The sequence below is a fragment of the Metopolophium dirhodum genome, chromosome 5 (genome assembly GCF_019925205.1).
Source record: "Metopolophium dirhodum isolate CAU chromosome 5, ASM1992520v1, whole genome shotgun sequence".
Lineage (NCBI taxonomy): Eukaryota > Metazoa > Arthropoda > Insecta > Hemiptera > Aphididae > Metopolophium > Metopolophium dirhodum.
Window position 1 is genome coordinate 25153773 of NC_083564.1, and position 72089 is coordinate 25225861.

Sequence of the window (72089 nt, forward strand, 5' to 3'; positions counted from 1 at the left end):
TATATGGCCCATTTGTTGTCTCCGTCTTACCAGTGCCGCAACAACCGCAGGGGCAGCCGAGGCAATGCCCCTGTAGAGAACTGCAAATTGTTGGCTCAGGGGGACCCGACGGCGCCCCGCATTTATTTAAAATTTTTAAATAATTGCATTGTAATCTAATGTTTAAATTAAATCAAATAAACTTAATAAAAATATTTATTATGCTATCTATAATTTGTTGTCGAAGAACGGGGCCCCTATTTATCCATAATAATATTTATATTTATCTATAAATGGTCACTGGGCTTTCACATTATATTTTTAGGCTTTTTAAAAAAAAAATCACCATCATTATTTATTTTAGTATAGGTAACCTATAAAAAAATATTATAATATACATAGAACTCAGGACCCCATACATTGCCTTTATCCGGGGCCCCAAGAATCCTAATTGCAGGCTGCATCTTACAAGTGCGTAACAGAACAAATTTACTCAGCAGATCACGTTTAGCACCGTTAGCTTAAAAATTAGAGTTCATCAACCTATTATGAAACATAATGGTAAGAACATTATCCGTGTTTGTATGTTGAGTTTTACATGATATATCAATTTTTTAGCAAGTTATGCATTTTTATTCAATATCATAAAAGATCCACATTTAAACAGATAATGTTCTTACCATCAAGTTTCATAATAGGTAGATTCACTCTAATTTTTAAACTAACGGATTTAAACGTGATCTGCTGAGCACCAACTTACCATTTTACGCACTTGTAAGACCAATAAAACATTTTTTTGTGTAATGTTCTGTTCTCTTAATTTTTCATTATACGTACTTCAAGTTCTAAAATTTTACAATTTAAGATCCACTTATTCCCTATTCCTTTGTATTTTTTTCAATTTAAAAGAAATTCTGATTTTTATCTGATTTAAAAATTCTGCACCACCTATATATTACACTTTTTCTTCTTAATCATTTTAACATACACAAAATCAACAAAAAAAAGTTAACCATGATTTTATAGAGGCTATTTTTACTCAATTTTCCATTGTGTCAAGTTTAAAATGTCTCAAATTATGTTACGACAATCTATTAATTACAATATCCATTTTGTTCTATTATTTTTTATTTAATAAGTTAAAATATAGGAAGACAGTGCGTCATCAATGGGTGGCTCCTTCCATCAAAATAATATGTTACCTGTCATATTTGTTACTTTTAGCCTATATTCTTATTGTATCTAATGATAGATACAGGTTAAATATTGCTTGTAAAAATAAAAAATTAGTTAAAATAAAACAATTAAGATTATAGTAAGTGTCGAGTGTAGGAACTTTAAACTTTTTGTCATAACGCCGTGTCACCATCAAACACTCGATAATTTAATCTTATACCAATAGGTAGTTGAAATAATTCATCGTTCAGTTCGTGCACCTATGCAATATAGGTACATTGTGCGACGTGCGTTGTATCTTGTATATCCTTCAGCGAAAATACAATTTATTGTATAGGTACCTACAGAAAAAATAAATAAACATCGAATTTTCTTATGTTTAATGTTTCTAATGTTAGCCCCCCTGAAATTTTAATGGATTTCCGCATATTTGAAGCAGTACGGGATGGGGTACCTACTTACTTGTCCCGTAATTTCACAGAGGAAAATTACATCTTATAGTAGGTACTTATTTATAATAAGAATTTAACTAAACTGGTTTTTCTACAAATCTATTTGCAAACAACACTGCTGTTATATATCGTTCAAATATATATGCACACTTTATATAAATACCTATATAGTATATATACATTTTTTAATAAACTTCCTAAATTTCAAAGAACTATAATAGCATTATTAGATTCTGAGCTAAGCGATGAATGTATTGATTTTATAATGATGTGTGTTTTTTTTTATTTTTTATTTTTGTGTCTGTCATTACCTTTTAGGACAGTAAAAATGCTTGGATTTTCTTCAACAGTAACTTTTCTGATAGGAAAGTGAATCTAGTTGGTACTTTAGGGAGTCAAAAGCAAACATTTCCCAGTAATTTTCAAAAGCGACGTGAAAAACAAAAGAAAACTTAAGGAAAAACGAAAAGGAATTTTTACGCAAAATCTGTTTACGAGAAAATCGATTTTGGTTTTTGGTGCAACTCTAAAACAAATGACAGTATGGGTACATGCAATTTTAACTGAATGTTTATATTAGAATTTTCTATAAACCACAACATTTTCCAAATATTTTGACTTATTTTGAGCTGTTTACGGACATTTTCAATTTTCATTTTTTTTAGTTTGTTTTTCTATAAATATCAATAAAATTTTATTTGTTTATTAAAAAAGCTTGAAAATTTAATAGAAGGCTCCTAGGTTATTGTTTCAAAAGCAGATGAAAAAATTAAAAATCCATTGTCACAAATTTTTTTTTTATAAGCATTTTAAGTTCAAATATTGACAAAATACATAGAAATGACGAAAATTTGCAAATTATTTTGAGTTAGAAATTCATAAAACATTTTCTTTTTAAATCTAAGATTTTCTTATTTTGTTTTAATTAAAATACCAATGACTATAGATACTTGAAAATTTCACTGAATGTTTATATTTCCCTTTTCTATACACCATGCAATTTTGAAAATAATTTGACTCTTTGAGCTGTTTACGGACATTGTCAGTTTTAAATTTTCTTAGTTTTTTTTTCTATAAATATCAATAAAATTGATTAGTTGGGTAAAAAAACGTGAAAATTTAATATAAGGCTCCTGATATATCGTTCTAATAGCAGTTGAAAAATATTAAAAATACATAGGCACAACTTTTTTTAATAAGCATTCAAAGTTAAAATTTTGACAAAATTTATCAAATTTAAAATTTAATAATTATTTTGTAGTTAAAAATTTATAAAATGTTCAACTTTTATAGCTAAGGATTGAAAATTTAAAACAAGGTTCCACTTAAATAGGTTATAATATATAAATTACTTTATTCACAATAATATCATCCAATATACTTGGTAATATCATAGGCTGACTGACCGTTTTCGCTCAGAATCGTTTTTCTTATAGGTACAATGATATTATATCATTGAATTCAAATTTAACACCATCCATTACAGTGATCCACTTGTAACCTACTAGCTGTACAACAGAGCGACATCCACTTACCCGCCTTTTTTCATACTCATAATATTATGATGTCCTAATGGTTGTAAACAATTATTATAGTTAATTGGGATACCAATTTACCAAAAATCGGTTTTACTATGAAGTATGAACCGCGAATGTGAGTATCGATTTCATATTAGTATTTATTGTACTAGCCACTAGATATACGTGGATGGTATGTTTTAAAATTATGTATTAATTATTATGTGTTGTATTTTATAATTTTGATACATAATTGAAAAACCGAAATCACGTAAGTTAATTAAAATTCACACTTCAAAACCGCGGTGCTTATAATATATTTTTGAACCGCGGGTCCCTGGGCAACTGCCAACTGCCCCTTCTCTGTTTAAAGTGAAACGAAATTAGAGCTTTAATCCGACCTGCAAAAAGTTCCCATCTTTTGGATAAAAGAATATCATTACTATCAACATTATCTGAATAATATTGATTTATTCGGAGTAATTCGATATATAAAAATAAAGTTTTGGACAAGTATAATTTATTACGTTGTTCCTGTCATTTATAAATATTTAAATTTTTAAAAAAGGTTTTTTTTTTTTTTAATTGATCAAATTAACTCGGCAGCTATGGCAGCAATTAGGGTTGAATTACAGTATTTAAGGTTTTAACAGTATTTTTTAAAAAGGTACAGCATTAAGAATAAGATCAAGGTATATAGACTCCACGTCTCCACCACTTGCTCTCGCTCCATCAATTCGGTATTTACTGTATCCAGTGTAGTTTGGTAGTTTTCCTGTGGTATCATATTTAAAGTTAGTTTCTTGCAAACATATTAACCTAACCTTCAAAAATGTAATAATTATAGTGCATTATTAAGAAATTACCTAAAATATTTAGAATAGGACGAATAGGTAAATAGGTACACAACAATAAACACTATTTGTAAAAAAAAATAAAATGTTAAAAAAAAAACACGAATAATAATAATTAATGGTCATTAAAATGTGTACAAGTCAAAGAGAAAATTGAAAATGATCTAATTCAAATTTTAGACTTGCGTTACAATCGTCAAAAGATCGCATAATATGATGGTATACCTACGTGCTTATTTTATCACATATTTCACGGTTTTTTTTAGAGGAACAACTATTATAATACCTATAATTGAATGAATCTTTAAATTTTTATGTTACTAAAAGTATTGTGTCTACTTGCTATAATAATATAATATAGCGTGGCTATATAGCAGTACTTATAGAAGGTACCCTACTCTGGTACTAGGTACCTCCATTATAATGGGTTCTAAAAAAAACTAATTATAAAAGTTTAAATCACTATAGGTATTCACTGACATACCCAACTTGCAATGAAATATACTTAGACTATTCCTGAAATTCGAAAAATATATTTGAATTAAAATATAGCTCGTATTCAATCTATTTAACTGTATGAATTATGAAGGTTTAGTATTTTAGGATTTTTTTTCTAGGTTAGGTACACCTACCTACCCGAAAATATTTTACAATATTTCAAACGCTTAAAATTACCCCAAGACCTATAGGTGTAGGGTGGACTTATAAATATACAAGTATTATTATTATTATTAATTATATTGTTTTTCTACGAACCCATATCTTATTATAATGTCTTGTAATTTATACTTGTCAGATTTATTTTGTGTTTATACTGTTATTGTGTTACCTAGTCCGGTTTACTATTATAGTAGTATAGTTTCAGACAATATTTGAACATCTTTTGATACATTTTTATATTTTATTTTATAGGTACCTATATACGCTTCGGTTTGACTAGGTATCGCTCGAAACAATATTGGTAATATATTATGCTTTTATTAATAAAACGAAAAATTACAACTTACAAGTGAGAAACATTAAATATAACATTTTTTCACTCTTAAAACTGTTTCATCTTTATCAGAATCAGATTGATGTTAGAGATGCAGTTCTGTTTTGTTTTTTGTTTTTAAAACTGGAGAAGGGGAAATAATTGTTCTTAAAATAGAGTCTGACATAAATATACTGCATTGTCGAACGTATTATAAAAGCTAAAAAGTGTAGAATCATTTCTGTTGAACAAATATTAATTATATTTGACGTTCGTTGTACTTAAATTTTGTATTAATATTAGTCCTATAAACAGTTTAATATGTGAAATTATATGAATCATGTCACAAAGTCAATTTAAGTTTGAACGTAAATCGGGTGGTGTATCAAGAAAATTAAAACAAGCAGGAAACGTATCTAAAATTCGAGAATTTGAATTGGAAAAGGTAAATATTATGTACTTATGTATTGTATGCCTACAGGTATCTACTGTAATTTGTAGTATCCACAACTTACTTATCTATATATTTTATTAATCGTTTGAATGTTTAATTTAAAAATTATAATTCTCTTGTGGTTCTATAGTATTTTTATCGAAATTAGGTCCTATTATATAAAATGTAAAATTTCCCTACCTACGTATAGTCGTTATTTTAATAACATAATTAAATTACAATCCAAACGCAATGTGACTAACAATGATAGCATAATTATTTATTAATCAAACTATTCGGTTACGTACGCAGTGAACTCAATATTATTATAATTCGTGACACATCATAATATAATCCATACCCATCCCAACAGCCAAAAAATTAGAGTAGATAGGTACCTACTTATCTTATATTATACTATACTGACAAATGTCTGTGCATAATGCGAATATCAAAGTAGGTGATCGCATTGCCTAATAGGTTTATAGTATAGGCACGTTCAAAATTTTAAATCTATATACAGTACCTATAATATACAAATTTTACATAATAATATTATATATATTAATATTAAAGTAATAGTGATTAGTGACAATGTTATCACTTATCCTTATCATTTTTATCAATTTATGATACAATACCGAGGTAAACCCTCCGAGAAAAAGCATTTAGGTACCCATGTCCCATACTAAGTACCTATAGTAAATTAGTAATAATCAAGTGCGTTGTGCGTGGTATACATCCATGGCCCTAATATTACTCATAAAGTCATAAGTCATAATAATATAACTTAACCTTAAAACCACCGTCCCAGATTAGTTACTCTAACATATTAGAATCTAATATTTTAGACCTATATAACTTTTCTGAATTTGTTTAATTTTCCAAAATTCCTTTGAAGTTTTAAAATTCAATTTTTTCCTTTATAAGAAATTCTCCCTCGCCGTCTTAAACTGATTTGGCCAAGAGTCCTCTTTAGCATTTAAAAAATAAATAAAAACAAAATCGCTTAGAATTATGAAGTAGGGTCATTGGACCCCCTTCTATAATCACGCCGTCCAGTCATGTATACTTGTACCCTCCTTCATATTACATATTGTATATATTCTTGTTTTCTAATATAAAAAAAAGTTCTTATACATTGTATATATTATGTTTTATACGCAAATGATTATACTCTCGGATCACATTTATGAAAATTAATACCTACTAAGACTAGCAACCTAGACAACCTGTATACACAAATTACCATTATGCGCAGGTATATCATAATATCTGATATCATCTCGTTTTTAGATACTATATACACACAAACTGACAAACCTAAACCTATGTCTATGTTTAGTATGATAACATATTCTACAATATAGATGAGAGAACACATTGCAATCAACCCAATGGTACATATTTATTATTTTTTTTTTTCTAGATAGATTTGGTCGAGACGTTTGATATTGTTCAAATTGTCGGCGAAGGATGGTTCGGGAAAATATTACTGGTCGAACACCGGGGCACGGATAACGAGATGGTGCTCAAATCGCTGCCCAAAAATTACACGAACGTCAAGGATTTCTATCGAGAATTCCATTTCAGTTATCACCTGAGCGCACACCGTAACATTGTGTCCACGTTCGACGTGGCCTTCCAGACGGCAAGTTTTTACGTGTTCGCCCAAGAGTACGCGCCGTTGGGTGACCTGACATCCAACATATCCGACACCGGAATCGGAGAGTTGCACAGTAAAAGCGTCGCGAAACAGGTAGTTATTGCCAATCGGGTCGCTGAACATACGTTACTGATCGATCGCACTGTCCGTGTTTATAGCCTATTTACAGTCTAAATACATACCGATTAATACGTATATATATAATATATATGTATTATGTATTTATGTATAAATATATTAATGCAAGATATGTATAATGTGTTCAGTTGGTTTCTGCGATCCAGTATATCCACAGTTATGACCTAGTCCACAGAGACATCAAACTAGACAACATTTTAGTTTTTAAGAGCGATTTCTCGAGAATAAAACTATGTGACTTTGGTGAGACGAGAAAAAACGGCAACTGGGTAACCCGTCGAAACGAATGGATCCCTTACATGCCTCCCGAGATCCTAGCCATAGACGCCGAACACAAATACAAGTACGATACTATGATGATAGACGTGCACCTACCTATACCTACTTATATATATTTTTTTTTAATTAATCAAACGCACAGATTATTATTTTATTCGTGGCCTGTGCTTGTATAAAACAATCACGTGCGTCTATATTATACATTTGAACGTATTTTATTGTACGTAGGCATATAACATAATTTTGCGTGTTTTATATTATATATTTAGAGTAGAAACTTCACACGATGTTTGGCAGTTTGCAGTAGTGCTGTTCGTGTGTTTGACCGGGTGCTTGCCGTGGCAGAAAGCCAGTTCCGAAGACCCGAGGTTCGTTAGTTATGTTTATTGGGTGTCCAGCAACGGTATAATGAGCCCATTCAGGAGGCCTAAACTGTTCAAGATGCTGACGTCCAATGCGCAAAGAATGTTTCGAAAGTTCCTACAACCCAATGTACAGACCAGGCCTAGTGTCTTGGACGAAGTGCAAAATTTTATTGACGAACGGTGGCTATCAAAATACATGTTAGACAAAAGTAAAGGTAATATTACATTGTTTCGTATTCTATGGTGAACGCTCTTTATTTAGATAGATTGTTATGTAATTTATAAATGTTTAGGTAGGTAGTATACTTAGTATGCTACTATATTGAGTATAGTAAACAAGGTGTAACAGAAAGACCAGACAAGTGAAATAACTTTTGTTCTAATCAATACTTAAATTTTTTTTTTATAGAAAATAAATACAGAAAATCAAAAAAAAACAAAATATTGTATTACATTTTTGTTGGAAAAATTCAAAACAGCCAATTTGTAAATCTAATTTTTAGAAAAATGTTGATGCTAAAAAATATTTTAGACCAGTCGTTTAGTTTTACAGAATTAATTAACCTGAAACGTAATAGTTTTGTTCAAAATATTCTTTTTGGGAATTTCCTGACATAAAGTATATTTCTTAAATTATTTACTATCCATACATTATCATAATTTTTGTCATGCGTTTATCATTTTTTTTTATTTGTTATGTTTTTTTGTTGCACTTTTATAAACCCAACTACTTTATAAACCTAATTATCATAATTTATTCATATCTAACTTTTTAATATTCTAATATGTGGCAAGTATTGTGCAGGGGTAAGTATTATGCAAACGGTACACTGCCATGTGATACAACAACGAAAAAAAAAAAATAAAAAAAATACTAATATAGGTAATGTACTTACAGCTACGTGTACCTACATCCTATTATAGTAAAACATAATTTTTATTTTTGGAATATATTTTATACCTTGTTATTACTTTTATTTAAAATAATATACTTTCAAAATGGTTTACTTAAGCCTAATTACTTAGACCTATATATTTTGTATCTATTTATTTTTGTTATGTTGTTATGGAACAAATAACAATATTAAAGTAAATTCTATTTCACTTTTAAAAATGCCAGATATTCTGTATTCACGCCTCACGGTAAACTTTTACGCAACGCCTGCCAATTTATTCAAGTAATCCTCCCTTTTATTCAATTATGCCTCTTTCACTCTTGCATAATATATGCATTATACTACCACGAGTCCTGCCATCCCTCTCAGACTTTCAGAGGTTTGACAATTCAACATGTCTAAACGCTTATATATATTCACTTTCACCCGTCTTCGAATTGGGCACCGTTTACTTCCCCTGCATCATTAGTTTCAAGGATTATTAAACTCACTTCGAACCCTACATCTATATAGATGAGACAGTCTGTGACTTGAATCACATTATCCTTAACTGTGCTTTTTTCTTCCTAGTAGGCATTTCCTTTTTTCAATTGTACGAACTATAGGACATAGGTTACCACTCTCGAGCTCTTCTGGTTTAAATCGTCTTTTAAGCTGGGATAAAATTATTAAAATTGTATCATGTTTTAATTGCCTTGCTGTAATGTCGACGAAAAAAGCAATACAATTAAATTTAGTAGTTTTATAGTTAGCGATAATATGATATTTTTAAATATTGTGTTAAAAAGAAATCGTAAGGTTATATTACCTACTTATATAATATACTGACGTATTATATATTTGAATATTTCTATAGACAGTACAGTCGATAATTGGAAAAAAAATTCCACTCAAACTAAAAAAACTACAAAATTCAAAATATTATCAGCTGTAAATAAATTAATACATTAATACATTAATCATACAATTAACGTAATTGTATATGTACAAGTACAATATAACTCTCATTTTCATGTTTATATTTTAAACTTAAAGCAATTGGATATAAATTTAGATATTTGAAATGTAGTTAAATCTAAATTTGATAAATGTATGAAAAATATTATTTCTCGTCGTTTTTTATCATGTTTTGCTTTACACAGTTTCAGACGATATAGATGAGCTGAGTCCATCTCTATACAGCTATCAAACAGACCAGGAAGAGAATAAGAAATTTCTGTTGGCATTTTCCAACTGTGGAATCGAAACCGCTGTTGTCGATAGAGCTGCAAAGAAGGAACGTATCAAACAGTGGATCCAATCTAGTGTCATTGAAGAAGAAGACGAAGAGGGTTCTAGCGAAGGAACTAGTAAATTGAGTTTATCGCGTAAGGGTAGCAACGATACCGAAGAAAACGAATTATACGCATTGACCAAACGCGAAGGTTAGACTTTTATTGCTGGGGTTCCTATACAAAGGTTAAAATATATATGAGACTGTATAAATTGTTGGTATAACATATTAATATAATTAATATATGTGTATATTACGTGCATCATATACCTTTATCATTAATGTAATTGAATTTTAATAATAGTGTACCTATAATTATATTTATTGTAATTTTTTTTAATTATAACATTGCTGCGCATACTATACTATGTTATGTACTTTATTTTATATACATTTGAGGATAAACCATGATCAATGATCGTCTAGCTATATTTTATTTTAATGGTAACTGGTAAGTGCTAAGACAAATATTTACTTAACAGATTTTATTTCAGCCTGAAAAATATATTTATCAATAACAAAAATAATTTAATTATAATATTTTGAAATGTATGTTTAAAAATAAATTTTTTATTTTTATAATTGTATGCCTAGGTATATTAAACATATATTATTATACAGTCTACACACTGTATATGAACAAACATTTCCTCAAATTCAAAACAATAATTATATTTATATAATATTATAAATTATAATAATAATTTTTTTAACCTGTCGGCTGTCGTACAATATAATATATAAGTGGCACCTACGACCTACCTAATTATTATTTTCAAATTATAATGTTTATATACATATTAGACATCTAATCATCTAGGGAATATTATTATGTTGTATATAATTACTTTTCGCAACAATTATTATACACACTTATAACAGACATTTTTCTCAATTATTTTTTAATGACGTTGATTTAAAAATATTTTTTAAAAAAACTGAAGCATTTTTAACCGCGGTAGTCCTAATAAATAATAATACCTATAAATATATAAACAAAAATTATAAAAAGAAAATTAAAAAACATAAATTTTTAAAGATTATAATTTATAAGTAAAACATTTTGGTATTTGTTCAATGGTTGTTTTATTTATGACTTTATTATGTTATAAAACTTCATTAGATATTAACAAATACTTTAAATTTAAAGTATTTGTTATTAATGCATTACCTCTCTATTTTTAAATAGGTTACTAATAATGGTTACTAATCAAAAAGGTACCTAACCTAATAGCTAATAATTATATTTCTAACCCTAAATTAATATATGCAATTTGCGATAAGGAAACTATTATAGATGATACATATTTAAATGGTGTATCTACTTGATATTGATGAATGATACTTTTCAATAATAATTCTAACTACAGTAGTTGTTACTTGTTTGGCGTTTTGCAATATCATTAAGAAAATTGAAATATAGATCGTGTGTATTAAAGAGATTAAAATAAGGGATCATATTATATCGAACTTAATATTCAAAATATATAGTAATGTCATATAAGAGGGTGTTAAAACACTTAAAAGTTAAAGGAAAAGCGATAACATTTACCTACCACAAAGACAGACAACTATTTCGTAAAAATGTAGATAATTTTATATTTCTACCTATTGGCTATTAGATATGAATTAATTGTATAATATAGTTGCGATAGTTTACTAAGTATATAGAAATAACTATCGCTGTTCGAAAGTTTCACTTTTAAGTTTTAACCCTTTCACCAACGCTGATTACTAAGGGTCACATCACACGATTACGTAATAATTATTTATAGTATAGAAAAAATCGTTAAAAATTGGTTTAATGGTGTACCTATCGTGTATGGTGCATATATAATTATTATGATGATATACCTACATACATACCTACACAACACAGTATAGTAAATTCGATCAGTTCCATTCTACATAAAAATTAGAAACTGTCCCCCGAAGGCCAACACATATACGCGATATCGCAAAAAAGTTAAGAGTTCGCGAATTCAAAATTGAATAACTTTATTAAATAATTGACAGTATATCTCATAGTATTTATTCGTGTTATATTGTTAAAAAAAGTCTTTTCCTTTTATTTCAATTCTTATGGAAGTATTCAATATTGTATTTTTATTAAATATAGATATATAGGTATTAATTTATATAATTATAGCGTTTTTACTTTTTAACAAATAGTATGAGTACCAGAGGTACTTATTTAATTTTACAGTTTTCTAAATAATGGTTTTCTTAAAATATTTTTATTGTTATAAAATGCCGTTAAGTTGAACTTATTGAATTGCTTGTATTTTTATTTTTTTAATCACACAGTATAACTAGAAACCACGTAATTATTCTAAAAAGTTCTTAAAAATGAAAATTGACTTCTTTTTTTTATTTTCTAGGATAACTAAAATTATTCCAGTGAAATTACAATATTATACTTCATAAATTACTTGTTCATACATTCATTAATTTAATGTTAAACATTATAATATAGATAACTTGTTTTAATGTATTCAAAGTATTAGGGCTATTGTATTAGTATCATAATCACGCGTAGCAGGCTACAACTGCTTATAAAATATTATAATATTATGTATAAAAAAAATAGTCTTCCAAATTTCGATAAGTAAAGAAAAACAGCCATCTGAATCAAAAAATATTATGATTATGAAGTGAACGAGAATAATAAAAAAAAAAAATCCATATTTTATTTCCATAACAGTATCACGCAGTAATGCAGGTATTTAATAATCGTTTCAGATATTTTGACCTTTGTCGGGGTCAAAATTATAATCGCTCGTATTATAATAGTTGTTCAGTAGGTTACCTACTGCAGCTATTGACGACGATACGCGCCGCCGCGGCCTGCAAGTCTACGTTCTCGGATCTACTTGGACGTATTATAATTGTCGTAGTTCAAAACCGCCGTACCGGTACGGTTGGCACCAGTGACATATCTAGGGGGGATCAAGGGAATCGATCTCCCCGCAGGCTGTATAATATGTAATATGCAACATTTTTCGGAGTCGTAACTTAAGACCTCCATATCTTTAAAACCGAGGCTACTGAATAAAATCATATCCCCCTACCCCCGTGACAAAAACCTAAATACGCCACTGGTTGGTACGACTGGTGGCGTTTCGCGCCCGGAACACCGACCGCCCCGGCAGCGCCAACTCCGCGGGCGTCGTCGTCGGCGGCGGCGGCGACTTTCGGGGTCGCGCGCGGCGTCCGACCGTCAAACGCGCAGCAAACTTTATATTGTACGCTATCACCGTCGCGGCGCCGTCGTCGTCGTACATAATATTATAATATTATTCGTCCGCCGGTACACCCTGTTCCGTGGTAGTATACGCGCGCGCGTTTATAAATACACACACACACACACACACACGAGCGCGCGGAAGTTTGTAAACACGAAATTATATTATTATTATATTTATTATATATTATTATTATTATTATTATCATATTTTAAGTGTACTGCAAAAACAGTCGCGTACACACACACACACACGAATATTCATATTTATATTACACACACGCAGTGTGCGCACACATCACACCACGAGCAAGTGCATTTAATTATATCCGATATTGTTCCGCCGGAAGTATGAATGGCGCTAAATGCGCCGCGTGCCTAGCCGCCGTTCTGTTCGTACTTTTCGCGTTCGTCGTCAAAGGTATTTGTCACATAATAATATAAATCGAATTTAATTAATTGTTACGTACAATTTTTTTTTTTTATCATAATATATAAATTATAATAATGTATACTATTATATTATACACGTCCTACACAAAACAATATTAGGTATACACAACAATCAAGGTCCTGCACCTATACATGATATTATTATTGCTTGTTGTAATGCTGCACACGATCGTTTACCTATACATTGTATACAATATTAATTTGCACGTATAGTATAAATAAACAATATTAAATAGGTACCCGTGATCTAGGAAAACACCACATAGGTATTTATCACTGCAAAGGTTGTCACTAAAACGTACGGAATCTTAAACTTTTTATTAACCTGGGGAAATAGGCGATAGCGAATAATGAATACTTATGTAGCCATATAGGATTCTGGGAGGGTTTTTGTTAAACGTTGATCGCAAAGCTGTGGGGGCTTCTCTGTCCTCCTACTACCAAGCTGAATCACTTATAACAGTCATTCATTCATAATTTTACATATAAGTGAAAACGATTTTAATTATTATGTATATAAATGAATAACATTTTATGCGACGTAGGTAAGATGTATATCTAATAGGTTTATCGTTTGTTTATTGAACCGCTTTATAAAAATATTATCAATATGAAAAAAAAGATTATCACATTTCAAACTAATTATTATAAAAACTTTAGCAAACATGAACTTTTAAGTTTAAAAATATGTATAATATCCCCCGACCACAACCTGCGTTTAGCACTAGGTATGTTATACTAGTCTACTTGTCTACTTATTATATTAAAGTATAATATACATATAATATATAGGCACTATAGGCAGTGGCGTAATTTGATTTATATTTTTGGTATTGCAAACTTTTTCATGTTAGACAAACAATTGTCAATAAAATATTGTTGAACTTAAAGCTATAAAAAATGTTGAACTGCAGAGTATAAATAATATTAAGCAGATGCATAGTACAATAATTAATACATTAATAGATTACCTACCTAATAACATGATAAAGAGCATGACTGAAATTAAAAAACTTACAAACATGAATATTTTTGGTACATCAATACACTTGCTGCACCCCAATTACGCCACTATACATAGGTACGTAAAAATCGTTTAACTGCAATGTATCTATTTTATATTAGAAATTAGAATAACAATATAATTACAGAACAAGACGTAGATATAAGTCTCCTAATCTGAGAGATCTAATAAAATATGGAATGTTATTATGTTGGAGCTATAAAGCGAAAAACCAAGAAATAAGCTCTGAGTATGTTGTGTAATATATATAGTATATTAGTATATAGGTAGTGGCTAAGTCTAACTGTCGATCGTGTAGGACGTAGATTTATCATTGCATTGCACGGATTTATATATTATAAATTTATAAATGTATATATTACTAGTATCTATGTTTTAAAAACAGATTTTTTTTGTTGGTTTATATATATATTATTTATATAGGTTACTGGTTGTCGTTGCGACGTTTCTTTTGGTAGTGACAAATCGATTTTAACATGTTACCAAAATATTATTACCATGACGATTTGGCGCCACACTTTGAAATAAACAAGACGTAATGTCACGATGCATATGACGTGTTGATGTGTATAATATGGGTGGTAATAAATAATAATCCAAGACTAAAATTCATATTATATAATATAGCTGATTAGATATTATGGTAATTTAGATCCAATATTTGAGGGGTGGTGGGTTAACGATATCATGTAACATGTGCGTATATATAAAGCTTGTTTTTCTGTTATTATTATTACGTACGCATAGTGTGGGATAGGTACCTATAATAGGTAGGTAATCATTAGACCAAGTACTTATGCCCTTACTTTGACCAGGTATTCAATTGTGTACCAACAGTCAGAACATTCAAGGTAGATTATTATTTCGAAAGGTGGCAGTTAAAAAATATTATTAAGTTATTATTACCTGTATAAAATGAGTTATTTATATTAATATGTATATTATATTAGATGTTAATACATACAGACAAGTCGCAGAACTATATTTGTGCAACGTTTATTAAAAATTATGAAATCTTATACCCGCATAAAGTGTTTATGGAAATGCAATATTATAATTTATTCATACAAATAACATTATAAGTAGTACCTAACGACAAAATGTTGACCACCAAGATTGAAATACTGGTTTTTTTGTTAGTGATGAGTAGTGCTATATAAATCTCACCACTTTGTAAAGGTAGTTGTAAATCTTTAGGATATAATAACTAATAAGAGGGTAAGTTCAGATGTAAATTAAATATTAATTCTAAATATGCAGGGGTCTATATTAAACTTTTGTTTGCGCTATTATATAACATTGTGTAATGTAGGTGTGTAGTAAAAACTAATGTACCTATTATTATTTATTATAAACGGTGGTCTAGTAATCTAGTATGTGATTTTACTTTATAATATAAAATACATAGGTAGGAGCATATAAATAAGAAATACAAATCATTTTTGTGTTAAAGAAGCATTAAATATCTATTACTTAAGTATACTTTTGAGTATCGGTTAGAAAATCATTAGGTCCGCAACTGCAAACAAAATATATACCTACTTAATACAGTATTCACTAGTTGTAGCTCGGTTCATGCAATGTAAACAGAATATGTGAATTTAGTTTTAAACTTTTAACGGATACAGCCGTTCGACTAGATTTTACGGCGCCAAACATTATTGATTCAGTATATTTCTGAGTGGTACATATTATTATTTGGCAAAAACTTAGGTAACTAGTTTGATGGACTATAATTTTGTAGTGTATTTAACCCTGGAAACTGGTTTATACTTTTATTGACGTCCACCGCAAGTCCGTAAAGCCGTACAAATGTATTTTGTATTATAGATACACCTATACGAGGATCGCAATTCAATATAATAGGGGGCATTCCGACTGTATTATATAAGGTCTCTTATAAGCTTCAAATGACCTTAATTCTCGATTACCAGAAATATTATCTTTATATCTTTATTTTTATTATTTTTTAATGGATCGATTTAGTTTATTTTGTAGTTTATTGCAATCAGCATTTATTGTCACTTTTTGTACTCGGGTATTAGAAATTATTATATTATGTTTTAAATGATTTTATGACGTAAATAGTATTTTAGAATATTATCAATAAATAATAGTCCAATATTGATTAGAAAAAAAAGAATTGTTCTTGATGTAGGTTCCTGTACGATACATTGGTAAACATAACTCATACGCCACAAAAAAATATGTATGAGGTATGAGTTGGAGGTATAGGTTGGAGTCGGGTTGCATAACAACCACTAAACGTATAAACATATTTTAATGAATCAAAAATGCAAAAGTGAGCTAAAGCTAATAACGGATTTTTAAACATGATTTAGTGGTTTGATACTTTGATTTGACCATTATATGTTAGTGAACCATTAAATTAATCAATATTTTATACAACCAAGTAATACAACATAAACAATATATAGGTTTTGTACAAGTTAAAAATGGAATTTTTATATCTTATAATGGATATTCTGGATATTGAATATAATTAACTTAATGCAGATATTAAGTAGATTACTCGTATTTTGTTGAGTAATGATGATAATTTATAAATTATAATATTATGCAGAGTGAATAGTGGGATGTGGCTTACTTTGTTTTCTATTTCTATATACATAATAATTATAACACGTAACAAATTGGGATGGAATTAATTTTGAATTGCAAAAAGTGAATGATGGATAATATGCTAAAATATAACTTTGTATTAGTATTATTACTAACCATCATAAAATAAAAACTAAGTATATAACTCCATACTTTATAATACTATAATAGAGTAATTTATTATAACTGGTTGAGTAAAAAAAATATATTTTATAATTTAAACGTTTTGTTCATTTTTTAGAAGAAATATGAAAATAATAATACAGTAAAGTTTTATTGAAGGAGCAAATGAAAATTATTTTAAATTAATTTATCCCAATAGTTTATGTAATTTATGGGCTCAGACACGATAATTTGCAATAATTTTACCTGTAAAAAGGTTCTTAAGTAAATTGAACCATATCGGTTATTACTTACCTAGTAAGGTTATAAACTCATAAACTTATAAATATTAAGTATTTGTGTTTTTACTTTTCGTTATGTAAAAGTGTAAAGACCAAAAATGACCTGTATTCAAATAATTTTATTTTCAATACTATAAAACGAACAATGAACTGAATGCACTGAGTACCTACTGATTAAGAGTTAACTATACATCTTACCTATATTCTATAATATCACACGAAATTAATAACATTTATATTTATTATTTCATCATTCATATTTCATTAGGAACACATTTATTTTAATGAAAAACTATGTTGTGCATTAAGATTTTACATTAAACATATTTTAAACATTATTATTGCATGTATATACAACATTATGTACATGCCGCATGATGTTAATAGGTAGTACAAAATTATTCTTATCAGTTGTGGGTGTATTCTCATAGTGTGTGTGATACAATAATCATATATATTTTACATGTTCACTAGTCCTCGGGTTTTGAACAATAGTATAATGACACCCGTCACCTATTGTTAACACATATAAATATTAAATGCATTTAAGTATCTATTATTTTATTATTTTATTATTTTAAAAGTAGATAAATAAAAAATTTAAACTATCGTATAATAAATGAAACATGTAAGAGCCAACTAATAACTATTTTCATAAGCTAATAAAAATGTTAAACAATTTTTGCAGTATTTTACCAACCCGAGAATAGATTTAATTTATAAACATATTATGATTATAACACATCATGTATTAGTATTAGGTAGGTATAATAAACAAACTAATGTGATTAAATTTCAATACATATATAGGGTGTAACAGAAAGAACTGACTCATACAATAACTTTTGTTATAGTCAATATTTTAAAAATTTTCTTTTATATAATTTATAAATATGTGCGTTTTATTTAAAAATTATAGATAGTATACATTTTTTCATTTTTGTTTCTAGAAACTGAAAATAAAAATTTAAAAATTTGATTATAAAAAAATTGTATGGTAAAAACATGTATCTAAGTTAAGTAGTTGTTTTTTTAGAATGTTTTAAAATATCAATATTGTTTTGGAAGTAATTAATTTAAAACGTAATAACTTTTTTCAAAATATTATTCTTTGGAATTTCCTGACATGAGTATATCTCTTAAACTATTTTAGATTCTGAGCGAAGCGATGAATGTATTGATTTTACAATGATGTGTGTTTTTTTTTTATTTTTTTTTTTATTTTTGTGTCTGTCATCACCTTTTAGGACAGTAAAAGTGCTTGGATTTTCTTCAATATTAACTTTTCTGATAGGAAAGTGAATCTAGTTGGTACTTTGGGGGGTCAAAAACGGGAAAACGGGAATTTTGACGCAAAATCTGTTTTTGAGAAAATAACCGTAGGGACATGAAATTTTGACTGAATGTTTATATTAGCATTTTATATACACCATAAAATTTTGAAAATATTTTGACTCTTTTTGAGCTGTTTACGGACATTTTCAATTTTCATTTTTTTTAGTTTGTTTTTCTATAAATATCAATAAAATTTTATCTGTTGAGTAAAAAAGCTTGAAAATTTAATAGAAGGCTCCTAGGTTATTGTTTCAAAGGCAGATGAAAAAAATTAAAAATCCTTAGTCACAGTTTTTATTTATAAGCATTTAAAGTTCAAATTTTGACAAAATACAGAAAAATCACGAAAATTAGCAAACTATTTTGAGTTGAGAATTCATAAAATTTTTTCTTTATAAATCTAAGATTTGAAAATGTAATATAAGATTACTCATAAGTTTGTCTACCTTTATCAAAAAAAAAAATGTCTACAAGAAACTTAAATTAAATTTTTATGAGCGTCTGAAATTTATATTTTTACAACATTTGATATTCACTCGATTTCTCATGTAACAATTTTCTTATTTTATTGTAATTAAAAAACGAATGACTGTAGATACTTGAAAATTTCACTGAATGTTTATATTACCATTTTCTATACACGATACGGGTAAAACAGCGTGAAATTTTTATGCAAGACTCCTGAAATAATGTTACAATAGCAGTTGAAAAAAATTAGAAATGCATGGAAAAAATTTTTTTTATAGGCATTTAAATTTCGAATTTTGACAAAATTTATCAAATTTAAAATTTATTAATTATTTTGTAGTTGACAATTTATAAATGTTCAACTTCTATAACAAGGATTGAAAATGTAAAACAAGGTTCCACTTAAATAGGTTATATATAAGCTACCTACTTTATTCACAATAATATCATCAAATATACTTGGTAATATCATAGGCTGACTGACCGTTTTCGCTCAGAATCGTTTTTCTTATACAATGATATTATATCATTGAATTCAAATTTAACACCATCCATTACAGTGACCCACTTGTAACCTACTGTACAGCAGAGCGACATCCACTTATCCACCTTTTTTATTCATATAATGTTCACAATTTTTGTCTTATGTTTAACTAGCATGAATTTTTTTTTGTCAGAGTTTCCTGTTACACTCTTTATACCTAATTATTATACATGATCTACAAAAAAAAAATATATATATCTTTTTATTCTAATTTTTATCTTATATTGACGTTAAAAACTATACTAATCAAAAAAGTATGAAAGTATACTATTTTGATTTGAAACTTGTGTTACAACTTTATAAAGAAAGTGTTAACTAACCTATTTACTATTTAGTATCCTAAAATGTATAGTTTTATTTCTTTAAACTTAAATTATTAAAGAAACCTCCAGTATTCACGATTCATCTATTGTTAACTGGATGATAGTCAACGTAGAATACTAGATTACTATACTTTCCTAGTTTTCATAATTTTTGTCACAAGTTACGATTTTTTTTTCGGTTTAGTGTTTACCTAATTACTAGTGTGAACAGTTTGGTTATAAAATAAGAAATTCGACGAGTGCTTTTGCAGTTTCGTTGTAATTTGTGTGTTAGCCAGAGAAAACAGATGTTGAGCTGCAGACATAAGGGGATGCATAATATTATACATAATTTTATTTGTATTTGTAAGTTATTTATTTAAAACATTTATTACCTATCAAAATTCTTAATAATATTAGCAATTATATATAAATTAACAGTATTACATACTAAAAAAATTACTAACTTAAAGACAAATACAATAATTATAGGTACATAAATAAATTGTAAATAATTAAACTGGTATAGGCCGTAGCCATTTTCCTCCAGTCTATTTTCCTCAAAATCCATCATGACCATTTTCCACTAATAAGGAATTAAGATTATAATAAATATTATATTAATAAAGAAAAAAATTACCTTTTAGTAATTAACAATTACATTTTATTTACATTAGTTTTTTGTCGTATTATGTTTAACACAAATAAAATAAATAGCAAAAATATATTTTTAAGTGATATTATAAGAATGAAAAAAAATAAAATAATATGCCTTTGAATTATTAACAATTATGTAGGTATGTTTAGGCTTAATCAAAGCTATGACGCACGACGTTACGATATTATCGACTGTTACTCTCCCTTTATATAATACGGTACACTTAATCACTGGTGCCGGCTTTTTAGCTTTCGAATAAATATTTTAATATATATGAAATCCAACATTTTTTGCAGAGAAAAATAGACAGTTGTGGAAAACGGTATTTCATTTTTGGATGAAAATGACCCGCCCCCCGGTATAGTGATAATTGTGAAATAATTATTAAATAAATATGAACAATCACATTCTATTCGGTTGGATTTTATTTAAAAATTATTTCTATTGACTTCAGTGACCTGCAGTGGCCGGTGGGTTAGTGGTTGGTATTTCATAAACTAGTAAATCATAATAGGACAAAAATACATGCATTTTTATGGCAGAGGCCGAAAGATTACTTTATATGATGTCTAAACTAGTGAATACGATTTTGAGTATATCTATTTTTAAATATATTCTAGTTAATCAAAAAAATAATAAGCAGATTAAAATATATAATATGCAACTGTAATAACACCTTTAATTTTTAATATTAAATTTATATAGGTAGTAGGTACTAGGTAGGTATAAACTTTTATGTATTAGGCTAGTGGTTTATATTTGAGGTCGACGACGGGGCAACGGTCGTATCCTTCTCTAGTTTTTCTTTTTTAGCATAGATTATACTCTCTTAATATGTATTAAGTTATTAATTACTTGTATCTCATACCTAGTCATAAGGGCTGCAAGAAAATAATGTATTTTTGTGTATAGTGAGAAGTGAGAACCATATTTTTGACTTAATAAAGTGTTAACCATTGTTGCTTGCCTACGATAAAAAGGCGTAAACCCACGAATATTTTTAACAATTCATCATAGTTGAAATATTGAATACTGAATGAAATTACTTGGAAAGTTTCCTGGAAACATTTTTGTAGTGCATCCAACAAACTAGTATTCAAATATATGTTAGTTATAAATCAAATAATATGTTATTGATTATTTTTATGGTTTATATACTTTATACTGATATATTTTAATATATAATATAGCTTTGGGGAAATATTCGATTGGTCAATAATAGTTCATAATTCATAATTATAAAGATAGTCTAATTAGGGCGCATACTAGTTTGCTCCCGAAGTTAAAAGGTCAATAATTTTTACAGGCACAGAATTGCCTCCTGATAATTTTTATAATTATAACACAAATGAGTACTTACGTGGTGTATTATAATAAAGTTTATTAACTACTTCTTAGTTTTATACGGGAGCCGGGATGCAACTCATATACCTATAATATTATGAAATACTTGATCATCGAACGCAAATAGTGGATATAAACTTTTTTATTTACGATAAGGATGAAAGACGATTCGCATATTTTGGGTGGCAACTAGTATGCACTGATCAAATTACATGTATTAAATGTATTAAGGTTTATTATAAGATGGTTGAGTACACTTGACTACTTGAGTTGGGTTAGACAATATATTACTGTCAAAGTAATACCCTATGTATGTAATACTCTATGTACTCTATGTACATATACAAATATATTTGTATGAATTATTTGTTATAATAACAATAGTTGAGCAAGTTGTTTAAAAACTATTTGATATTTCTTACAAAAAAAGTAGGTACCTACTTGAATTATTTTTGTTACAAAATCAAACGTTAAAATTAAATAAACCCTATCAATAAAATTACAAATTATGATAGATCAAATAAATCAATAATTGCACTAGTGACCATTAGCAATTGACCATTGGGCTTGGTGAAAATAGGATGGGGGGCTTAAGTCCCCATAAAAAATTAGGCTATTTACGCTTACGCCACTGACTACGGAACATTTATAAGCTATTATAATACAGGATGTGTTACCGCATGTTTTCCTATAAATATAACATAGGAAAAGGTATTTTTGCAGTCACCCATCCAGTGTAATGTACTAATGTGTATAGACAAAATAGAAAGTAGACACTTTTTAATGCCCGTTAGCTGAATATACAGTTTTTTATATAAATAGTAAATATAATATGTATGTGATTGTGGATTAGGTATGAGTACCGAGTTAAGTTTAAAATACTGAATAACACAACTATACAAATAAAAATACTATTTCATTCACTATAGACTATAGTCACTATAAGTCTATAAACACCTAACATTATAAAACATAATAATGCTTATGTAGTTTATTATAATTATCTACAGTAATAATTGATAAATTTGAAATAGATTTAAATTGTTAAATATTTTAAAACAATTCTACATTACCATTTTTTCCCCACGAAATGTAGGTATTTTATAATATATCAAAATCTAGGACATAGGTATAAGATTTTGATATCTTTAAAAATCCAAAAAAATCTCAAGAATTTACTATGAAAATGTATTACAACTTATCTCAAGTAAAATACAACGTGACTTGTTTTAATCATTTTACAATGATATACTAATATACTAATATGCATTAATATACGAATATATTATAAATTGTAATATATAATTAACCATGTATTTGCATTTTGCAATTACATTTAATAATTATTTTGTGTGTAGGTGCAAAATCGATAATATGCTACAAGTGCAATTCTAAATATGATCCGAGGTGCGGAGATCCATTCAATCCGTACACCATTGGTTTAGTTGATTGCAACATAACAGACGTGCCTAGTCATTTGAAAGGAAAAGAACCAGTGATATGTCGGAAGACTGTCCAAAACAGTAAGTATATATATAAACATTATATTTTATATTTTTATACAGATACAGTGTTACATATAATTATATAAAGTTATAAATATATTAGATAGGTAGGTATATCATGAATATTATTCGATTAATATTCTTTATTAAAACGTTAAAAACCTTTCAATATTCATTATTCGATTTATATTATTCTTAGTTATTAGTTTATTACCTCTATTACCCTTACCCACCCGTAAACTATTGATTGTAGACTTATAATAGATGTATTTTGTCATATTTCTAAACAGTTCACAAGAGTATACGGATAGTGCGGGATTGCGGGTACGTGGAGGATCCTGCTCACGATGACCAGGATTGCTATGGTAGACTCGGGTCACATGACATCGACGTGACCCATTGCTCCTGTACCTCGGACATGTGCAACGGTTCCAAGGATGTCGTCTCCAATGGACCGTACTGGTACAGCGCGACCGCCACAGCGATGGCAGCTACTGCCGCCGTCACCATAATGGGGTTCTTCCTTAATATACACCATTTATAGACGATATTTACGAGATCGGACCCGATCGAAGTTTAACGAGAGATAAAATTAACAAAAAAAGTCATTTTAAATAACAAACGCTTTATAACATAGCCCAAACAGACTATATATATATATTGAAGATGTCACTCGACGACAATATGAGGACATAAGTTCACATTGTATATTTATGATAATTTTTATTATTATTATATTATGCTCAGAGTGCGGGAAAACGTTACGAAATCGCCAAACTATAATATTCTAAGAGCTGCACGTTAAAGACGATGGACACGGAAAACAGCGCATAAACTTTTATAACATTATAATATACCCGCACGCTGATCTAGTCTGATATATCCTAACCCATATAATATAATATATATTATCTATAAATATACAGTCTTCGAGCGGTATCTTCATATTTTATTATTTTTAAGAAAAAAAAACGATAAATATATATTTTATTTTATTTCTGTTGAGATGCGTGTTTTTTAATAGCTCAATTAAGTAAAAAGTTTTTTCGCACCATAAGTTATAACATGTATAAGAACAATAAATTGTGAATTTATATTATCTCAGAAAACTCTCATAATACTATTTTAATTAGACTTATCTTTGTTTTTAAGATGAATTCAAACCGTTTATTAAACTGTTTATTTTCGTGTTACACAAAAAGATCCGTTATGGTACATAAATTCACTTACGACACGCGAATTATATTTTTATATTACATTATCGTAGTTATAATGTTAGAAAATCGTTTTGGCTAAACCGTATTTTTAATTAGAGAAAAGCCGAATTGGAAACCGACAATGAACTGTACCTACACGATAACAATCTCAACATGTGCATGTATGCAAAGCCCGACATTTGATTTTTACATAATGTTACTCGTGTTAAGCATTTTATCTTTGAATAAACTATTATAATAATATATAATATATGTATTATTTAATATTATTATACTGTTCATTTTATTTTATGACTAATCGAGTATGAAATACTGCGGATCAAGTAGGTACTACATAATATATATGCATACTAAATATAAGAAATTATATGGTCTTGTTATTCTGACGAAATAAAAACACACTTTGCAGTATTGGTGCATTTTACAGTTAATGAATTATTTTTTAAAACATAATATAACAATATTTAATACATAGGTACATGATAATAATACATTATATTTATATTTATAATATAGAAATATATTATTTACAATTATAGATTATATTTATTATAATATACTAGCTGATCCCGTGCACTTCGTTGCTCGTCAAATGTACATACCAACTCTATATGACTCAAACTTTGTTCAATTCGTTATTTAATATTCGGTGTATGGTGTTCAAAATGTATCTTAACTTTTCCGTTGGCCGGAATAAAAAATGTTACTTTTCATTTTTTGAATAGGTATAATGATTACTTTTGATTTTAAAGGCTATTAAAATATATAGTAAACACCAATCTAAATTCTGAGTATAAGTAATAATGGTGTAATAAATGACAGTACTATTATATTATATCTAAGCGGGTTATTTAATGCTGAACATTTAACAATCTACATTTATTTGTTTTTGTTAAATTAGCGTATGATTATGTTTGTGCATCTCGGCGTAGTGACCCGAATTGTTGGTCTATACTTTATAACAAGACAAATTATGCATAACATTATACTGTAATAGCATAATGTAATGTTTTTTCAAAAATGTATTATATATTTGTATACATTTATATTTATTATTTACATCGCGAAAACATATTATCAAATAAATAATACGATTCACTGTAATTTCGATCTGACTATCCGAAGACGGGACTTGTACAAAAAATGAAAGTTGAAATACCAGCTATTTAAAGTACCTATTAAATATTTTAAGACAATAACGAGTATTATGTACATATTAAAACCTAAAAAAAAAACAATATAAGACAAAATTAAACTTATTTTTTAGTGTAGGTATTTACTATTCGTACAACACTGCAAGGTATATGAAAAATATTATAACTATATAGCTGCTGTTCATAATATGAAATTAAAACTTATTTAAAATCAATTCGTTTGACTTGTATGAGATACAATTGTAAATAATTCACTGTGATATTAATATTTGGAGGTAAATATACATTATATTAAACTCGCGCTATGCCTATACCCAAGTACCGAATACAATATTCCGTATTCTCGTCATACTGTTTTATATATTATACTTTTATTATACTGTCAATGACAAAATAACGATTGCGAATATTGCGATGCATCAACAATCAACAACTACGGGGACGGGGTTATAACTTATTGGTTGTCAACGTCACAATTTACATATATAATTATTACTGTATTCTGAGTCTGAGCACATACAGCTTATCATTGAATACGTATGTAGTTTTGAATGATTTAGTTGCAGGTTCTAAAAATTTCTTGACCAGAGTTCCCGGAAGTCGGGAAATAGACATGTTTTAAATGATTTCTCATTTCTTATTCTTATCTCAGTATATGCGATCAAGAAATAAAAATAGACATTTTTTTTCTATATTATGATAAAATAACCTAACCAAGATGTTATAGCTGCAGCAGGTGTACCGTAAAATTTGGTAAATGTCACACGAAAATAAATGTATAGCATATTATGTCTGTATTTTTGAAAGCTATTGAACAATATTAAAACGTGTTAATACTTCCCATAATTTGTTAACATACATCTAACTGCTGATGACATAGAAAACTTCAAGTTTATCTACTTTATTGTTCGGTTCAAAAAACATATTAAAAAACATAGCAAAAATCTAGAAACCTAAACATAATTAAATCGAAGTCCGCGTGTATAGTCTGCGGTTTCCTATTACAGTATTACTAAAATAAACGTGACCAATCAACGTAGCTATAATATTATGTATCATTTTATTCGCTACCTACGAGTTTGTGAATCAATATGATAATATTATGTTTTATTTTTTATTTTATATTTTTATTAGGTTTAAGGCTTTGACGACTGAGATCATTAGCCTGAAACCTGAAGTTCGGTAGGTACAGTAGGGTTGGGATGGTTAATTAGGAACACGCGTGTATGTGTTGCAAGGTTTTTGCGCACTACGTTACTCGGGCGGTCACCCATCCGAGAACTAAAGTTGCAGCGGCTGTTGCTCACTCTCAATCACGTCGCGTGATTGATTTCAGCCACTGCGCCGCGCTGAGCCACAATAATATTATATTATACCGAACGGTTTTTGTCACTCTTATAGAAATCATTGTTTTTTTTTTAGTTTATGTATACTGGTACAAAATGCTTATGATACAACACGGGCCGGTTTGGTGAATATCGAGACTATGCGTGAAATGTTTTTGCTAGGGCCATTTAGTGGGTGCGTGTTAGGTGTCACAGTGGTGCCTGAAGGATCAGAGTCCAGAGACAGACCGATTTTAATCTTAATATACTGATGAATCTGAATCATTAGATTCACGAACTATGGGTTCGATGATTTGTTTATTCAACAGGCATTTAAATTCACGGGGCCTTATTGTGACACCGCACAGCTCGAACCACCTTCAAGACGGCCCTGGATACAACTACGACTGCAATCTTTCGTTATTAATCATTAAATGTATATAACAATAATAATATGAATTATCGATCGGTAACTGCATAATCGCCTGCACTTGCAGGTTGCGGTCAACTGTCAAGCGCACTGAATAAAATGCGGTTTAGTGAGCTTTTGATAGAGGTGGTTTGACATTTTTCAGTTGGTGGTTCAACAATAGTTAATACAACCCACCCACCTACCAAAAATTCATATAATAGGTACAAAAACTTTACTAATTTTTATAACTTTTTTGACAATTATTATTTATTTTAAAACATGCTTAGAGGATGCCTCACCCGCATAGTTGTCTCCGTCTACAAGTGCGTAACACATCAAATTGTACGCTCAGAAGAACACGTGTAGCTCCGTTAGTTTAAAAATTAGAATAAACTGACCTCTTATAAAATTCAAAGGTAAGATTATTATTTAGGCAATCTTATAGACTTTTTATTATATTTATATTTTAATTTACAATTTTAAAATACTCATAACTCGCTTTAAAATATAATAAAAAACCCACAATATTTCCCAAATAATAATCTTACCTTCAAATTTTATAAGAGGTTAATCACTCTTTTTTTTAAAACTAACGAAGCTACACGTATTCTGCTGAGGATACAATTTGCTATGTTATGCACTTGTAAGACTGAGACAATATATGCAGGCTCTTAATAATTGTGATGAATGATGAATGATATTACGATAAATTAGTTTTTTTCTTATCACTGAAAAGCATAATTCATAACGAGTTGATGAAATAATTTTTTTAATAATGTGAACGAATTTCAGGTTTTTTTTTTAATTTAAAAAAAATTTCATCATTTCTATAACAAATGTTTATTTGTTATAGAAAAAACACGAATTTTTCAAATTAAAAAAAACCTCAAATTCGTCTACAATACACTTATACACAAAAGCAAATTGATCGAGCTTTGACACATCTGCAGTTGTTGAATTAAATATATTAAAGTACGAGTACCTATAAGTGACTACATTTCAGCCAATTTCTCATTAGAGAGTAGTTCATCAGTATACAATTGATTACGATTTTCGAATAACAAAATAATGTGACATTGTCTCATACTTTGTATGTGACTATATTTTCGTCATGATAAGCTGTTTATAACTTCATAAGTTGATTGTTAATATATGTGATTGTATCTATTTGTTGCTAATAATGAATTGGCCATAAAATCAACCATTTTTATATTACCTATACGGCTGTACCGGACACTGATTACCAAGACCAAGTATACTTACCTATTAAAATGACACCCACCCAAAACTTTTTGGTGGTTCAGTGAACCACAAAATGCATGATCAACCAGCCTCTGGCTTTTTATATTATATTCGCAAAACTATCATAATATAGGACTATAATAATACACGTACAAAACGATTGTGTTCGAGCCATATAATATATGCGTGCTATGTATGTAGCAATCAAACTTTGAACTGTATAGGTAAGTAATAATTATAATATTATATATTTATGTGATATGTCGGAGGACAGAATTTCAGCACTAAACAAGTTAAGAACGTAGTTTCTACGAAATTAAACCTTTTATTTTCACTTCGGTATGTGTCGCATATGACTTAATTTTTCATATTATATACGATTTTAAATCTAAAACTTGAAAAATCAATATTTTTAATTTATTTTTACACGCGATTTGACCTCGATTCTCTCGATCTATTTATCATTGTATATAATATTATATATTTATGTACAATAAAATATAATGTATTATACTCAGCCCCTCCCCTTAGAAATTTTTTCGGGGACGTCACTGAGTAACATATAATAATATAGGTATTATATGTATGTATATGCGTGCGTATAAATGTATGAATAATATTATTATCTACGTGTATTATAAACTCTCACATTTTGATAGTCGTTCATCTAGAATTTATAAAATTATATATAGGTGGATATAGGTATTTCATTATTATTTATTGCCACTGCATTTATAGCACTTATTCTCGAAAGCTAAAACAACAAACATATAATCTATACATATATGTATATTCGGTCAAACGTTCGGTTTGTAAACAATTAATAATTTAGTATTTACCTACATCTGATGCAGGACATTATAATTTATAATAGTAGGACAAAGTTTTCATTTGCGTCGAATGTTCCTTTCGAAAACGATTAATTGGAATACTACCTATAGCGTATATATATATATTATAAATAGATTTGTATATATATATATATATATATATATATATATATATATATATTAACTATATTAAGACCCAATCAATAAAAATGGACACCTGTACGGGTATAAATTGAAAGCGCTAGAAAGCCGTAAATCGAAATGTAATATTACTACGAATGGTAGGTATACCTATAAAATATATATTATTTATACACTATATTATACAGTATGATTATTTTAACCACGAACATTCGATTATTATTTTAAAATGTATATTTTATTAACCATTTACGTAAACATAGGTTTATATAATTATATTATTATTGGCAAATGCAACACTATGGACTTTTGACTTTTGATAAAAGGCGGCCTATATTAAATTTCTGATTTTAATTTATTTGTATACTTTGAATATTATGCTGGAAGATTTAGAAGAATAGTTTGTTATTTCTAAGCATTCAAAATGCGTTAGGATTTAAAACCGGTTAATAAACGGCAATTTAAGTTAGAGTGATTTACCTGAGTGATTAAATACGAGCTGAGATAGGCAAATTCTGCGGGATTTGCGGTACACGTTTCTGAACGAAAAAAATATAAATTACTATTAAATTCTAAAAAAAAAACGCTTGCCAAGTCAGGGCCTGCATACTTTTTTGATTTTTAAGTTTTGGAGAATTATTAACTATATAATATATAGTTAATAATTCTATATATATTCTATTATATATATATATAAATTTATGTATATATTTTAATACAGTAGAATAAATTAGATTAAATTGTATTCTAGCCAATCTGATTCTAACAAAACCCTAAACAACAAAATCCGTTCCCCAGTTTTGGAGATCAGCGTCACTAAAGAAAAATCTTCCTAAAATTGAGTACCTACCTACCTATATTTTTAACGGTTAAAAAGTTGACTAATTTTTTTATTTTACATTTTGTATTTACTCTATAAGCCTTTTTTAATCAGCTATAAGCTAACTATCTAGCTCTCACATATAGTGTAAAGGAAAGTAAAAAAAAAAAATAGTTTTTTAGGGCTGGTCACGCCGCCGTTTTTCTGGATTCCTAACTAAGTTATCTTATAATTACCCACTTATACTCATGCTGTTACCGAGTTTTTATAATTTTTATTATTTTCCTATTTACCACAGACTTTTAAAGTTTTAACTTAAGAACTTGACTTAAGCGTAAGTTTTCAAAAAGTAACTTTCGGTTCGATACTTTTCGCGACGATTCGCGGATGTCCACCATTAAAACGATCACCCTGTACACTCACAAATGGTGCATAAATGGTAGTACCATAAAAAAACAAGATGAAAATAAAAAGTAATTTTCACTCTTGCCCACCATATACCTTTGAAACGAGTGCGCTGCGTCCCATCTGCACTAGAAGGCATAATAAATAAAAACACAATACACTCGTATGCGCGAACGACCGTCGACAGATCACTTCCCGACGGCTTCAATAACAAAAACAGATTATCATCGTCCAAATAATAATATTATTATAGCCGCGCGATAAGCGTACGCAAATGTAGGCCACGGCCCAGGCAGGTACATGCTATATATTATAATATACGAGAATAATAATAATAATAATAATATGTAAACGCGGTTAATTATAATATCATGTGCAGAGCGGTTCCGTAAAGTCACCGCGGCAGGTTCGTATATTATTTATAATAATATATGCGTTGGAAAGTCGTCTGTGGCGATGACGCCGTCAATAAAAACAAACATAAAATAGGATTAATAATAAAAAAAAAATACATATTAATATATCAACGTAGAAACTATGCCGTAAAAAACTATAATACTTACCTATATATATATAAATGACGAGACCGTGTTTAATTAGAGAATAGTGAATACGGATCCCGCCGAACCGACCGGTTTGTCGGTCGCGTGGAAGAGGAACACTGCGGCACGAGCACATGCTTGAGCCCCATCCGGTCGCGTGCGACGATCGCCGCAGTAAATGATGCGGCACCGTCCCGGAGACATATACCCTGCACGCCTCGAACAATATCGCGAAAATTAAATATAATAATATTATAATATATTGTCATAATCATATGATATACCTATATCACATTATTATTAAATAATATTATATAGTATAATATAATATTATTATTTCGGCGTGTGGTAACGGCCGGCCGCGGTCCATTAATCTCAATTTAATATTCTCGGGGGGGAGTCGTCAAAGTGCCAGACAAGACGCGCTCGTGTATCGTGCAGCCCCGTGTTGATTACAATAATTATAATAATATTAACATACGGCAGCGGCGGCGGGACCACATCACTCGGACTATTACCTATCATTATTATTAATACTAATCGTATACACAGTAAGTATTTTATGTTTTAATACTCTATAATTTTCGTGCACGCTAGATATACACTTCAGAAGTATCACTTCTACAATGACCATCGTCCGGTCTGCATATATAATATAATAATATACATACGCGTACACTATAGTAATAATATTTTATAATTGCATCAACCGTCTCGGTATTATGGGTACGTACCATCACTACAATAATATAACGTGTGCTGCAGTGTACCTGTAAAATAAAGTGCGTATAATATGATATTATTATAATATTGCATTATACTTTCGCGTCGCGGAGGGCCTCCCTCCCCCAGCGGGTCATGCGGTAACGAGCGCGAATGTGCGCACCGTCGTCCGTCGTACTACAATAATATTATAGTTGTAGCCGATCCGCGATGCCGCGCGTTTACGGTCCCGCAAGCAGTGAAGACACACAGCCGCAATGATAACGGTACGCGCCGGGACCGTCGACGACGCGCCGACGACCGCGGCCGCCGGAACGACGCCGCAGCCGCAGCCGCAGCCTGCGACGACAGCGGCGGCGGTGGCGGCTGTCGCCTCCGAGGACATCGTAGTCGTCCACGAACGGCGGACGGCCGCGGCGGTCGACATCGGCGGCGACGACCGCAGGAGCAGGAGCGCCGGCACGCGGGACGCCGTGGGACGTGAGAATTGGAGGTTGGCGCAGCACGGCGTCAATGGTTCCGCTTCAGACGGTCGTCGAGCCACCGCAGCTGCCGCTAAAGGTGGGTCAGCCGATAGCGATTGGACGAGTGAGTAGTTATAATCTGCGCTTACACGAGTTCGCTGCAGTGGCGTGTTCGCGAACATTTTTTTTCTCGGGGCGTAGTGGTGTAGTAATACGTAAGGCATAATGCTATAAGCCCCTGTAAAACGCTGGAAAATTAATTATTAAAATATAATTTATACAATAAATTGTGAACTGATCAGTGATCACACTACACCCAACTAAAATCATCGAAAAGCTAAAAATACCGTCGAAAATAGCATATTCTGAAACTATTTGATGTGGATCGCAGTTTTTAATTTATATGACTTTATTTTTCGGGGTCCAGCTAAAATGCATCAGTATTCAGTGCTCCCAAACGTGCCTTCTAAGTTGTAATTATAGCTGTAGTTATAGCGCCTGTCTATAATATACAGAGACCTTTAATTCCAAAAATAATAATCGGCTTTAGCCGTGTACTATTGCAAAAATGTTCATTCAACACATCATGTATAAATTGTACCGTCCTAATCCCATAACAACTTTTCTTCCAAACCTCTCCCTGGACCCTGATCCCTATATAAATACGCCACTGTGGTCAGCGAGTTCAGAGTTAGAAAGAGTTCGGAGTTATAGTACTGAAGTACTCGTAACTCATCATAAGTCATAACTCGTATAAGTATACGCGTCGTATATGCGCACCGCTAGATATCCATTTTCCTGACTCTGCAGCGAATTGGGACGATCGCGTTCGTTTCCGACATCCGACTTACCTATACATAATGCCTACGGACAATGATGACAATTTTGCCCGAACTCGTGTACAACGAATACCTTACGTCCTTACCCATTTGAAATACCTTACCCATTTGCATACCACTACCACTTATTATAACGTTACCTTTTTGTACATATGATGCTATACTGCTATATATAGTAATACCAACTGGTAATACCTAACCTGGTGGTAATACTACCTGCTGTCTCGTCTTTCATGAAAACGTTTAATTTTTGTTCTATTCCTCGGTATTGTATAGCACGTTGTAGTGGTTGTACGAACTACGAACATTTAAACTTTTAATTCTTAATCGTTATGCTATATAATATATACAGACCGGACACCACTAACATTATTTCCATTACAAATTAACGCTTTTTGAAATTTTTTTTTTTTAAAGAAAATTTAACATACTAATATGCAATTCTTACATTCTTTTAAATACTAACTTCTATATTTTGTTGCACGATCTAAAACATATTACTTTGATAAAAATGTTGTTGAATAATATGTTTAAATATTATTAAATGTTGAAGAAATATTTTCGTCGGTGTTCGTCAATCACGCCGTTTCTCTCAAACTAGGTACCCACCTGAATTATATACCTACATATTTTGCATCGGCGAATTTATCAGAAAATTAAAAGGCACATCTCCCGCGCTGGCGAATTCATCAAAAATTAAATACCTACCTATTTTTATTATATTCAAATAATTGTTTACATAATTTTTATACAAGTTAGATTCAGTTAAATTAACTTAATTATTGATGTAAGCTATATTAAGTATAATAGTAACACCATTGTCCATTGAGTATATTATATAGTACAATATAATATATACTCAATGGTTAATGGTAACACTTATTAAAATAACGACACAAGTTTAGAAGAGGTTTATTATTTTAAATTTTATCATTATTTGCACGTTGGTTAGACCCTCAGGAGCAAACTGCTGTGTTATAAACCCTCATAGTCAGGGGACGTAATGCTAACGCGGCTTCCCCTCCGGTTCACGGTACCACGAAAAAAAAACTCATAGTTGCAGTTACCTCGTGTAAATTTAGGGGTAGGTAATATAATACATTCTTTACGGGGACGCTACACCCACATGTGTTGTCTCCGTCTTACAAAATATGTACTACATAACAAAATCTGTTTTGCGCGGTAAAGAACTGAGAAGGCTATAGTCATAACTAAGAAACGAAATTTTCACCACACCAAAAGTAGAACTGGCTGTGCAACGTTGTTCTTATTTTTTTGATATCACTCACGTGCAAAAAATTCTCACTGTTTCAAAAACTATTATTGTTTGTGTTTTTCAAACTTGAAAAACTTTTTTCATATAAATGATATCAAAAAAATAAAAACAACATTGCACAGCCAAAGTTCTCCTTTTTATGTGGTGAAAATCTCGTTTCTTAGTAATGACTATAGCCTTTTCGGTTCTTCCCCGCGCAAAACAGTTTTTTCTATGTTGTACATTAAATGTAATCACAAATTTTGTAAGACGGAGGACAACACATGCGGTTGTAGTGTCCTCTTAAGAATATTTTTAAGGCCGCTCTAATAACCGAATTGGAGTCTCACTTGATGCAAACCGTAAAGTTATATTTTCGCTACTGTTAATATTAATATAGTTATTGTGGCTGGGAAGCCTAGGCTATAATTCTATGATATATAATCAAAAACTATTATATTACATAATACAGATAATACAGTAGTGTAACGAAATTATACATATAATAATATGATATATTTTGTTTATTTGTTAAAATAACAATACAATAATTATGACGTGTACCTAAGCTATACCTAAGCTCATCCGCGTTACACACAAGACATTACGTTATTAATACAAATTATTAACATAAACCGCTATAACATATATAATCAGTAATCACCCAAACTATATAATACTCTTCCAGACTTCCATCGTTGTAATGTGGGAAAGTAGATATTTAGGAACCGGAACGAGAAGTGAGCAGATATCTATAGTCGCTTCTACATGATGATTATTATATTTCCTGAAAGAGTGTGTATCTAAAGCGAACTGTGAAATATATACGTCCAAGCTGATAAATTTGGCTTTATAAAAATAGAGCACATGATTGATCAAACCTTTACGTTTTACACTGTTTCGTAGTGCAATAAGTAATGACGTATGTTATGTAGGTATACACGTGTGTTTAAATGCCATACAGACACTACCCATGAAATGACGAACAAATAATGACATAAAACATAATAAACCTTGATAAACTTTGATAAAAGGTTTAGATAAAAATTGTGTTGTTATAAATTTGGGGAAGACAATTATTAATTTATAAAATAAAATTAGGTATATCATGTATACCTATTTAACTTACTGAATAATGTGCACTGTTGCTGCTAACAACATGCGTAGTAGAATTTAGTTTTTCGTTAAAAAAAAAAAAAATTAAGCCGTTGACCGTCATAATAATTATAATTGTGATACACCTATATATAATAATAAGTATGCGCCTCCTACCTACTTTGTACATTTTATTGACACATATTATTATTCGACAAAATATAATATGATACCTACCATATTAGACTATATACACATCATACAGGTACAACTAGGCTTATGACTATGGTCTAGTTAATCTCCGTAGTAAGTATACACGGTGGGCAAAGATTGTTTCGTCGGGCTGTTTACACGACTTACATTTCGTCGCACAGTCTACATATAACCACTACAATTATTACACTTGCTCACTGCAAACTAGGCGGTTCGAGGAGCACAGCTAGACGGATTTAACCGGGACATATGCCTAGATTGATGTCATCGCCGAGTTCGTGTACATATCATGTTTATATATGAGTAATTTGCGTACAAACACATCATAACTATATATGTATGTAGCATGCCGCGTGGTGTAACATAATAATATTATAATGTAGTAGGTATCTACCTACCTATATATATATATATATATATAGGCCCGCGACGACTGGAAACGTTGCACTGCAGGGTACACTACGCGTGCATATATATATTATATATTATTTATATGTATATTTTATTTTGTATGAGTGTGATAATTATGCACGGTGGTTCGTTTTGAAAGGGAAAACGATCATCACTGAATTGCCGCCACCGTATATTATAGTTTTTTTGTTGGTAGGTATTTTATTTTTTATCATTATTTGTTTCTGTCTTTTATACCAACTGCATCGAATAAACGGCATAGATATAAACGGCAATTATTTATTTTGCAACTTCGGCGCGCCTTTGAAACGCGTATTCTTGTTGTTGCAGTAGCCTTCGGGTATTAAAATCCACGTTGAAACCTCGAGTGTTATATTTAGCTTAAAGACAAAAATAAAATATATTGTACACCATACAGGGTGATTCACCAAGCACACTCGCCACTAATTTTTCAACATTTTTTAAAATTTATTCGAATTTTTATTTTCGGAATTTTTGAACACACTTAAAAACAATATAATAAAATTCTTGGAGTGTATCGTGGCGATAAAAACTTCTGTTTTTAAAAAATGAGAAACCTCTTTTTTTACCGAAAGTTATTTTGTGGATAATTTTTGAATAGGGTTCCCCTTTTAAAAACATAAGTTTGTATTTTCACGGGCACTCATAGTACAAAATATCTCAAGAATTTGAAAATATGGTCTTTAAAAATATTCATACTTACCTAAATTTCAAAAATCAGAATTTGAATAACTGCATTATTGAAGAAGAAAAAGGGGTTGAGAATGATTGATTAATTGTCCTGTATAATATGCCTCAATGATATAATGTAATATACATAATATATAAATTTAAGTACAAACTCATAATTTTAATTATACGAAATTAAAATGTACAGGTATATATATCATGATTTTATATTAGTTTATGTTAGCGAATTTTAGGAACATACCTACATTTTTGCGAGTAGTTTTTAAAAATATTCGAGCAGCATATAATTTGCTTAGATTGCATATCAAACAAAGAATATAGGTATTGGTACCTACTCTAAAAAAGTTATTTTTCAAATATTTGGTAGATTAAAAAACACATTTACTATTTAAAATAATAATTCCTAGATACTCATAAAGGTACTATAATATTGTTTAAACATAATCAAATAAATATATCATAACATCAATAATACGTATCAATAAGTATCATGCATTTAAGTCAGTGTGGTGAAACGTGTGTCCAATGTACAAGAACGTCTTCCTGCAGTATTACATTATAATTTTTACTTATATTATTATTTATTGAGTAATAAATTAAAATAGTACTTATATACCTACATAGGTTGCCTGCATATTTTAAATAACATTTTACAACGACATAAAATATAAATTAAGCCATTATACTTACGGCAAGCTGTTGTAGGGCGATTACGGTTGGTAGGGTTGTTAAGCTTGAAACGGTAGGTTAGCAACACGTGTATGTGGCAAGGATTTTGCCACTACGAAACCCGGATGGTTACCCATCCGGGAACTAGTGGCAGCGGACGTTACTTACTCTCTATCACATTGTGTGATTGATTGCAGCCACCGCGCCGCATCACCAATAGCCACCAAAACAATACTATAAACGTATCGAATATATTATCTAGGTATATAATATACGTTCCTATACGTAAATTATATATTGTATATTTTTGCTTCAGTTATTATTTTCATAAATTAAATTATTTATTCAAATTTTTTTTTTTTCAATAAAATAAAATGTTTAACTTTTAAAATGATTTATCTTTCAGTGCATAGTATATGTGAATTAACCGAACAAGATAGTCTTGATGATCATTTTTCACACATAAATCGTAAACTAGTCCAAAGATCTTCCAAAATGTGCCGATCCGATGGGCTTAAACTCAAAAGTAGTCGTACTTTAATGAACCTTTTGACGAATAGAGGGACGGACATGTCCATGCTACAACACACGGAATCTTTGTAAGTTATACCTCTAAGCAGGCAATTCAATTTTTTGTTGACAAGTAATGTGATCACACCCGTTAAAATATAATATTTACTATATTATAGCCTATAGGCATTATACATATTATAATATTATAATCCTGATTTTTATTACAGCCACCACTTTTGGGTGACCCTCAGCTCGTTCTACGGCATGGTGTTGGTTATCCTCATGTTCGCCATCTGTTTGATAGAAGTAATGGACAATCCTGTTAAGTTATTATCTATACAGGGAATTTATCTTATGTACCTGTACTTGGGAAGCATAGCCGTAATTATATGCATTTATGTGTGGGTGTTAATCGATTCGTGCGTCAGCTTAACGTCGGATGAAACTGAAATCGTTACATCTGGCTCATCATCGCCAGGTGTCTTTACTTTGAACCGGTTCAACTCGTTGAAACAATTCAGTTCGTTGAAACGTGCGCATATTTCACGTTCAAAGACTTCGGACACCAGCTTCTATTTGAGAGTAGGGGCTTTAGGTAAGTTTAAAATGAGTAGGTATACTATCATAGGTATCCACTATAAGTGCCTATACCTACTAATTTATACTATAACATTTTAATACCAGAATACCCATAATTTATATTAAAGTCTTTATTGAGCAAATTTAAAATGAAATCTGTATTCATTTATTATTATAATTTATAATAAAGTGTAGGTATTTAAGTTAAATTATAGTGTAAAAAAATTATCTACACCATTTAATTTATTTATTTATACTTGAGAGGTCTCGGTCTCAGTTTTATTGATATTTATAGAATAAAAAACTAAAAATTGGAAACTGAAAATGTCCCTAAAAAGCTCAAAATAAGTCAAAATATTTTTAAAAAAAGCATGAACAATTTTACTTTTGACTCCCCCCCTCCCAAGTACCAACTAGATTCACTTTCCTATTAGAAAAGATACTATTGAAGTAAATCTAAGTACTTATACTGTCCTAAAAAGTGATGACAGATACAAAAAAAAATAAAAATAAAAAAACACACATCATTGTAAAATCAATACATTCATCGTTCCACTCAGAATCTAAAATTATTAATATTTCAAATACAAAGACCTAATACTGACAATTATTTAAAATACCTACTAATCAGTAATCACTGTTCGAATACTTTTATTTACAAATTTAAAATTTAAAATTAGATCATTGTATTGTTTAAAAGCTACTTGATGATATTTCAAAAAAAACGTTTGGAAGATAAAATCAAAAATATATTTTAAGAACCTACTTAAATATGTTTCTGCAGAAACCATTTAGTTCGTGAATTTGTTCTGTGTTATAAACACGTTGCGCAATCCTATAATACCTATAATTTTATATTTTTGTATTTTTGTTATTAATTAAAAATAATATCTAATAACCTCTTAATTGTTTCAGTATTCGGTTTAGGAACTCTCGTATTCAACGGTTTGGAAATGGCCATGTATTCCATGATGGACATTAGCTGTTTAAACGATGTCATATTCGTACATCCAATACTACACGGACTGTTTACATTTTTACAAATGCATTTTCTTTTCATAAATTCGCAGGTAAAAATTTGATTATTTATTAATAACTGCAGTGGTAAAAGGACGTTTCGTCCCCGTCTATTATTATAAGATAGGACTTTTGGCCCCCGGGAATTATGTAATGTTTACCTACCCATAGGATGTTTGCCCCCCGGTATTTTAAATCACTACATTTAAATGGCTTTTAGATTCTGAGTGGAACGATGAATGTATTGATTTTACAATAATGTTTGTTTTTTCCTTTATTTTTTTTTTAAATTTTTATATTTTTTTGTGTACACGATAAGTAGTCGAAATAATGCTTCGATTTTCAACTTGTGTATCTTGTTTGATGGGAAAGCGAATATTGTTGGTGCATTGGGGAGGTCAAAACATAAAATTCCCAATAGTTTCAAAAGCGCCGAAAAAAACAACATAAAAATTAAGGAAAACGGGAATTTTTACGCAAAATTGATTTTTTACTAAATCGATTTTGTTTTTTGGTATAACTCTAAAACAAATGCAGTGCCGCAACTAGGTTTTGTGATGCTCTGATGCGAAACATTTTATGGGGCCCCTCGCCTCTATAGCCTATACTTGTACTCCAATATAATGAAAAAAAGTTAGTGCCGAAACTAACCTTTAGTAGACCTCTAATGCAAGACAATATTTATGGAACCCAAATTTTAACATTTTTTCAAGCAGTATAGTAGTAATGCTGGTTATATTAAGAGGACGTGATACTCGCATGTGTTGTCTCCGTCTTACAAGTGCTTTGCATAACAAATGTTATGCTCAGCAGAACATGTGAAGCTCCGTTAATTTAAAAATTAGATCGAATTGGCCTCTTATAAAATCTAAAGGTAAGATTATTATCATGGCATTTTAATATATTTTAATTTTAGAGTGAGTTATGAGTATTTTTAGATGTACAAATAATTTTCAATTTTAAAATACTCATAACTGGCGATAATAATCTCAACTTTAGATTTTATAAGAGGTCAATTTGATCTAATTTACAAAATAACGAGATTACACGTGTTCTGATGCGAGCGTACTATTTGCTATGTTACGTACTTGTAAGACAGAGACAACAAATGCGGGTATCAGCCTTAAATTCATCATATTTCTAAATAGATCTCCGACAATACATCAGTTATTAGTAGTCAAATTACATGTCAAATTACTAATTTCGTTTGAGTTGTTCAGCGACAAAGGCGATAATATTAACTCCCGGGAGCCAAATGTCCTATCTTAATAATAGACGGGGACGAAACGTCCATGGGCTCATTTTTTTACGGGTACGTAACGGCGGGGGCGAAACGTCCGCGATTCAACTGCAGTACCTACGCGGTTATATTCAAAATTTCTTTGTAATAGGTAAACTTATATATAGATAATAAATCATAAGTCAAAATAGTCAAAATATGAATTGTGATTAGTTGAGAACAACATAATAACTCGGTTGCATTTGTGTTTACCTGATGGCTTATCTGTGGTTTTTGGTGAAAGTTTGCGTTGACGGGCCGCGACCGATGGACATTAAAACGCTGTTCAAAAATAGATAAAGAACAAAATCTAATATTTTACCAGTACATGATACTCAATAGTAAAGTGACATTTTAATAATATAGGTATCAATAGTCAGTAGAGATGTGCCTTTGATACTAATATATATATATTTTTTTACCTATAGATAAAAAAATATTTATCAGTGTCCGGTAGTATTGAACTTTGGTAGATTCCACATTATTTCGTTATGCTGCATCTGACGTGGTTATAGTATCAGTGCACGCCCATAACATTAAATACCTAAATATATTCTCGTATGTTATGGCACGATGTATGTCACACAATGCGATTAATGGGGAACACGTGTAAATTAATGAAGATAAATTGTATTGATTTACATGTAAATATGTCAAATATATTATAATATAAATACATTCCATTTGGCCGATTGAATAAGACAAGATGGTTGGATATTATAGAGTTATGGATTTTAGTGGATTATATTATATGGATATGCGGCAGTGTGGAGGGCGATGATAAAGGTAAATAATACGACTTCGCTTTTGTCCCACACGGTCAAAATTAATATAGGTGAAGTGAAAGAAGTAGAATGAATAAACCTTATATAGTAGTAGGTACCTGTCGTAAACCTTACACTGTAGTGCAACAGTAGAACAGTAGTAAAACAGATTTAAATTGAATTGTTAAATTATTGTTCTTTAATGTATTATTGAAGATTTTAGAACGTGACATTATAATATATCAATTTGGTGAGCGGTGAGTACGATTTATAAATCCGCTGATGTTCATAATATTTATGTTAAGAAAAATATATTCTAAGCATTGTCCATGACGATACGTATTGTACATATACGTCATGTACAGGAATCACGCACCACTTGCTAAAAAGATTAAAGAATCATCATGCACGGTTTATGAAAAATAAATTCTCGTTAAATATGATTTATCATGAGAGATTTTCTTCAAAACATTTATCTTTACAGCATATTAAATATTTTAACATATACCTATTCGTCGTCGTTCCTGCATTACTTTAACTTTGTTTTCTACATTCAACACGATTTTAGTCATATAGCTATAAATATAATATAATCTGTTGAAATCGCTTTATTGTTTGTGATTATGAAACAGTCTTTCTGACGATCTCATCTCAATAGAATCTAATAGAAAAATTGTAATGAAAAAAAATTACTCAATAACATGAGCTATACTACCTTGGTATAATGTCTGAAAAAAAACTTATAAATTCACCTGTGTGCCTTTAGGTGTTGGTCGAAAGGTTTGGTTTGGCCGCCAGATTCGGATTCATGCATTTAGCTGCCACAAACATTGCTTTATGGGTGCGGTTGGTGATCTGGGAAAGTGGCATCGAATGGATTTACTTCATCCATCTTGCACAGACATCGAGCATAGGCATGTCAGCATCGACATATGAATCCAGCATTCCTACGCCATTACAATTGCGTGGATTTCCCAGTTTTATCGCCTCGAGGCATACGCGAGACGTAAAACCAGGTAGGTACCTATAATTATACTAATTATTATACGTCTGTTATAACTCGGAAGATTTATACACAACTGTCACCACGAAATATGAAAACTATTATGAATAACAAATATTAACAAAGTATGACAATATGATAGTTCAAGTATAACATTTATCTGTACATAAAGACGCACGAACAAATCAGTGAAAACTATAGTTATTATAGATATATTTTAGGTGGAAAATGTTTAGCCTTATTTACACAATTTACAAGTTATATTATGACAATGATATTATATTATATTATACCTACTACTATATTTGAAATATTTGCAGATTATAACGGAACATTTAGAAATGCCATCTACCAACCTGTGTCCGAGAACCACGTGGCACAAGTAGTGACACTACATCATTGTTTAAACACTAATTCACTCGGTCAACTTTTAACGTCTTCTATGCCATATCTCTATCCGTTCATTGTGCAATTTAGGTAAGTCGAAACTATAATAAAAAAAAAACATTTAATAGATACTGTTGACGTCTTGATGACAGTGAATACGCCCATGATTGATGATGATATAAGATAAAAAAGTCCATGTGAAAGTTTTTCCAACAATAATAATATTTTTAATTATTTACAAACCGTTTTATTTATATGATACATTTTATTTCTCTAACCTGCGTCTATTTATGTTTAATGTATTTCACCTATCACTTAAGTCTTAAACTTAAACTGTTTTAGGCTTTTTAGCCCACATTTTAGTGTGCAGTATGACTCATTATGTAGGTAAAATACGAAAATGCGAGTGTGTAATACGACTTTGAAAAATGTGATAAAAATAAATTCGATTAAACTCTTCATAACGGTACAACCCCTCCACCTCCGGCCTCCGAACATTATTTAAGTTTGACCATAAAAGAGTGCATTACGATTCAAAAATAATAAATATAATATGGGTTATGATAAACGTGTATTTTATGTTAGGATGGATTAATATGTACCTAACATAAATATCTAACAATAACATTAAAAAAATATTAAAATTTGTTCAGTTTGGTTTTTTAATATTAATTGTATTATATTTTTTATATATTTCATATTAATGGGAAAAATGTCTATTGCTGGGGGGGGGGGGGGGGGGTGAAGAGTTCAACTCAACGGTGGTGATATAAGCAAAAAAATACCATCAAATTCTACGTGTTAACTGTAAACTGAACCGTTGTTAAGGTTTAGATGAGCGGAGTTGTAGTGGACCAACATTTTTCGGGCTACTCGCTCTGTACCACAAACTATCTGCTCATCTAAGCTTTAAATATACTTATAAACTATAGCTCATAAATACTAGGTAGTTACTAGTTACAAATCCGATTTGTATACATAAAAGTACTCCGAAAATATTCTGCATTGGAATAAGAAATTCAAACACATGTTGTCATCAAAAAAAGATTTAAAAAATGACAACGATAGAAAAAATTATGTTTTTTTATTATGTCGACTTACATTTAAAAAAAAATTAAATATTTTCAAAAATATTACTGAATGTCTTACATAAAATAGAACACTTGGTAAAGATAAAAAAAAAATAATGCACCTATACAATTTGTTATATCACAGTTTAATAGCTGCTGGAGTGACATATATTATGGGTCAGAACGTGGGCACTTGTCAGATAAAACCGTTGAAACGTAACATGCAAAAGCCACCACCGTCGTCGTCGATGTCGGCGTCAACGACGCCCAAAGACCTGCAAAAAGACTCGGCTGCTCAGCTTGGCCGGATGTATGTGTCTGAGGGCGTGAGCTTTTCGGGCGCCAACAAGGGCCTGTTCCTAGGTCTGCTGACGTTGGTCATGGTGATCGTGGTGGTCATCATATTTCTGGTGGTCAAGGACGACGCGGATTTTGCGTCCGAAACCCTGTTCTGGATGACGTCCACCACGCTGGCCACAATACTCTCCACCGGCACGCTCTTGGGCTGCGTGGGCCTCTACCAGGTCCGCAAGCTGTGCCACAACGGCAACCACCTGACGGCGTTGGACTCGATGCTGGCCACCGTGTCGGGCGCGGGCGTCATCCTGTACGCGGTGTTCAGCACCATGGTGGGCGCTGTTGGAGTGGCCACGTCGCAGCCTGGCACCCCGGAACAGAAGGTGGACGCCATGCTGACCGCCGTCAACGTGCTGCAGCTGGTCCAAGTGGCCGTCCAGAGCTCACTCACGGCCGAGGCCTACAGAAGGAGCTCGTGGTCGAGACATCAACTATTCACCAAACCTGGTCGTCAGGTAAGCTTTATAACTTATAACCCTACAATTCTATAAAATATAAATTTTCATTTATCAGGCAGTGGTCCTATATCAGGGGCAACATTGGGGGGGGGGGGGAGATGTACAATGGACTTACGTACCTATAATATATAAAAGTTAAAATAGATTTTGAAAACAATAGGTAAAGGTAACTCGTACAAGGAGTTAAAGAGGTAATGTTTATTTACTATTAAAATTTTTTAATTCATTAAAACATTAAATATTTAACTTTTCGACCACATACATCATGCACCATGCATACATAAAAATATAAAATACAAGTAGGTATTTAATACAATGAAGAAAAATTGACCTGTTTAAGTTTTGGCCCTATTAAAAACCACGACTTAGCCCCATTGTCCAATATGCTCACCATAATTCTATCTATACATAATATCCAATATAGTTTCCTATCAATGCCTGGTCACAAATAATTTGTCCATGTATAAATTACATACCTAATTTATCGTAATTATTATACTTTCATCGTTGTAATCAAAAACAAAAATAAATTAATTTACAAACATAATAAATAGGTTAGGTAATTGAAATAACGAAATTTCAATAGTTTAATTAATTTTTAACTACTCTAATTCGTAATCTTTAATATTGTTTCATTATTTAAAGTTAGAAGTAAACTATAAACCACGGATTAAGATATATCTTAATTCGTGCTATAAACACATCGATACACCATTTATTATAATTAGCTACGTAGTTTTTACTATTTAAAATCTACGAACACACAGATTGGCGCATATTATATTGGGGCATGATGGTGCCACCACTATATATTTTATAGGAAGATAAATGATAATAGTATGTGATCATATAATTTTTTATTTGGTTATTCACATATTAACGTACTGTCTAGTAGCTATTAAGTATTATGGCAAACAGTCTCAACTTAAATGTGAGCCGCGGGGGCTTCGATCCCACACGACAAAAAAGCTGTCTGTTTTTGGTAGGTAGGCTAATGGAATATTTGGGCGGCTTATCCCATCCTCTCACCCCCACGATTTCTACTTATATATTATGACGATTCACAACAAATAACAATACAACATAATATGCATTGCAGTACTTATAATCTATATCGTAGCCATTAAGATAATTTAATGACGTTTTATTTTTTTGTACCTTCAGATAATCACGTACCTGCTGTGCAGCAACATCGCTCTGTGGCTGTTCGATTCGTTTATTACGCAGAGTTGGATTAGCCAAGAACGACAACTGCGTTTCATGGGTTTACTGTCCTGGGGATTACTGTCCAGGATATCATTGCCACTAGTAGTTTTCTACAGGTTCCATTCGGGAGTGCTTTTGTTACAAATCTGGCAAAAATCATATAGATGAACCACTTTACTAAATAGTTCAGTCGTTCGGCGAGACGAACACGCACGGCCGGAGGAAATTTTGTATAATTTTGTTTTTTATGATGTGCAATATTAGATATATTTTTTTACTATTATTATTTATTGTCGTTGGAATAAACCAACGGTGTTTCTTAAAAACACTTGATTTTTTGATTTTTTTTTGAACAATATTTTTTTTCGATTTTTTTTTTTTTAATTGATCTTTAAGCACGACGACTATGGCCATTAGCTGATTGTGGGGTTTTTTATGACTGTAGGTAGTGGGGTTTGTAACGGTAAGGTTTTTACACGTGTGTGTTGTGTTTGGGGCACCCGTAGGTTTCTGCCATGCCCCGGGTGGGGGATGGCGGCACTTGTTCTCCGGACACCGTGACTTGCCCGAAGAAAAATTCCGCCCGCGGCCGAGGTATTGAACAAGCGTCGGCAGCCGACGCCTTAGCCCGCTCGGTCACTCCGTCCCCCTAAGGAACAATATTGTAATAAGGTTTATGCTTATAACTTATAAGTAGTCTGATAGTATAGGTGCCCAGAAGTTGCAACCGTACTTTTTAGGGTCGCACGGCTCTTCTGATTTTGAAAACTATCTTAAAGGCTCTCATACGAATGATGATAATAAAATATATAAATTTACAATGTTTTAATGCAGACGCGGCTCCCTTGATAACCGACTACACGTCTGGAAGCCTCAGCGCACAGGAGATAACCCCTACCCTAGGACATTACATTAAGGGGCCCGGTGCCAGTTTTTGAAATTTCTGCAATTCTGTAGAATTTGAAAATTAAATTTTATATTTTAGTTGCAACCTTGATAGTTAATTATAATACTTGTACAGTTTTACACTAATCTATTACCCGATACCTATTTAAGGAGGAGTTGATAAGGTGTATTATATAAAAAAACATTACTTCTCGGTAAGTAATTCTCAGGCCTTGTAGAATTGTCGGATTTTGATAACTATTACTATATTTTTATGTAAAAGAAAAAGATTTCCACAGGCCACATTGAACTCCGATTTTTGATTTTTTATTTAATTTCAAATAATAGTATAATATAATTCATAAAAAAAACACTTAAATTATATTATTTTTAAAGACATTATAAAGTTTGAGATTAAAATATTGAAAAACAGAGTTCGATGCGGCCTATAAAATATTATCCTCTATTAGTAAAAAAAAAAAAAAAATTTGGTTGATTTTACAGAATAGGGGATCATTATTCCGTAGAGGGTATTTTTGTGTACAAAATTACACTGGCACCGGAAGCAATGCTGAGATTTCACGAACAATAAAAATACTGCTCATTTATCATTTGATTCAATAATATCATAGCATATTATAATATGTTATTTTTATATCAAATAATGATTTTTCCTGAAATCAATAATTGATGGTTCATGTTTTTAAAAAATGTAACAAACGTTTTTCTTCAATCTCGCTTTGTATTTAAATAAAACAAACTAATATAAAAATGTTACTGTATGCGTAAAAAGAACATTTTGAAAGGTCTACATTATTGTATAGATATGAAAAGTAGGTACTACTTAAGTTGTTTGACAATTCAAATGTGTTGGTACAATAAACATTAGCATGTTTCTGTTGCATAACAAGAAAAGTAAAATAAAATTTTACTTACAAAACATCAGTAACAATACTTAAGTAACACTTTAAAAAATATAATTTGTCTGTTACATCTAACTATCAATATTTAACAATTATAAATTATCTATACAAATAGACTCAAAAAAGTTTAATATGACATTAAAAAAAATGTCTTACAAAGTCTTACAAAACTTAAAACATTTCATCAACAATAATTTATAAACTTAACTCAACTATGAAGATAACAAAGCTACATTGATTTCTTTAACCATTTTAACTCGATTGAGCATTTTTTCAAGCGATTCTTTATTTAATGCACAAGTTGAATACCATACAGGGCTATCGGGTACACAAGATCTTTCAGGAGTGAGGTAAAACAAATCATTTCTTGTTTTAACACTTTCTGGGCTGTAAAAAAAAAATTATGTGTATAAATATATTTTATAAAACTAACAAAATCAAAATGTTTGTTAAATTGTAAATAAAATAATAACCATTTTGATAAGTAGAATTCATACAGCTTTACAGGACATCTCAATAAATTTTCTTCATTCTCATGCTGCTCATACACTTTTTTCTTTCGAGAATTTGGTGAGTCTATATAACAATAAAAAAAAAAATGAATATTTTTATTTGAGTTATTAATATTGAACAATGGATATTGGATACATACCAATGGATGCCTGTGGAGGATAAAAACGCAGTAATACGTTTCTGTAGGTTCCCGGTGCTTTAACCCCAGATGTTGATGGCTGGTTAGGATTTCTTTTCCAATGCTTCATAATATGTGAAAATGATAGTTGCATATGTTCTTCTACGCTCTAAATAGTAATAAACACAATATTTTAAACAAATATGAAAACTATATAATACTTACTATACTATACTTACTGTCAAATTAAAATGTTTGGTATTGAAAAATATCAATGTGCATAACAATACGTAAGGAGAGTGTGCCCCGAGCTGTTTACTCTCCCAAAGATACTCTTCTTCAACTCGTGTAACAATATACTCTATAATTAAATGGTTATTATAACACATAAATTATGTTCAATAAAGAAAGTGTATTACTTGTATCATTATAGAGTTCAGTGAATCTTTTAGCTATTTCATTTAAAGTATCGGTAAATTTTTCAAAAGACATATCAGTAAATATATTATCTATTCGTCCATTTTCGAATAAATATTGCTGAACGCCTAAACACAGATAATAAATTGTATCTGGCGCATATTCACTTCCATTTGGTTTGCGTACCTCTTTCACAAACAAGCACAAACAATAATTTAATTCATTAGCTGTTAACTGCAGGAGGTCCAACTTAAATATATTTGTCTTTTTCACGCCACACACATAACTAGATAATGTTTTCTCGAATTCTATACTTTTTATGCAAGCCCACTGTTTCCAGGCATTAACTCCTAATGTATACTTGAGACACATATTTGCATCAGGTTTAACTACAGTCATCGGAATGGTGTATATAGGATTTTGTACAACTTGTTGTATTAATCCTGCTGGGATGCATTGTGCCTGAGGATATTCAGTTTTACGAGAGCGTTTTGAATTTGAGTTACGCTGAGACTGTGAACGAGGTGCACGTTTTCTTGGAGGTCGACATAACATATCTTGAGGGGAAGATATCATATTTTCCTGGGTTATATCTTTAAAAAGTATAAATATTTTACTTTAAAATAACATTTTTTTAGTAGCTTTTAGTTTTGAAACTTACTCTCCATTGGATCAGGTGTTTGAGGCATAATTGTAGAAGAAACTAAGTTTGCTTCAACATCATCAATAATTTGATTTCTTTGATCATTAGATATCTCATCAGCCCCTTCAAGACTTTCTGTATCTGCTCCTGCCATATTCAAGGCTATTGCGAGAACATCATCTCCAAAAGAATTGATGTTACGAGCACTTGATGAAACAACTTTTGTGTCATCATTGTATTCTAAATAAATATTGTGTGCATTAAAAAATAAAATTTCCATAGATATATATTTTTGTTACCATTATTTGATATGTCGTTTTCACTATCTGACGATGAAACAGTTTCAGGTTTTAGATCGTTAGCTACCATGTTAGCCATTAACAACAGTTCTGCTTCAAATGGATCAGCTGGCGTTTCTTCTCTAATTTTCTTTAAATCAAATATTAATATTAGTTTATTAAATCTAGAGCTTTTAACTAGGTTTTGGAAATAGAATTATTAAGACCATACTAGATCATACTATACTCTATTCTGAATAAGAGCTGTACTGGGCAGCAGACTTATGCACATGGGCGTGGCTTCATTCAAATCCAATCTGGATGGTTGACTTAGTGGGAGAAGTATCTGACCACTGCCGGACGAAAACCGGTCACCGCCCAGTACCTCTCTTATTCTGAATAGAGTATAGAAATCACCCTAATCATTTAAGATGAAACATTTTTTCTATGGTAAAATGTCTTCACTCACGGAAAAAAAATCACATATTATTGAAAAACTATTTAATTTATCGGAAAACTCAAAATCTAAAACCAAAGTTTTCCCTGTTTGGATATTAACCGATTTTTAGCCTTAATTTCAATGAGATCAATTATTTTAAATTACCTTTATATCCTTCAAAATTGCTTTAGTAGTATTTTTAGTAGTAGGAATAAAAATTGGAATCGGTAAAGGTATTGGAAATGGCACTGGTACTGGATATGGCATTACATACATATGCATAGGCATTGGAATGTAAACTGGTACTGGAATTGGTATTATCACTGCTTTACTACCAGTTTGATCTAAAAATAAATCGCACATAATATCAATTAAAATGTTGATTTGATATAAATTTTAGAAAATTAAATCCTACCTGTTTGTACTTCTTTATCAACTTTAGATACTGCATTTTTGTGACTTATTTTTCTACCAACTTTTTGTTTCACCTTAAAAGTTTTTTGTTGAGAATTATGAACTCCGTCACTCTAAAAAACAACAATATGTGTAGACAAATTTAATTTTTATAAAAACTACTTATAAAGAGATATGAATAATATTAATAATTTGCATTTACATCAACATTATTATCTTCTTTACGCGCAGACTGCCGAGTAGATATTCGTGAAGCTGAAGATTTTTTTCCTAGTTACAATTGCATACAATTTAATATTAAAAACAAATTAAAAACTAGAGTAATTGATTATTTTAGTTATTATATATATATACAAAAAGTAACAGAAAATGCTGACAAATATAAATATCTACTATATAATAATTTTTGTTCTAATATTATAGGTTTCAAATCCGATGCGACTAGATTATAGTGCTCCGGGAGGCGGTTTTTTGTCACGGTTACTCATAATAGAGCGTGAATAAGGCGGGAAATTTAAAATGATTACATTTTTATTTCCCATCTAATTTACAAACCATTGAATTGAGTAGAAACCATCACCAGACGCGCTTTGATCGAGTCGCATTTGATTTGAATCCCACTACACTATTTTAATAATTAACAATTATTGAATCATAATTTATATACGAGTAAATTAAAAATAACATTTTTTTAAATTGACAAGAATAAAAATTATTACATCTGCCTGTTATTTCCCGTATAATGTATATAAAAATATATATTTATTTAAATATCGATAGTTGAATATTATAATATTATTTATACGTAATATATAATTATACAAACCATTTTTAGATTTAGACTTGGATTTTTGTTTTTTTTCCGGTTGAAATGAATTTAAACATTTTTGGCTACAGAAATTGTAAATTGTTCCAATATGAATTGTGTTATAATGTGCAAGACATAAAAACCCACAGTGATCACAAACCCTAGGAAAAAATCATTAGGAAAATATAAATCAATGATAATATATTAATAATAGTTAATTGAATTTATAATACTGTTTAAATTTTGCTGCTGCTAATTGTTTTTGTTGATCAATGCAACTTGTTGAACACATATATGTAAGACTATTAGAAGATACATTTTTGGTAGAAATCATATCAATGTTAAACTTTTTAACCTAGAAGAACATAGTTATACAAATGTTTTATTATTTATAGTATACACTTGGTGATTCAACAATCATGCTTGACTTTTTAAAAATTTAACTATGAATTTATAAAAATTTGAATGAATAGTTTCTGAATTATTACATTTAATATCCTGAGGATAATATATCAGAATAAGTTAAGGATAATAAAAGAATATCAAAATAGTTTAAAAAGAAGAAAGTTAACAGTTCATATGTTCAAAATGTTTTTGTGTTCAACAATTTGAAATAATTAATTAAAACATTAAACAATTGTATCATATAATTGTGATTAAATGTTATCGATGAATAACTCTCATAACAAACCTAATATTTGAATCAGTTGTTTAAAGAAACCAGATTTATCCCAAAACCCAAACTTTCGGAAAAATTAAAATAACATCCTGAACTAATAAGGCTTTTCTTGATTCCTACAATTTATACTGCTATTAAAAACTTATTAAGATAAGTATATAAGTCGAAATTTGCTCAAAATGTGTAGACCTACATAACATGAAAAATCTAAGACTACATTGAGAACATTCCATTTTTTTTATATTTCAATATTTCAAACACTCAATCTTTGTCATACAAAATATTAACACACGACCTCCAATTTCTAAATCATATTCAAACTGGAAATCCTCAACCAATTTTTAGAAGATATGAGGTCTATTATGATTTAGGAATTATAGTATTTAATATAAATTTATTAGAATTGTATAATAAGTATAACAAGTACTATCCTTTATATTAAACAAATTTTATATTTGATACCGTTATTAAGGATTATCATGGTTAATCTTTACTCTTTAGTACAGATTATTTTATTTTAAAATACAATATGTCCAGGAGTAAAAGTAGGCACAAGGCCTAGTTTGGTTGTTTTTTTGATAGCATTTTAACTTAGGCACCTATACACTTTCACCATGCTCAAAGAAAAAATAGTGTCATATTCTAACCGTAATAATGAGCATTGAACAACCCAATTCCACTCACTTGCGCCATCCAAAGGAGACAAGCGTGCTTGATGAATCACCATATTTATACAGATTTCACTAACTACACTAATATTTTTAGTTAAAATTTAATCAAAAAAATAATAATTGTCTGTGAAAATGTAGCAGCCAATTATTTAAATGGTCATTCTAAATATATAATATTTATAGCAACAAAGAAAAATAAAATTTCAGAAAATAATTCATGCAATTAAAATACACTTACTTTGCATAATGAACAAGAAACAGTTCTCTTTTTTGATACAATGAATTTATTTAAACATTCATTTGAACAAAACTTAAATAAATTATTTGTATTACTTAATATTTGAAACTCATTTGTGGGTGAAGAATTTAATTTACAGAAACACACATTGCATATATCTGTAAACAAATATTTATATAGGTATTAAATTATGTAAAATATATTAATGTACAAAAAATATAAAAATTAATATGAGCAGTGGCGGCTCGTGGTTTGGACGACAGGACAATCACACCTCTTACTAAAATTAATTAAATGAAGAAAATAAATTGTATAATATTCTTAATTTTACATTTTTAAAAAATATTGCAAATTTTTAAATAGTAAAATAGTTATAAATTATCTACTAGTTACTACCTACTCTACATTAATTTGTCCATTACATTTGTCGTGTACGAACTTTAAATTTATATCTCTGGTTATTTCTCTCAGATACCAGGAGCATATGGGTAAGCATGTACATACGAGCAGTGTTTGGACAACCGGCAGCGTCGTACAAGCAATATTCAGAATTCGTATATAATAACTTATAAGTGACGCGCGCAATCATGTGCGTGCGAGTACGTTTATTGTTGCTGCAATGTTGTATACAGGTTTGGACAACTGGCAGCATCGTTCATACAGTAAAATATTTATATATTACTATATTGGGTAATTTATTTTTTAAGTTAACAGCGTTGTAGGTTGCTTATTGCTATTATAATTATTTTAATTTCCATTTTCTACTGCGACTCTATAAAAAGTAAGATGCATAATAGATATATTTTGTCATGGTAAGATGTATATTTTCGTATATTTCAATAATTTGTTATACCTATGGCTACCGCTATTATATTTAAAGTTGCACCCACGAGCCGTCTCTGAATATGAGTTACTATATGTTTTAACGTGGACTTACCAATGACTTGAGTTTTTTCATTTGAACCATAATCCACAACAGAACTATCTGGTTCAGTGTGTTTTCTCCTTGATTCATAATCTTTAGTTTGACAAAATGATGAACAGAAATCCTAAAAAATATTTATTAAATATTAAAGAATATTATAATAATAATACAATAATAATTTATATTATTTCAATTATTACTTCAAAATCACAATCATCTAAATCCTTTTGACAAAAACCGCACAAACGTAACCTACTTTCATAACTTTCAGTGCAATAAGCCCCACAAAACTCTAATAGTTTACCAGAAATATATCGACAATACTGTTGTAATTCAACATTTGAGGTTATAACATTTTGACAGTTTTTACAATTTGAATCAAAAACTGTTTTTTGATAGTCTCCTAAATAATATAACATATATCATAATAAAATATTAAATTACAATCAACCGATTTTCTATAAATTATATACAAACACTACTTACTTAAGCAATTTACTGAACAAAAATGTTTAGTTTGCCAATAGTAACTCTTATCTTCGTTTTCTAAAATCACTGAATGACAACACTGGCATTTTTTTTCAAAGTCGCACTGACTATTTTTCTTACGGTAATTTTCAACACACTCTTCTTGGCACAAATAGATAGACTTATGGTCATTTACAGTAAATTTACATAAACGAAACTGTAAATTTAAAATTTTAATGATATGTGTACAAGAAATAATTGTAAATAAATATTCAATACCCTGTTACATTGGCAGCACACTTTTTTTAATGGAGATGATAACTCTTCAACTGTATCTATAATTTTGTCATCAATACTTTCAATAGGTTTGATTATTTCCTTCGCTATTTCCTATAATCCAAATCAAATACTAACATAATACAGTGTTTTTTAAATTGTATAAATGTATGATAACTATTAAAGGATGTTACACCAGCATTTGATATCTCCACGCACAGCAGTTTACGTTTAGCTTTGTTAGTTTAAAATTTGAATAAATCATCCTATTATGTAACCTAATGGTAAGAATGTCATCTATATTTGTGTGTCAGTATTTTACAATAATTCAGTTTTTAAGCAAGTTATGAGAATTCTTAAATTGCGCTAATTAATTACGTAAAACTCGCTAAAAAAATTAATTATTCTAAAGACTCACATACAAATACTGATAATGTTCTTACTGTTAAGTTTCATAATAGGACGATTTTCTCTAATTTATAAACTAACGAAGCCAAACGTTAACTGTTGAGCTTAAAAGCTGCTATGTTACGCACTTGTAAGATGGATACAACAACTACTGTTGTAGCTTCCTCTTAATCAATATAATATTAGTTTTGAATGTATTTACTCTGATTTGATTTTCTGCTTTTTTTGCAGCTTGGCGTTGTGGTCTAGAACTTGTTTTCAAAAGTGATTCATTCAAGTCATTTTGTGGTTGATGTTTTTGGTGTATTTCAGAATTTAATATCATATTATTTTGATTCAGACATTCTTCATTTATAATTTTATCTTCACCACTGTATTCATTTGAATCGTTGTTTCTAATAGATGTTAAAATATCAATTGTTGAAGGGTCTATAAAATAATATAATTTTAATAAAAATTTTAAATAATTAATTTGATGGATCAATAATTATAAATTGTAATTTATACCTGTAATATCTTGGTCAGCTTGGTCAATATTAATTTCAATTTTACTGATTGATTCCATAATTTTGTTTTCAGTGTTAGGAACAGACATAGCAGGCTCGTCATTATCCAAGCATTCAGTTACACCTGTATCAATTTGATCAAGTTTGTTTTCACTGTCAATAACCAATAGCTTTTCATTGGTGTGTTTTTCATCAACCTTTCTTTCTAAATCTTCATTACTTATATCATGTCCTGTGGTCATTATCAAACTGTTAATTACTTCACCACTACTACCGATTGGTTCATTAATGTCTACAGTGATGATTGCACAATTGTCAGGAGTTACATCTTCTATGTGTTCCTTGTCAGTTGTATCGCTATGAATTAATTCAAGCGACTCATCAAATGGGATTACTAGTTCGTTGTTTTCCGATGCAGTCGCCGATGAAGCGGCTTCGGCATTTAAGTCATCAGCCATCCTCTACCTACAGCTTTTGACTTTGTTCACGGTAACAGATTAAACAATTAAGAAAACTCCATTTATTGGTTATAAGACAATAATATATCAACATATAAATATTTTTAAATGTTTTTTTCGCGTTGTAAACTTCCAACAGAATTGAGAATTTGATTCGATTTTATTAAACACTGAAAACGCAAATTTCTTATCTTCATGTCTTTGCGAAGGATAGCCTACTGCTTCTTAGACCGTGGCTCCGTCATAGAACAATAACAATCGTAGATAGTAGCATAGATAATATTACATGTTTATTATCAGTCGGCTCTTATACCACGACTGATAATCAATTGGTTGATACCATAGAACAATACTGCTTATAATAAGTTGCATTTACTAGAATTATAAGGGGCAATTTAGCCAGTAAATGAAGTCAGCCGTCAGTTGATCATTACTCAAATTACTCATTAGTCAATCAACTTGCGGATAGAATAAATTCCTATATTTATTTATTTTTCATTATTTTATCCGCAATCGAACTAAGTAACTATTTGATTATATTTTATAACTGACTTCTTTAAGTATATCATAATATAGGTACTATCACTACTATCTCATAATTTAAATACTAAGTAGAGGTATTATCATAGAACAATATTATTTATATTTTATTACCAATTTACTCAAAGACTATTGACCAATGATATATTATATTATAACTATCTAATAATGATGATTGTGTATATCATTACCAAGGCTATGAATTTCATCATTGAATATCAATGGATTTAAGGCCCCTGCAAACCCTATTCATTTTTCATCAAAACGACCTTAGCGACTGACCAAAATGAAAGTACTTCTAGTGGTTTGATTTCAAAAATTAAATCGAATTAAATAAATTTAATCGTCAAGTCAACCTTGCATCGGTCAAAGCATATTTTTTATATTTTAGATATTTTTTTATATATTTAATATCAAAAATGTATAAATTTATAAAATGTAAAATATTTATTCTCGTCAAGAATTTGCTAAAATTGAAAAAGTGCTCCGACCGATGCAAAGTAAACTTGTTTACCAACACAAACATCTTTATATTTTTTAAATCAATCCATTCTAGAAGTACCTTAATTTTTGTCAGTGCGACGGCTATTTCACGTCCATAAATTGGGTTTTCTAATGACAACATATGACTTGTGCATGTGCGTGCGTGCGACCAAAAACCAGATAAGAAATGACTATGAAGTGTAAATTGATTTGGGTTGCGGGTGATGGTAGGGAAGTATACACACACAAAGACCATCAGTAATCGCAGGAACGAAATGATTGCCTAAACACAACTCCTTAAAAATGACACATTTGCAAGGGCCTTAACGTAAAAAAGTATCCCTTATTCCCTTATTCCCTTATAACTTTAACAGTTTAACATATTATGGAGAATCATCAGGATTCTGACGTTATAGTTTTTTCTAATTTGTACATTATTACATATTTTATACTTAAATTATTACAACTACATTCCATAAAAACAACATTAATTAAATATATAAAATTGAAATCTAAAATTCGGCGTTACCGCGTATTTGTTTTAGTTTTATAACAAGGTTTGTTGATAAAAAAATTGGTGCGTACACAGTAAATACTTTCGAGTAAGGTAAGGAGCAAAATCGATTTTAAATGTACACACCAAATTTTTTTTTTTCAACAAACCTTATTATAAAACTGAAACAATATCAACTGTCATTTTGAAATACAGTAAATTTTGTAGCATACATTTGTATGTTCACAGCCAGCTTTTCCACGGCGATTAAAATTTATCAAGGCGGAACGTTCCTCTTGGAAGACACCGATTTATCGTGTTACACAATACGGAAATCACTTATCACACACTCGTTGACCACCCGTTAGCCACCCCCCCCCCCCCCCCCCCCCCCCCCAGGGAATACAATAATATTGACCGTTTAGCATTTTACAGGGAGATTTCACATTTTTTTGTTGTTCAAGAATCCTTCGTTTGGACAAAATATTTACCGTATTTTAAAATTACAGTTTATTTGTTTCAGTTTTATAATAATTAATTAGTTATTAATAACTAATAAGGTTGTGGTTGAAAAAATGATAGTATCAATAGCCGTGCTTCCATGCCATAGAGTACTCTATGTTCCATGCAATAATTTACTATCAGATTTAAGGTTAGAAAATTTGGAAAATTTGTTATTAGTTTTCGAAATTTTGATGAATATTGAATAGTGAATCTAGAACTGGACATTGTAGTTTTGTGTAACTTTTCACTTTAAGCATGGAAAAAGAAGGTAGCAAACAGGAAAATAATCCTCGAATTCCATCAGCAGTCTTTGTGGTTTGTGAATGCTACAATCTAATAATTATATATTATATATATTTTTTCCCATAAATTACAATTTATAATTTAGATATATTATATTATATATAAACATTACTGGATAGAAAGATCGCCTCCAAAGCCAATTTCTAAGCTGGAGGAGGGAGATTCTAAACTATAGGCTAAAGACAATTAGTTATCTTGACTAAAAATTTAGAAACTAATGAATCATCTAAAAATTAATGAGAAGCTAATAGTGTGCTAAATGCTAGTTTAATAAAATTCAATTAGGTTAATAATACATTTTTAAACAATTTAAAATTATTGAAATTACTGAAATTTAAGTTACGCCTAAAGCAAAATTGTATAAATGTGTATTTGGGCTATGTTTTCAAAAACAGTTCTCATTTTATGGATTTTAACATTCAAATTAGATTTAAGATGAGTTCAGTAGTTATAATTTGGTACTGAAGTGTCATCTTTCACATTATACATTAAATAAATATATGTTTTTAAAATAAAAGGAATTTAAGTTTAGAATATTTTAATATTTATATAAAATAGAAGTAGGATAAAAAGAAGGCATATTAAAAATAAATTTAATTCAAAGTAACTTCAATATTCTTAAGATGAGTATGGTAAGTTCAACCCAAATTTGAAAATTCATAAGAAATTATAGGTTGTGTCATAGCCAGGTATGACATTTTTTAGTTATAAATTTAAAATATGTTAAGTGATTTGTAAATATAAAAAATTTTGACTGTTTAATCTAAATAATATATTAATTTAATATTTTTATTAACATTGACAATATTTTTTTATGTAGGATGATGTAGATAAGTTTATGGAAAAAACAGAAAATAGCAGTGTTGAAGATGTACTTAAAAGATTGGATGAGCAACATAGCAAATATAAATTTTTTGAATATAATTTAATTACTAAGAGAAAAAGGTAAAGTATAAAACATAATTGTAGTAACATTTTTATTATTTTTTTGTCATCATAAATTAAAATTTTGAAAAAAATATTTTACCATTAAGTATTCTAAAAATTATTACCGACTATAGTACCTATGTAATGATTATTAATTTTTATAAACTGAGATTTATGCCTGGGTGAGTTTTCTCCACTTAAAGTGGCATTTATCCATTTTAAGTTATCTTAGAGTAGAATTTTCGATAAATAATTGGTTTCTGTGAACCAATAGTGTGGATGTACAAAAGGATTTTTTTCAAATTTGAAACTAGGTGTATACATAACATTATATTCAAACTACTCCTGTATTTTTATTTTTAGTATCATATTAACCATTACCCCTGTAAACCTCTGACTCATTGACACTTCTTCTATTTGAGTAAGACATCATAATATTGTGTAAATATATACACTATAACATTGTTTAGAGATAAACGTTATTTGATTTATTCTTTATTTCATATAAAATAACAAAGTTTTGTTCGTAATATCTGTAAATTGTATTTATCTATTAGGTAAAATGGTCCATTTTTATCTAAGTACCTACTGCATATTTTTAAGTTGACAATATTATACAATAAGCTTAGGTTAAGTACCCCCTGAAATGCTGTAATTAGAGCCCTGAAAGTTAAGTCAATGGTCTGTATTTTACCTGTTGTTACTAAATAAAATATAATATTTTCTAAAATTTGTGATAAATTGTCATTATCATTATTATATTTTATGTAAGAAATCAATTCAATTATTCATGACTAAACATTCATAATAATTTACTGAGTTTTTAGATGGGAGCCAAAAATGTTGTATTTGGCACCAGCTAACATTTTTACTTATCATTGAGTTTTAATATTATTATCATGTAAAATCAAAATTGTGGCATCTATATTATATTAAAATTAAACACCTATTGTTAAATTTGATGAAGTGCCAAGTGAATATTTTTGTAATTTCATATTATCCTTTTAATAAAATATTATTTAACAAAGAAGTTATAGCATTTTACAATTTTGTGTACTATTCCAACTTTCTTTTAAAACAATATTTGTTTAAACAATTGTCTGCTCTTAAAATTTGTTAATAGGTGTTTTAATTCACTCATTAACCTAACCACAATTTTGATTTAACCTAGTAGAATTATACTCTGTGGGTGGATGAAGATAGTATATAATATAGGCATGTCCTCTTAAGTTTGTTTGTCAGTTAAAATAAAATATATTATGAATATCTTGCCTTTGATTTATTAATATAGATTGCAATCACAATTACCAGATTTAGAAAATACCCTGGAGATGATTCAAACAATGAAAGCTCATAAAGGACAACAGTTGAAGACAGACTTTTTATTATCTGATGATGTTTATGCTAAAGCTCATATACAAGGAACTGATAATGTGTATCTTTGGCTTGGTGTAATTAGTTTTTGTTCAGCTATTTAATTATTCCTTTTACCAATAAACTAAATACTTAAGGTGTTTAATTTATTGGTATTTTATATTTATTACAGGCTAATGTCATGTTGGAATATAATCTAGATGATGCCACTGAACTTATTTCAAGAAATATACAATTGGCCACGGATAATATGGGACAGGTTGATGATGATCTTGACTTTCTAAGGTATGCTTTTAAACAATTCAATATATTATGTTTATTTTTCTTTTATTTTACCGGTTTGTAATTATTCTCAGGGATCAGTTCACTACAACCGAAGTTAATATGGCCAGGGTTTACAACTGGGACGTAAAACGACGACAAGCAGCCAAAGCTAAACAATAAAGATATTATTTATCCATATGAAACACTAATAAATGCTTCTTTTTCATAAAATGAATTTAACCATTATTAAACAAATTATTATTATTATTCAAAATTAATCAGTTTATTAACATTTCTAAAATTATTAGCCAAATTTATGATTACAATTATTTTATGTTCATAGTTCTTTCATACTTATATTTAATTATAGCTAATAAAATAACATATAAAAGTGGTATTATTTTATACCTTCAAAATAATAAAGAAAACCTTTAACATAATTGAGTATATACAACAAATTTGTAATTTATTGAACTGAAATATTATATATGGACATATAAAAAAAATATAATAATGATAAAAATACTCAAAAAAAATTTAAATATATTCGGATAAGGTATTAAGTAATTCTTCTGTTGTGTAATCGTTTGTCATCGATAACTTATTCAAAGGTAGAACTAAAAATTTTAAAATCTTACGATTTGTTGGTTCAATTTTTGATATCAGTTGTCCAATTTGCCGAGTTATAAAACTAGATAGTTCAGTTTTTATCATTCTAAAAAAAAATGATAATAATATTACATTATCATCAAAAATATTTGAATTTTTAAAACATAAAGGTTATGTCGCTTTGAAAACGTAACTGTAACTAAATTACCTTTCTTTATTTGTGATTTCAGGCAAACATGAGACTTGATCACATAATAATGCAATGTGTGTTATTGATTTTTCAACAGACATTTTACTTAAATTTTCATTTAAATTTAAATATTCTAAAATAGTTAAACTATCTTGCAAAGTTGTGGGTACTGACCCATTTATCTTGGAACCGTCTATTAACCTTTTCAGCAAATGTTTTAGTGTTTTTTGTCCATCTAAAATAGAAATAAAAATAAAAATTATGAACAAAATAATAATTTTTAAATAACCAATACTTTTTTGAAGCAAATAGTTTGCAAATAAGTGATTTGAAAGTATATTGTGTGCTTCCTGCCACTGTTCAGCTTTTAGGTAACAAATTGCGGCTTCTAAATACCTAAAACCAATAAATATAAATTATATGAAAACTGGAAATATTGTTGATAATATCATACTTTTTTTGTGACACAGCCAAAATAGCCTTTGCATTAAATACTATTACTTCTTTAACATTTAACTTTTCTATTACAAAGGTTTCTTTCTCAGAAAGATTGATTTCATTGATATCGCAAACGGGTAGTTCAACGTTTCTTCCAATAAATTCTTCAACTAAACTTTCTCTCCTAGAACAATAATATATAGTTACAAATCTACATCCACAGACTAAGTAATCTTAAAACTTGGATTTATTACAATTGTTCGTCTTTTATATGCATAAGAACAAATACGGCCCATTGCCACTGTCCGTGTGACACCAACTGTGAAGCAAAATTTATATGTAATTGATTGGCATATGTTTCAGACATTTGTGTATAGCCAAGGGATTGTAATGTGTTGTACAAAAGCCAACTAAAATTATAATCCAACGGATCTCGTGTATGTGTAAAGGGATTTATAATTTTGTCCATTTGGTATGCTGAATCAGTGTAAAGTTTCAGTAAATGGTAACAGACGTCATAAGTAGCAAATTGATCATCAATATCAATAATGCCATCATACGTCTTATATGGTTTTAAAGCATAAGAGTCGTCACTTTCAAATGAATTTTGATATGCATCTAATACTTCTCCAATAGTAGCAGTCGTAGGTTGTATGTACCTATAATTTAATTGTATATTGAATTTTAGAACATATACTATGAAAGTTAGTAAAAGCAACCAACAATACATACCACATATGTATGGCAAAAGCTCTGATCCAGTTTAGATTTTCACACACATTTATTATTCCTTGATTGGAATCAAATAAAGGTTGACCCGAAATCATGGTATACAATTTTAGGTGATCAGTATCCATGAACAGATCAGCTTTGCTGTTGAACCATTGCCAAAGTTGTCGTTGAATGCAACATCTGACAGAATTTTCACTTCCTAACTGTGTTAATAATAATGCCAAAATGAATTCATCTAAAACAGATAATAATAGTAATGAAATGAAATAAATATTATTATCAAATAATATATTGTATTATTTGAAATTAAATAATATTTATGTTACACACTATTGGAAATTGCTAAATTAGAAGCTTCCATAATTTTATGAATTGACACTAGATTTAATATTCTTTGAGAGACATTCTCATCAGCATTATTAGAATTTACTCTCTTTTCTAATATATTTTCTAGCCAATCAGACACGGCCTGGCGTCTAGCCATGTTGTACACATGTTCTTGAGGACAGTCTTTAGTATACAGATTTTCTGGATCTCCCCATAATGCTTTAATCAGCTCCCAGACATGAGCATAATGTTCTTCTTCGGGCAGTTCAGAGAAGTGAGACAGCAAATAACAATGAGAATGTAATGCATCAACTCCAAATGTTGGATAAAAGTATGGAACGTTGCCATTTTTAGCATCACAATTACTATTCATCATACAAATTTCTAAATGTTCATTCAATAATTCCTAAAAAAGAACAATTTACATAATTAACACATACCATAACTTTATATAAGTTATGCTAGCATATAAATTATAACTTACAATGAATGTCTCTGTTTGAACAGGGGTAATAATTTGTACCTTCTGTACAATTGTAGAAGAATAGTCATTTTTTGCACGCCCAGACAACTCTGTTGATAAATAACTAATATCCAGTCCTTTTTTTGGTAAGCAGCTTCCTTTAGATTTGGTATTAAGTGTAATAAATGTTAAATTGCCTGACCAAGGAACTTTTGTTGATAAGTTATTCAACAATGCTAGTCTACTAGACTCGCATGTATTATCAAGTTCTACTTCAAATGGTAACCGAACATTAGAACTGTATAGCAAATTGAACCGTTGAGCTTGAAGCTGTTAAAAAAGAATAAAATATGTAATACATTATGTACCAGAAAAGTTAAGTAATTGAATAACTATTCAAGAAACAATAAACAGCGAAACTTAAAGTATAAATATTTGAGTAAATATTAGTTAGATTCAGTAATAAATTATAGAAGGCATTGATTAAAAATATAAATTAAAAAAGGATAAGGATCATAAATAATTAATAAATCAAACTAAAATGGTATAGAAAAAATGAATATATACTTACTGGAGCAGTTAAAACTGGTTTTATTAATTCTACAGCTTGAACAACTTTATTTTCTAAAAATAATTAACAAAGTAATTAATACAAAAACTACTAGAGTAAGTTAAGAATATAATTAACAAACAATATAGTAATTTATTTTATTCATATATTAATTGCGCAACTTTCAAATTTTTAAATAATAACTTTTCTTATTAAATAGTAGGGTTCTATATTTCACGTGATTTACGTGAAATTATGGTTTGATTTATAAGACCCGTTGCAGGCACAAAACATACCCAAAAACTGTACCCTTCAATTATTTGACGTCAATAAAAGTTGAAAAATTATTATTTAAACACTATTATAAAAACCCAACCAAATCCCTTGAATTAATTACTTTGTTTTGTGATGATAAACTTTGGAGACGCTTGATTATCTACTGATGTTATTACTGACTTTGATTTGGAAATACTATCTTGAGTTTTAGGGCTAATTAAACATTCGGGAATTGTTTCCAAAATTTTCTCCAACTTGTCTTCAAATTTATCTTTTTGTCCTGCAAGACTCGTTTATTAATAAATTGTATCATTGTTATTAATTATATATAATTATACCATATGTATCATCATCTTGATCCATCAATTCTAACTCATTATAAAAAATATCATCAAATGAAGCTTTCATGCATTGTATCTTTGACGCCTTTAAATTCATTTGTTGAGATAGTTGAGCAGTCACATTAATGCTATTTTCTTTATTGGTGTCTAAAAAATGATGATAAATTTCAATTAAAAATTACCTTAAATAGCTTTTTTTAGAATTAATTCATACCATAATAATGCATATGTGAATCATTAGTTAGTTCATTAACAGCGGAGAGTTGAAAGTTTGGTTTTAATAAATACTGATGTGGTAATTGAGCTCTATCAAGACCAACAGACAGATCTAGCAATGGTTTCGTAACCTATTTAAATATGTTCAAGTTAAATATTAAAACACAAAAATATATAACAATTACACTTTAAGAGGAAACTCAAAAGATAATTTATACATACATTTTGCTTTGGGCTAACGTTTTCTGTTGATTTAGTTTTAGGTTTTTGTAAAATTGATTTAGGAAAAGTTTTAGATTCAATACTACGTTCCACAATATTTTCATCATCATCATCAGAATCTACAAGAGCATACTTTGAGAAATGTTCAACATTAAATACCCAAGATCCTGTGTCTGAACGATAATCTACAAATTGAGTATTTAGTTTGGCACATGCTCTTTGAAGTTTAACAACAAAATTTGTAGCTGCGATACGATCAGGATTGGTGATTGGTTGCTTTGTCGTTTTATCATTAGGCCAGACTCTATCCAAAGTAACAGTAGCCTTTCTATTTAACCCCTCCCCTAGAGGAGGCTTGAGTTCGTCATCTTGGTAAATTATAATTTCTCTATGTCTTATGTGAACTGAAATAATAATACAATTTTATTTTATTTTTTTGGATCATTAATAATACACCATACATTTGAAAAGACAAACTAAAACATTTAATGGAAAAAACACTGCCTCTTTTTACCTATAGTATCCAGGTCTAGACCTGCAACATTCAAACGATCAGGAAAATAAACATTTCCAAAGTCATAGCGTCCTATTGTAAAACCATCTACAAAACATGATCTGTCATCATCTACTAATTCTGCCAATTCATTCATGGGTGGAATAGTATAATATCCAACACGTCTTAACTTTATCCCAGTAGGATGATCTTCTGCTTCAGGAGAATTGGGATCAATTGAAGGTTCTTGGTTATCATTGATAACAGTATCTGAAGGCGGGCAGAAACATTACATACAATAATATATTTTAATTTATAAATATTTAAAATAATTTGAGTTTTTAGCTATTATTGTTTTGGAGCAAGGAACTAATGTTTTTACATTTGTTTTTCATTATCAACACTTACATTTTCACTAAGGGTTGCATGCTCTGAAAATTGCTTATTATACCCCTAGTCCCCAGGTCTCCACATTTCTTATACAATATAAATTAAACTTTAGTATTTTATTTTATACACCCAATATTGTTGAAAGTTGAAATTGTTTTACATTTGTTCAATTTTAGACTTTTGTAAAAGAACTGAGAATTTATTATTTCCATTTAGGTAAATAGATAATTTCTGTATATTTTAGAATTTTAACACAAAGTTTACCATTTCTAAATACAATTTTTGAAAAATCTTTTTCTATTTTATTATTAAACATATAATAAATCAATAATGCTATGTTAAATTAACCGCATTTAGATTTAAATCTCTAATTTGAAATAATGAATCAAAAAAAGCAAGACTAATGCCCATTATTTCAAAAATGTCTCCAATGTTTCTTGTTTAATTTAGATATTATTTATTTATTATCATTTAAGTATAAAATTGACAATTTACTAACCAGTAATATTGTTTCGAGAAGTTTCATTAATTTCTGTTCCTTTAGAAGTATTCAAATTGTTTTGTTTGTTGCTTTGTAATTGAGAAATTGTGTTGTTTTCTTCAATTAAAGACAAATTAACAGTGTGTGAACTATCTTCCGGTGAGTTTTGTTTATTGTAAAAATATTGCTCTAATCTAAAATAAGAATAAAAAATAATTTATAAATTTAATACATTAAATAACAAGTATTTATATATTACTTGGCAAGTGGTTTTGTATGCATAATTATACTATTTCCATTGTTTAATATTCTACAGTCATTGATGTCTTTTTTTAAATTCAATTTCTTGCAGCCTGATCTTGGAGAGGAAACATTAAGTAGCAGTGAATTATCACCAACTTTATCTCGACATTTCATTGTTGGTGGAGATTCTTCAAGTCCATCAAATAAGGACTTACGATTAAATTGAGGGAAATTTCTACGAATTTGAGGTATTCTCTTTGGTGTTGGTATTGGAGAAACTTTATAGCTACCAAACTTTTCAAATGATACATTTTGTGAACGCACAAGAGATGAATCATCTACTTTTGATACATCCTAATTGTAAGACATATTTAATTTTAATTTTAATAAAATATACAATGAATCTTTTAGCACTATTTAAAGTACCTTATAAAATCTTTTAAACAAAGGTGAATCTCCATATGGCATTGCTTTTAATGTATCTAGTTGTAATTGCATTTGATTACTTTGTGATGCCTGATTGGTAGATAGTTGAACGTTATTGGCACTAAAATTAAAATATTATATTTAGTTTCAGAAGTTATAAATTTACTTTTATTCAAACTTAATTACTTTCCAAAAAGTCCAATCCCACCAGCTTGTTGGTTATTACCAAAAAATGATGTACCACCTGTACCAAAAGTACTAGGATTAGAAGATCCAAAAAGTCCAGATCCTTGTGTTCCTTGTCCAAATAACCCTCCTGGTTTTGCTGCATTATTAAATACACCTACAATTTAAATTAAATTATTTATTTTCAATGTAATTTATTGGCTGTCATAGTATGCATTCTACCAGTCATTGTCTCTCTGCTAAGAGATGTGGTCTACCTGCAGCCGGCTGGCATTTACACGGGCTTTGAACATGTTTTTTTTTGGTTAACACTTTATCATTATAACTTTTGATAACAATGCTTCAACAATTTCGTAAATGTATAGACGCTTATTACTTATTGCACAACACTACAATTTATTCTACATACTTTTGGACACTCACACAGTCACACACTCAATATGTAGGAAAAATAATTTTATTTAATCAAAAGTAGTGGTAAATCTACTACCAATTTTTAATTAATAAAAATGTTTAGGCAAACGATGAAAATGCCCAAAGTAAGAACTAATAAGTGTGGAAGTGAGATAAATTTGAGTAAGAAAAAAGGGGAGTATTCATTTACAATTGATAGGGATATCAAACAATTTTTTCTTTTTTTATGGAATGATATGATATATTTTAAGAATTTTTTATTTCTTTTAAAATTATTATTTTTTGTTCGATGGTAGATTGCATACTAAATTATAGCCAATTTATTTCCATAGTTATTATTTGGATTATAATAATTGTATAAACCTGTTTGTTGATTTGTTGGTTGGTTAAACAATGATGTGGTTGGAGCCTTATTAAAAGCATTAGAACCAAATAACCCACCAGTAGCTGGTTGTGCTGTAGATGTAGCTCCAAAAGCATTGTTAGTACCAAAAGCTGGAGTAGTCATTTGAAAACCAGTATTGGCAGGTTTACTTCCAAAAAGACCATTTGCACTAGTAGATGTATTAGTTCCAAAACCAAAACCTGTTGTTGTTTGTGTTGATCCAAGACCAAATGCTGGTTTATTTTGACCAAATAGATTGTTCTAAACATATTTTTATAATTTATTGGTAGTTCTTACAGGAATAAAAAAACACTTTTTAAACCAATAATAATTACCTGAGCTGGTTGTCCGAATCCAGTTTGACCAAATCCAGTAGTTTGAGTACCAAAAGTTGAAGGAGCAGTACTTCCAAATATATTTGTTTGAGGAGCAGCAACTTAAAAATAAATATATATTAAAATGTATTTATAATATTAAGATATGTTTGCAAAAATATTGGAAGATAATTCAGAGTTCTACAAAAATTACTACACACACTAAAAAAATAACAATAATATTATTAATTGACAAAAACTTATATAATTAAATTAAGAATTCATATACAACGATGGGACCAGCATTCTAATCTAAATAAGTCCTAATAAGAGGATGATTGCTAGCATAATTAGTGGTGTAGGTACACAGGCACAAATCACAAACAGATAGTGAAACTAATATACTTAGCAATGACTTAACATGAGGAAAAAAACAGAAAATGGAAAGGTTTGATTGATTATAAATAATACATTAGAGAAATCTGATTAAATATATACTATTTTTACTTTGAAAATTACCTCCAAATGGTTTAGCTGTTTGAGCTGTATTTGATCCAAAAATATTTGGTTGAGTTGTATTCATACCAAATGGTTGAGTAGATGGTTGAGTACCAAATGCTGATGTTGGTTGCTGAGGTTTCCCAAATATGCTATTTTGTGCCCCAAAAACATTTGAAGTACCAGTGTTTCCAAATCCTATTTATTTTATACAACTGTTAATACATTTATTTATATTTAAGTACAATAAAAGTTTAATAACTTCAAGTCCAATACAGGCCTGAATTATGACTTACAGGCGACAGCTCCCAAAAATAATTTCAATTAAATTATATTACTATAACTACAAGTTTTTAAGTTCAGATACAATCTAATTTATAAGTATAAACTTTTATACTTAATCAAAAAAAAAAATATATTTTCTATTTTGTATGGGTAAATAATATTACTTAATAAAAATAATAAATTGTTGGTTGTACCCCTTAAATATATTAAGGAACACCATGGAGGTCAATCACGGTTTTATAGGCTATAGTATTTATAATCAATGGCTATAGCCTATTTTACATAACCTTAATTTGGGCGAGTCCAAATGATTACACAATTTTGAAATATCAAAATTTTTCAAATTACTAATTATGTATGCTTGAAAATAAAATACTTTACTAAGATTTTTTTTAAATCAGTCAACATTTTGATTATTAAATTTGTACAAATCTATATATATAAAAATAAGTGTACATTTTGAATAAATTTTATAACTCAAGATCCACCAAATCAATTTCGATAAAAATTTCAGGACATATTAAAATTGATATGTAGATGGTTTCTGTGAAGTTTGTACGCTGTGGGATAAGTGGTTCCGGAATTATGGCCTCTTAAATGCACACCTGGCGACATGGCCAAAAACAACAACTATACAATTATTTTTATCTATATATATAACCCATAGCAACCATTAAAAAACAAAAATGTTGATTGTGATCACTTCTCTTTTTAAATTAGCCTATGACACTCACAAAGAATGTGGCTTTGTATTGGTGAAAGAATTTTCAAAATCGGTTCAGTAGTTTCAGAGTTTATCCCGAACATACAAACAAACGCTATCATTTTATATATTAGTATAGATATAGATAAAAATGAATGTTTGTGTGTAGATTAGACCTCTGGGAAGAATATAGGCTAATTTAAAAAGTGTTAAATTTGTTTTTTTTTTATTCGTCGGATTTTAGTACGGTTGCGTTAGGCTTTTGTATCATACACCAAATATTAAATAACGAATTGAACAGTTTGAGTCATGTAGAATTGGTACATTTAACGGGCAACAAAGTGCTAGCGGGATCAGCTGGTTGTTATATATAAATTAAGTATTTAAAGTATATAAGTATATGATACAATCCTAAAAATAAAATAAATAAATTTAATTTACCTCCAAGTGCAGGTGTTGTTGAGGTAGCGCCAAAAAGTGGTTTGTTATCATTCGCTCCAAATAAACCTGTACTTGTCGTTGTTGTGGAACTAAACAACGTTTTAGGAGATCCGAAAATTCCGCCGCCAACAGCACCCTATGAAAAAATAATAAAATAAAAATAAATGAGATGTAGTTTAGGTTATAATAATGTACTAACAATTATTTAATTTCAAATATTTGTCATAAATTATAAAACTAATATTGAAAAATAGAAAAAGTTAGCATAACATAAAATTATTCTTATTTTCAGGTTACCTGTTGTCCAACTTTGCGGTTTGCAGAATAATCTTCAAATCTAAGTTCCTCAAATATTTTTGTGTCATATTCTTTCATAACAGTTATTGATTGATGTCTAGTATTAATTGTTTGATTTACACCATTTCTGACCATTGTATCAGTACCAGTCACAGGATTAAATTTTATGGTTGTACCACCAGTAGATGTTGCTCCAAATCCTGTCGTAG

At 29.6% G+C, this 72089-nt stretch overlaps 6 protein-coding genes across 8 annotated transcripts in view; 4 read left to right on the plus strand and 2 right to left on the minus strand.

Annotated features, from left to right (window-relative positions):
- The first annotated feature begins 5186 nt into the window (after positions 1 to 5186).
- On the plus strand, positions 5187 to 10791 carry LOC132944803 (serine/threonine-protein kinase meng-po). The gene is made up of 5 exons (XM_061014316.1): positions 5187 to 5396; positions 6814 to 7143; positions 7317 to 7531; positions 7737 to 8047; positions 9871 to 10791. Exons 1-5 carry the CDS (start codon positions 5292 to 5294, stop codon positions 10155 to 10157), a joined length of 1248 nt encoding a protein of 415 aa, XP_060870299.1. The 5' UTR covers positions 5187 to 5291; the 3' UTR covers positions 10158 to 10791.
- A 2386-nt stretch (positions 10792 to 13177) lies between these two features.
- LOC132944637 (protein quiver-like) lies at positions 13178 to 25390 on the plus strand. The gene is made up of 3 exons (XM_061014089.1): positions 13178 to 13666; positions 23758 to 23922; positions 24195 to 25390. Exons 1-3 carry the CDS (start codon positions 13597 to 13599, stop codon positions 24446 to 24448), a joined length of 489 nt encoding a protein of 162 aa, XP_060870072.1. The 5' UTR covers positions 13178 to 13596; the 3' UTR covers positions 24449 to 25390.
- Positions 25391 to 32150: 6760 nt separating this feature from the next.
- LOC132945331 (proton channel OtopLc-like) lies at positions 32151 to 47346 on the plus strand. Of its 3 annotated transcripts, none has more exons than XM_061015041.1 (8): positions 32151 to 32543; positions 38779 to 38971; positions 39113 to 39480; positions 40380 to 40534; positions 43291 to 43540; positions 43848 to 44004; positions 45130 to 45796; positions 46964 to 47346. In XM_061015041.1, coding segments are annotated over exons 1-8 (2001 nt in total). In that variant the 5' UTR covers positions 32151 to 32542; the 3' UTR covers positions 47174 to 47346. The 3 variants fall into 3 exon arrangements, with proteins under 3 accessions (XP_060871024.1, XP_060871022.1, XP_060871023.1); XM_061015039.1 differs by lacking the exon at positions 32151 to 32543 and adding an exon at positions 32805 to 33303; XM_061015040.1 differs by lacking the exon at positions 32151 to 32543 and adding an exon at positions 32806 to 33276.
- Positions 47347 to 48612: 1266 nt separating this feature from the next.
- On the minus strand, positions 48613 to 57306 carry LOC132945237 (zinc finger MYM-type protein 3). The gene is made up of 19 exons (XM_061014916.1): positions 56616 to 57306; positions 56311 to 56537; positions 55704 to 55814; positions 55443 to 55641; positions 55157 to 55359; positions 54969 to 55080; positions 54032 to 54189; positions 52677 to 52798; positions 52462 to 52604; positions 51838 to 51905; positions 51637 to 51748; positions 51387 to 51565; positions 50804 to 50933; positions 50523 to 50744; positions 49864 to 50454; positions 49684 to 49805; positions 49466 to 49613; positions 49287 to 49389; positions 48613 to 49200 (listed from the first exon to the last, which is right to left on the minus strand). The coding sequence occupies exons 1-19, from the start codon at positions 57070 to 57072 to the stop codon at positions 49026 to 49028; spliced, it is 3582 nt and encodes a 1193-aa protein (XP_060870899.1). The 5' UTR covers positions 57073 to 57306; the 3' UTR covers positions 48613 to 49025.
- A 1941-nt stretch (positions 57307 to 59247) lies between these two features.
- On the plus strand, positions 59248 to 62400 carry LOC132944518 (prefoldin subunit 3). Its single transcript, XM_061013905.1, has 5 exons — positions 59248 to 59407; positions 60216 to 60340; positions 61614 to 61773; positions 61869 to 61981; positions 62053 to 62400. Exons 1-5 carry the CDS (start codon positions 59348 to 59350, stop codon positions 62138 to 62140), a joined length of 546 nt encoding a protein of 181 aa, XP_060869888.1. The 5' UTR covers positions 59248 to 59347; the 3' UTR covers positions 62141 to 62400.
- A 9-nt stretch (positions 62401 to 62409) lies between these two features.
- LOC132944517 (nuclear pore complex protein Nup98-Nup96) overlaps positions 62410 to 72089 on the minus strand; it is a 12139-nt gene continuing 2459 nt past the window's right edge. Inside the window, exons 4-26 of the mRNA XM_061013904.1 lie at positions 71881 to 72089; positions 71584 to 71719; positions 70176 to 70352; positions 69678 to 69778; positions 69321 to 69603; positions 68544 to 68700; positions 68358 to 68478; positions 67948 to 68285; positions 67707 to 67882; positions 66839 to 67087; positions 66325 to 66728; positions 66101 to 66233; positions 65884 to 66033; positions 65667 to 65825; positions 65291 to 65343; positions 64741 to 65049; positions 64260 to 64662; positions 63930 to 64164; positions 63452 to 63856; positions 63214 to 63381; positions 63055 to 63155; positions 62778 to 62994; positions 62410 to 62675 (exon numbers count right to left, since the gene is read on the minus strand). The exon at positions 71881 to 72089 is cut by the window's right edge and continues 12 nt beyond it. Coding sequence (XP_060869887.1) covers positions 62498 to 62675; positions 62778 to 62994; positions 63055 to 63155; positions 63214 to 63381; positions 63452 to 63856; positions 63930 to 64164; positions 64260 to 64662; positions 64741 to 65049; positions 65291 to 65343; positions 65667 to 65825; positions 65884 to 66033; positions 66101 to 66233; positions 66325 to 66728; positions 66839 to 67087; positions 67707 to 67882; positions 67948 to 68285; positions 68358 to 68478; positions 68544 to 68700; positions 69321 to 69603; positions 69678 to 69778; positions 70176 to 70352; positions 71584 to 71719; positions 71881 to 72089 — 4862 coding nt within the window. The 3' untranslated portion in view covers positions 62410 to 62497. The remainder of the gene's footprint in view (positions 62676 to 62777; positions 62995 to 63054; positions 63156 to 63213; positions 63382 to 63451; positions 63857 to 63929; positions 64165 to 64259; positions 64663 to 64740; positions 65050 to 65290; positions 65344 to 65666; positions 65826 to 65883; positions 66034 to 66100; positions 66234 to 66324; positions 66729 to 66838; positions 67088 to 67706; positions 67883 to 67947; positions 68286 to 68357; positions 68479 to 68543; positions 68701 to 69320; positions 69604 to 69677; positions 69779 to 70175; positions 70353 to 71583; positions 71720 to 71880) is intronic.

What these genes read in the sequence shown, in the direction of transcription:
- LOC132944637 (XM_061014089.1), top strand. Translation starts at nt 13,597, where the DNA reads ATGAATGGCGCTAAATGCGCCGCGTGCCTAGCCGCCGTTCTGTTCGTA. An exon ending in TTTCGCGTTCGTCGTCAAAG is followed by an intron (nt 13,667 to 23,757) that starts GTATTTGTCACA and finishes TTTTGTGTGTAG; the next exon opens with GTGCAAAATCGATAATATGC. An exon ending in TCGGAAGACTGTCCAAAACA is followed by an intron (nt 23,923 to 24,194) that starts GTAAGTATATAT and finishes ATTTCTAAACAG; the next exon opens with TTCACAAGAGTATACGGATA.
- LOC132944803 (XM_061014316.1), top strand. Translation starts at nt 5,292, where the DNA reads ATGTCACAAAGTCAATTTAAGTTTGAACGTAAATCGGGTGGTGTATCA. An exon ending in GTAAAAGCGTCGCGAAACAG is followed by an intron (nt 7,144 to 7,316) that starts GTAGTTATTGCC and finishes TAATGTGTTCAG; the next exon opens with TTGGTTTCTGCGATCCAGTA. An exon ending in GACGCCGAACACAAATACAA is followed by an intron (nt 7,532 to 7,736) that starts GTACGATACTAT and finishes TTATATATTTAG; the next exon opens with AGTAGAAACTTCACACGATG.
- LOC132944518 (XM_061013905.1), top strand. Translation starts at nt 59,348, where the DNA reads ATGGAAAAAGAAGGTAGCAAACAGGAAAATAATCCTCGAATTCCATCA. An exon ending in TTCCATCAGCAGTCTTTGTG is followed by an intron (nt 59,408 to 60,215) that starts GTTTGTGAATGC and finishes TTTTTTATGTAG; the next exon opens with GATGATGTAGATAAGTTTAT. An exon ending in ATGTGTATCTTTGGCTTGGT is followed by an intron (nt 61,774 to 61,868) that starts GTAATTAGTTTT and finishes TATTTATTACAG; the next exon opens with GCTAATGTCATGTTGGAATA.
- LOC132945237 (XM_061014916.1), bottom strand. Translation starts at nt 57,072, where the DNA reads ATGGCTGATGACTTAAATGCCGAAGCCGCTTCATCGGCGACTGCATCG. An exon ending in CAATTTTGAAGGATATAAAG is followed by an intron (nt 50,934 to 51,386) that starts GTAATTTAAAAT and finishes TTTGATTTAAAG; the next exon opens with AAAATTAGAGAAGAAACGCC. An exon ending in AAACGACATATCAAATAATG is followed by an intron (nt 50,745 to 50,803) that starts GTAACAAAAATA and finishes ATATTTATTTAG; the next exon opens with AATACAATGATGACACAAAA.
- LOC132945331 (XM_061015039.1), top strand. Translation starts at nt 32,973, where the DNA reads ATGATAACGGTACGCGCCGGGACCGTCGACGACGCGCCGACGACCGCG. An exon ending in AGCCGATAGCGATTGGACGA is followed by an intron (nt 33,304 to 38,778) that starts GTGAGTAGTTAT and finishes TTTATCTTTCAG; the next exon opens with TGCATAGTATATGTGAATTA. An exon ending in TCACCAAACCTGGTCGTCAG is followed by an intron (nt 45,797 to 46,963) that starts GTAAGCTTTATA and finishes TTGTACCTTCAG; the next exon opens with ATAATCACGTACCTGCTGTG.